At 48.3% G+C, this 68,527-nt stretch overlaps 4 protein-coding genes across 14 annotated transcripts; 1 reads left to right on the top strand and 3 right to left on the bottom strand.

Annotated features, from left to right (window-relative positions):
• Window positions 1-15,540: 15,540 nt before the first annotated feature.
• TNFAIP8L1 (TNF alpha induced protein 8 like 1) lies at window positions 15,541-22,668 on the top strand. Of its 3 annotated transcripts, none has more exons than XM_020794220.3 (2): window positions 15,541-15,671; window positions 21,821-22,668. In XM_020794220.3, the coding sequence occupies exon 2, from the start codon at window positions 21,826-21,828 to the stop codon at window positions 22,384-22,386; it is 561 nt and encodes a 186-aa protein (XP_020649879.3). In that variant the 5' UTR covers window positions 15,541-15,671; window positions 21,821-21,825; the 3' UTR covers window positions 22,387-22,668. The 3 variants fall into 3 exon arrangements, with proteins under 3 accessions (XP_020649879.3, XP_020649878.3, XP_078234977.1); XM_020794219.3 differs by lacking the exon at window positions 15,541-15,671 and adding an exon at window positions 17,554-17,689; XM_078378851.1 differs by lacking the exon at window positions 15,541-15,671 and adding an exon at window positions 20,717-20,859.
• Window positions 22,669-24,575: 1,907 nt separating this feature from the next.
• On the bottom strand, window positions 24,576-30,320 carry MYDGF (myeloid derived growth factor). The gene is made up of 6 exons (XM_020794223.3): window positions 30,127-30,320; window positions 27,689-27,739; window positions 27,217-27,278; window positions 26,497-26,578; window positions 25,401-25,473; window positions 24,576-25,264 (listed from the first exon to the last, which is right to left on the bottom strand). Exons 1-6 carry the CDS (start codon window positions 30,295-30,297, stop codon window positions 25,185-25,187), a joined length of 519 nt encoding a protein of 172 aa, XP_020649882.3. The 5' UTR covers window positions 30,298-30,320; the 3' UTR covers window positions 24,576-25,184.
• A 2,060-nt stretch (window positions 30,321-32,380) lies between these two features.
• Window positions 32,381-41,105, bottom strand: LOC110079295 (cathepsin K). Of its 3 annotated transcripts, none has more exons than XM_020794226.3 (8): window positions 40,985-41,105; window positions 39,119-39,248; window positions 38,685-38,807; window positions 37,596-37,754; window positions 35,772-35,996; window positions 34,877-35,036; window positions 34,571-34,691; window positions 32,381-32,782 (listed from the first exon to the last, which is right to left on the bottom strand). In XM_020794226.3, the coding sequence occupies exons 1-8, from the start codon at window positions 41,047-41,049 to the stop codon at window positions 32,683-32,685; spliced, it is 1,083 nt and encodes a 360-aa protein (XP_020649885.3). In that variant the 5' UTR covers window positions 41,050-41,105; the 3' UTR covers window positions 32,381-32,682. The 3 variants fall into 3 exon arrangements, with proteins under 3 accessions (XP_020649885.3, XP_020649883.3, XP_078234976.1); XM_020794224.3 differs by lacking the exon at window positions 40,985-41,105 and adding an exon at window positions 39,752-40,009; XM_078378850.1 differs by lacking the exon at window positions 40,985-41,105 and adding an exon at window positions 39,752-39,998 and having other exon boundaries at window positions 39,119-39,452.
• Window positions 41,106-43,339: 2,234 nt separating this feature from the next.
• On the bottom strand, window positions 43,340-66,673 carry ANKRD24 (ankyrin repeat domain 24). Of its 7 annotated transcripts, none has more exons than XM_072978120.2 (20): window positions 66,528-66,673; window positions 60,370-60,500; window positions 59,600-59,688; window positions 58,934-58,998; window positions 58,690-58,747; window positions 57,951-58,021; window positions 56,976-57,082; window positions 55,646-55,833; window positions 55,488-55,516; window positions 54,709-54,801; window positions 54,285-54,383; window positions 54,095-54,202; window positions 53,274-53,318; window positions 52,814-52,921; window positions 52,541-52,613; window positions 52,102-52,223; window positions 48,768-50,324; window positions 47,602-47,769; window positions 46,776-46,841; window positions 43,340-44,576 (listed from the first exon to the last, which is right to left on the bottom strand). In XM_072978120.2, the coding sequence occupies exons 1-20, from the start codon at window positions 66,561-66,563 to the stop codon at window positions 44,499-44,501; spliced, it is 3,291 nt and encodes a 1,096-aa protein (XP_072834221.2). In that variant the 5' UTR covers window positions 66,564-66,673; the 3' UTR covers window positions 43,340-44,498. The 7 variants fall into 7 exon arrangements, with proteins under 7 accessions (XP_072834221.2, XP_072834217.2, XP_072834219.2 ...); XM_072978116.2 differs by lacking the exon at window positions 66,528-66,673 and adding an exon at window positions 63,404-63,687; XM_072978118.2 differs by lacking the exon at window positions 66,528-66,673 and adding an exon at window positions 63,404-63,600 and having other exon boundaries at window positions 52,823-52,921.
• Window positions 66,674-68,527: the final 1,854 nt, after the last annotated feature.

Raw genomic sequence — 68,527 nt, 5'->3', positions numbered from 1 at the left:
GCCTTTAATTGCTGTATTCTGGGCATGCTCCTCGCACTAACCATACACTCCCCCCCCCGGCTGCCCCCTGGGCCCCTGATCCATTCTCACCCACCCTGTTGACGCCGGGGGTTCGTTTCTCCGAAGGAACCTGGGCAGAGGCTCCCAGACCAGGGGGTCCTCCAGGTGTTTTGGACTCCCAACTCCCATGATCCCCTTTCCGCCTCAGCCAAGAGGGATGGGAGTTGTAGTCCAAAGCCTCTGGGGCAGCGCTGTAGACTGGGCACCAGGGCGGCCGCCGACGCAGGTTCTCGGTTGGACGCAAAGGCATGGTGCCCCCCCCAGGCTTTGTGCAAAGGGGTGGAGTGACCACATGAAGCTGGACGGTGCAACTCTGTGCCACGGTGCTGGGCAAAATTTACTCCCCCTCCCCTGGGTGTGCTCGTCTCACCCCGGATTTCGCCTTGGCAGGACCGATGGCGCAAAGCCAAGTTCAAAGGAGCCGCAGTGGCTTGAACGGTTTCGTGCCCTCTGCTTCCCCCTTCAGGCGGAAAAGGGAGCTGCAGATCAACACCTCGCACCACCACCACCCCCGTGATTGGCTGGCAGCCGTGCGGAGTCTCCGGATTGGCTGAGCCCAGTATATAAATACCTGGGAATCTCCTTCTGGTCAAACACAACCTGGCCTTTTAGCGGACGGGTCCTGAGTGTCTCTCCATTTTCCACCTTGAAGAATGTGAGCTGGAGGTTATTTTTAAAGTGTATTTTAGAGAAGATTTTTTTTTAAAGATGCCACAAGCTTTCCGTCTATAAGAGAAGAGACATGATGGATGGCAAAGGGGGAAAAGAAAGATCTTTTCACAAAAACAGGCAGGGAGCAATTTATCTGGGTTACTGCACTAGCAGGTAGATGTTTCTTCTTTGCTTCCCCCCCCACACCCTCCTTTTAGGGAAACATTTTTAATTGCATGTTCGTCTATCTTAACATTTAATTAACCCGCTTCACGTTTCCGTTGCACTTGTTTTTACTTAGGTTTTCTTGTTCGTGATCTTGAAGGGTGCTTTTTAAGGATACAGAAGGGATCCTTTTAAAGGAGAAAGCTGGGTTTAAAACAAATAACTTAAATGAATGAATAAAATAATAAATACAATGATTACATTCAACATTGGTAGAGTAGAGCAGACCCGTGGGAATCAATATAATTTGTGTTGTGCTATTGCTAGATAAGGTCACATTGGTTTCAATGGGTCTACTCTAGTCTGGGCGAACACTGGATTTAGGTCTGTATATTTTACTCATCCCACTTCTGCGCTTCCAATCTGCTCTTAGCCAGGTAAATCATCATTTCCGCTCCCTCTTTTCCTTTTTTGAATGTGTTTTTAATGACATTACCAACAACGCCAGCCTATCACCATGACGTGCAGGAATGGCCACAGCAGAAGCAACCACGGCTCACTGATCAGGAGCCAAGCACACCAGTTGGGGTGTTGACACTAAACAGGATTTTCTCCTGTGTAAGGAAGCACCCATTCAGAGACATGTGCAAACACACTGTGGGGGGGGGGGACCACAGTACTCCAGGGATTCAAAGCCCTTTTAGTACAAACGAACGGTATCATCCTCTTAGAACGGCAGAGTTGGACGGGGCCGCTAAAGACCATCCAGTCTAGCCCCTGTCAAGGAGGCCCCGTGGGGCATTCGAACTCCCAACCTTGGGCCCTGCAGACCGAGACCTCAAGGTTAGCTTTGCCAAAAGGCTGTTTGATTTTTTTTTAAAAAACCACCTTAATATGTCGTATGTGCAAATATATATATAATTAACTTCAGCCAGTGTTTTCCAACCTGGGTGTCGCAATGTGGTTAGAGAGTCACCTAATACATTAAATTAGCCATTGTTAAACACTTCCTTAACATTTCGGAGTGGGATGTATGAGAAACAGGCCCTCCGGGGAAAGAAAGAAAGAAACCTCTGTTTTCTGAGCCAGGGTGACTGTACTCGATTAAAAACGGCTTTTTAGGCAAACACGGGAGGAGGTGGCAGGTTATTTGGCTATTAGAAAAGGGGGTCACCGCTCGAAAAATGGTTTGGGAACCTTTGCTTGTTTCCTCCCGATCTCTTTTGTCTCTTTAGGAAAGGAAGGTTTGCTTGGAAGCACCGAGGCTGCAGAGCCGCAAAGACAAACAAGCCTTGACAAGGTGGACAAACTCCAGGAGAGCATGCGAACCGTGGGCTCTTACTCGGTGGGTGCCCACCTCTTTCACGAGGACACGGGCCGGGCTGCCGAAGGTCTGCACGCCGCACTCGTCTTTCGGAGGTGATAAATGGACTGCGGCCTTCCCGTTATAGATCACACCGAGTCTAAAGGGAGTAAGCGGCACAACACCACGGAAAAACACCATCCATCATCCCCCCTGCTGTCCGGGTATAAGTGTTTTTATATATCATTTCCTTTGGAAGAGGGAGAGCCAAGGGAAAGCCACAAAAAGAGGTTCAGGTTGAACCAGAATTCCACGGTGGGGTGGCTTCCCTTGATGGCTGCTTGTTGAGGCTGCTTGAGAGCTGGAGCCTGGGTATGTTCATAGGCTGGATTAGATGGCCCCTGGGGGTCCCCTTCCTGCTCTCCAGTTCTATGATTCAATGGAAGCTGCTTTGCACGCAGGAGAAAAAAATGGGGAGGGACGGACGCCTACCCCGTCATGCAGACCCATGGGAAGCCACTGGAGGAAGTTGGGATGGAGGAGACAAAATCTAGAGAAACTCGAATTCACTGCACGGGAAGTTCTGGTGAGTCAGATTCAGCCCCAGGGCCTGAGAGATCCTCCACTCATAAACTTCTTGTTCTTGATCCCTTTGTGGGTAGGGACAGTGAAACCGATCGGTTTTGCTTTCCCACGCAGGCCTTCTCAAGCCATTTATGGGAGGGAAGCGGAAATTCCAGATTGGGTTGGAAGGAGAGATTTATTGACGACGAGGATGAGCCTCATTCCCCTTCGTGTCAGATGGACCAGTTCTGCCCTTCCAGCGCTTTCAAACAACAACAACAACAACAACAACAACAACAACAACAACGGAGGCAGTAAAGACTGATCAGGCCATGGACAGAGGGATGAGCTAATCCGGTGGACGGGTCAGCAGGAAGCGCAACCTGCTTGCAAGAAAGCATGGCGGCTGAGGTCAACTGTGGTGCCCCGTTGGGAGGACCAGCTTCCTCTCCTATCTCTCTGCTTCGGCCAGTAGCTCTGCAGAGCTGCTGGGAGACAGCTCTTCCTCACTCCCCAGTGTCAGCTGCTCCAGACAACTCGGCCAGGACCCCCCTTCGGCGTTGTTTTGGGAAGGTGAGGAAGTGTCCGATCACCCTTTGCCAATTCGGAAGGCACAGGAGGGCCCTGTGGTTGAAATGTGTGTGTGTGGGGAGAAATGGGTAGAAACCGATGCCTCCGAACACAAGAGCGACATTCATCCTTTCGGGAACACAAGGCATGTCCTGGCCCTCCAAAGGGCAGCTGTTCCAAACTGAAGCCAGGTCGCCCCTCCTCGCTTCCCCAACTCTTCTGCCTGTCCTGGCCAACAGAGAAGGCTCATGGACGCATAGTTCCACCCCGTCTGAGCAACCTGGGCTTAGAAACCAGGGGTGCAAGGAGGAGCCACTACTGAGAGGCATGATCACTTTTTAAGAAGGAACCTTGCAGGACGGGCCGCCAATGGGGCTCCGGAAGTTGCTGCGCTACTGACTCCCACTGTTTCTGACCTTCGGGAAATACTATTAGTATTGTGTATTTTCCCCATCCCTGAGCTTTCTGCTCCTTTTTGTCCCTTCTGGACGCAGAGTTTATTTTTAGTACCGGTTTGTGCCTGGTGAAGGCATTGAGCGCTATGGCGCTTCCCGTTGGGAGTGCCATACCTCTGATGAGATTTTAAATGTCCCGTCCTATTACTCTGAAGCTTTCAATTAGTACTTGGAAGGGAGACAGACAGAGGGAAGCGCGGAACGCCTCAGGAGAAACAGCTTTCTTAAAGAGAAGGGTGGGGAGATTAAAGAGAGGTTTGGACAAAAATCCAGGAAAATTGCATTCTTGTTTGGCAACAAAAAACCCGAAAGGTAGGGTTGGATCCCACAACCGACACAGAAAACGCAAGCTAGAGTAAGGTTTTGGAGCTGGGAGAGAAAAATGTTCTCGTGCTTTTTCGGGTGACCATTGACTCTGAGAAGAACCGACATGCTCTAGTTATCAGGAAGTTGGGCTGTTTCAGCGGAGAATGATCAAGGAACAGGAAGGGTTTGCCAGCTGCGTAGTTCAGTGAGTTGGGTATGTGGCCCTGGAGCCAGAGGTTCGGAGTTCAATTCCTCCACTGTGCATCTCAGAAGAGAAAGCCTGGGTGGCCTTGGGCCAGCTGCAGAGTCCCAGGAGAAGAGAAAGGGGGAAACCACTTCTGTGTGTTCTCCACCAAGGAAAGCCAATGACATGTGATGGTTATTGTTGAAGGAAGAGTTTAAAGTCCTGTTATGGGCCACAATGCATAGAATCACGAACACACTTGTGCAGGCCACTCATCACATGCGCGATTGCGCCCTGGTTGTGCCACCGATTGTGTGTCTCCTTCAAAAACAGAGAGCTTCAGAAACTGCTTTGATGACTCTTAATGCATACAGTAAAACTGAACTGGGTGCTGGATCAGATGCAGTCAAACCCCCACACGCGCTAGCCTTAATCCTACTGGTCAACCTCAATGCAAAGGAAAGTCCTATAGAATCAAGAACATACCTGGAAGGAACTCAATGTACTCAAGGTGTTTTTTTTTATTATTATTATTTTAAAACCATGCCCATATAGAGTTTTCCTAAAAATAAGACGCTCCACATGCAACCAGAAGGGAAGCAGAGTGGAGGCGAGGCGGGGAGCACAGCCACCAGGCGACAAACTCAAAATTGAAGACAGCTTGTCCACCCATCCTAAGATCTTCTAGAAACGGATGCCTCACAATGAGGCTATCTTATTAGTAAACAAATTGAGCATGCACACAAGTCTGATGTTTGCATGCGCCGATCTGCCACGGAACGCAAAATAAACAGGAACAGCAGGACGGGGCTGTTTATTTAAGGCGATTAACGCTATATTTTGACTTTCCGGAGTTGACAGTTTATGTTCCAAGCGCTAACAAATGACAAAGCCCCGTCTCCCTCTGTCATTATGCAATTGTCTTGCTTGCAAAAGGAATGTTTGTGTATGTATGTGTGTATCTATTTATCTATGTATATAGATATAGATATAGATATACTGTACATATACACGCACACACTCTTGCCTTCCACACAGGCTGACGAAAGATGGAAATTTCCTCTGTGAACATTAACGTTTAAGAGGAGAAGAGGGAAGGAGGGGGGGAGGATGAGCAAACGAGGAAACCAAGGACAGCAGAAGTACTTAAAATGGCACCACGAATTCCAATGTTACTGCATTCTTTCAGAATATGCAAGATACATGGTTGGGAATGGTTAGAAAAATCAGGGGTTGAGGTCTCTGCCTACGGAGCCAGAGGTCAGGAATCTGAATCCCCTAGTGGGCCTCCTTGACGGGCTAGAATGGATGATCTCGAGGGTCCCTTTCGGTTGTGCAGTTCTACAATTATTCATCATTTCATTTCTATAACAAGCTCAGTGAGGCAGGTTGGGCTTGGAGGAGCAAAGTTTAGGAATCTCTATGTAGTCCCAGATAAGACTCCAGACACGTCGCTTTTCAGAGATGACAATTCCCAGAACAGCCGGGGGTTTATGGGAGTGGTAGTCCCGAAACATATCAGAACTCAAATGCTAGGAGTTCATCGGCTGGTCCGCCACAGCGCAGCGCTGTACCACGTGGAAGCCCATGGAAGGTTACAAGAGGACAAAACACAATGAGACTTGGGGGGGGGACACTGGGCTGGTTTGAAGAACAGGGGAAAGGACAAATTGTAGAAAGCTGGATCAGTGGGGAGGATGTGATCTGAAAGCCGGCAAAACAAGCTTTCAGAGCAAACACGATAGATGCAGAGAAATCAAGCAACCAAGGGGCAAGTGGAGATGTATTTGGTGGCAAGGGTGCAAGGGAAACCGGTAACACCATTTTCATGGGGGGTGACAAGTCCATGTTGGGTTTTGATGCGAACTTTTCAGAAGCAACAGAAGACTCGAAGTTTAAAGGAGGCAGCCAGCATGAAGGAGCTATTAGAGGGAGGCCAACCTATTTTAGGATTACATCTTTCAGCAAGCGCCCTGCCAAACAGAATCAATATTTTATTGTGTGATAGAATTCAGATCATGGGTCACTCCTATAAAGTTCAGGCCAAAAGCACCGAGCCAATGAAGTAATTAGGCTCCAGCTAGAACAGCCGCAAAAGCAAAATCGTGTGGGTTTCTGGAAGTTGTCTTACTGGCCACAGCAAGAACACCAGGCAAGGCTTTGGCCCAATCCAGCATGGCTGGCTTTATGTTACAGAGGTCTCTTACGCTGCCAAAAACCGAGATCCTCCATGCACAAGGGCAGTCTATCTGTGTTTGCGCTGGGCCCAAAGAATATGCCGGGCTTTGCTGCCTTCACCTCCAGGCTTCCCCTCCTGAGTGAGTTTCCCTACGTGGGTCTTGTTGGTCCGGAAAGCCGGTCTAGACAGGACACTGGGTTGAGCCACCAAAATCTCCTTCTCGTCTGACCTCTCTAGAATCAGGGGATGGGGCTCCACCGCAAGGAGATTTCAGAGCAAAACTTCAAATCTGATGATACAGGAAAGAAAGAGAGCAAAAGAAAAAGGGTAATGATTTCATTTAAACGGATTCAGGTTCTGGGAACAATTAAGTTTCTGAGTTTATTCATATCCTTTGGTATTATCCCTTACAAGACAAAGCCAATACAGGAGATGGGTGGACGTCCAGCAACAGGGCTTCTCAATGTAAGCAGAAGGTTTATAAGGCACTCTCTTCGTATCCTCAGTCTTTTCCAATTACCAAGACTCTCAAAGTCTCCGGATGTCTCACAGAAAGGATTAAATTGGCTTTTTCTCCCACCACACACTGGGAACACACCAGTGGCAAGAATGAGCCAGCCGAGCTGTGCGAGGCCTCATCAGGTCCGCGAAGGGAGGTTTTCCTCAAGATTAGAAGAACCTGGTGTTTGGGATTGGAAGAAAGGCAGGGGGGAAAGGTGGGGGAGAGAAGGAGCATGACCTAGATAGACACCAAGAAAAGATGGGCATGGGGGAGACGTGTCAGCTTGTCCTGAAAACTTGGTGTTCTAAAACGGACAACGATGGTCTAGGCAGAAGGGAAGAAAGAAAAAGAGAGAGGAAGGAAAGAAGGAAGGAAGCAGCTGATGATGATTAGGAAGGAAGGAAGGAAGGAAGGAAGGAAGGAAGGAAGGAAGGAAGGAAGGAGCTATGATGATTAGGAAAAGGAAGGAGCTGATGATTAGAAAGAAGGAAGGAAGGAAAGAAAAAAGAGGGAAAGAAGGAGCTGATGATGATTAGAAGGAAGGAAGGAAGGAAGGAAGGAAGGAAGGAAGGAAGGAAGGAAGGAAGGAAGGAAGGAAGGAAGGAAGGAAGGAAGGAAAGGAGCTGATGATGATTTGAAAGAAGGAAGGGGCTGATAAAGATTAGAAAGAAGGAAGGAAGAAGGAGCTGATGATGATTAGAAGGAAGGATAGAAGGAGCTGATGATGATTAGAAAGAAGGAAGGAGCTGATGATGAATAGAAGGAAGAGAAGGAGGGCAAAAGGAAGACGAAAATAGTAACGAACAGAGGAAGGAAGGATGAAAGAGACAAAGAGAAACAAATCTGTTTTAATAAAAATGAAAGAATGAAAGGGGGGGGAAGGCGTGAGAAAGACTAAGGAACTGTATCATATTCCCCTTTTCTTTTAAGGAAGAAAGCAAGGCAGGATCAACCAAGAGAGAAACTGCCCCAGATTTCCACTTTCTGTCCTTTTTATAACTCCTCTTTGGTCCCCCCCCCCCAACTCAACAATGGACCTTGATCGGCAGGGCCTTAGAAGCAGGCAAGCTCCACAGCCACCCTACTTAAGGGGGTCTAAAGATAGAGCCCTGGTTTCTTTTTTGCTTCTCTGGCGCAGGAGTTAGAAAGGGAGACCAGGAGCGGGAAGATTTTGTTCCCCTTCCTCAGCCATCAAGGGGGTTGGTGACACATGGGAAATGCTTCCAAGCCAAAAAAGAAAACTGAATTTCTCCCACACTGCGAGTGAATTAATTCCACAGGTGCAGCTATTGCTAGGGGGAGAACAATGGGAGAACTATGTTATACCTATTTGCTGCCAGAACTGGGCAGGTTTGGCTTTGAGAAAAGAGGACTGAGAGGAGGTAGGAGAGCACTCTTGAAATGTGGTCCGACAGAGGAGGGGCAGGATCTGTCCTCCATCCTCCCAGAGTGCAGGATAGGTCATCACAGGCTCGAGGAAGCCAGATTTAGGGTGAAGATCGGAGGAAAAACTGTTAGAGCAGTACAACGATGGGACCCATCGGGTCATGGCGAGCGCTCTGACGCTAGAAGCATTCATGAGAAAATGGGACGACCGTCCGTCAGATCTGCTTTGACGTGGATTCCTGCCTTGAGCAAAGGGACGGATTTCATGGCCTGGTAAAGTCCCTTCCAACTCATTTATTCTATGATTCTATGGAGTGGGTAACAAGTCCCCCCCCAAAAAAAGATGCCACGATTTGGAGGCAATCCCAAAGGAGGAGATGTCAGTAGACTGGAGGGAGCCTGCCACGAAGATGGCCACCAGCTACTTTTTCCCCCCAGGGCCTGGCGCTGGGAAGCACGATACGGCCCCCGTTATTTTTAGACCATCAATCCGAACAGATCACATTTGGCGTCCGCACACCTGCCGAAACAGGTGTACCGGCTCCTCCGGAAACGGCAGGCATGCCGGTTTAGATTCTTCCTCCCCAACAAGAGCCAGAGGGTCGGATCCGTCTTCCTCTCTCTGTTTCCACTCCACTCTCGAAACACGGCACTCTTTCTTTTCTCCCAGAATTATGGACGCATTTTCCAATGTAAAGTGATCTCAAAGAGAGACGGGAGCAGGTGGAAGACACGTGCGCAAGGGGGGAGGGCAGGGTATCTGCATTAAATGACAGCAAAGAGACAAGAATCCCAGGGAGGAGGAAGGGGGGAGAAGAGAAAAAATAAAGGATATGATTTCCTCTGTCTCTGCACCCTGCAGAATTAAAACCCACCCCTCCAAAAAAGAAATAGAAAACAGTAGTGTATAGAAAGCACAACTAACTGAGCTTCAGTTTGATGAGCAAGGGAGCAGATGAAACCACGAGGAACGCCTGCCCTCTGGCTGATGAGCCGACTCTCTCGTTCTTCAAATAATAGCCCTTCCTGTCCGAAGGGATTCGTCCAGGTGGCTGGGCGACTGGCCACAGATTATGTAGAACATTTTAATGTGCCTTCTGCAGCACCCGTAACCCTTCATCATGGGCTTCCAATTCTAATGGGTTTTTTTTCTACTGCTGTCTGGTGGAAAGTCCAGGGAGAGGCACACGGTGCAGAGCTGCGCACCAATTGCTAATGGGATTGGTCTGAGGTCTAAGGCCTCCTCTCCCTCCATTCGGCACAGGTTAGGCCTCCTCTGGAATCCTGTGTTCCAGTTCTGGACACCGCTACTTTAAAAAGGATGCCAACAAACTGGAGTAAGTTCAGAGGGGGGGCAAGGAGGAGGATCGGGGGCTGGAAATCAAGCCCTGGGAGGAGGAAAGATGGAAAGAACTGGGCAAGCTTAGACTTGAGAAAAGAAGGCGGAAGGGGAGACGTGAGAGCATTTTACAAAGACTTGAAGATCCATCCTCCATCCTCCCAGAGGGCAAGCGACAGGGCTCAAGCGACAGGAAGCCAAATCTCAGCTGAATATCAGGGAAAAAACACTCTTAACTGTTAAAGCAGTATGACAACGGATCTATTGACCTTGCGAGGTGCTGAGCGCTCCAGTGCTGTGGAAACCTTCAAGAGGAAATCTAGACAACCACTGGGTAGAGATCCCTTGATTTATATTCCTGCAGGGGGTTGGACCCGATGGCCTCGGAGGCCCCTTCCAACTCCATGGTTCATATGATCCGGCAGAAAGAGAGGGTCCCGGAGCGAAACAAAGCCAACTTGCAAATCAATTTGTGTCCGGAGCGAAAAGCGAACTAACTAGGCAGGCAATTTGTAACCATTTCAGTTACAACCCTGTTTGGAGAATTCCACTTTGGGGACCCCATGTCCATCCCCCAAATTAAGAGTGGCAACCCCAGCAAGGTTCAATTAAAGTTTGTCATCTGGTCCGGCTTTGTTCGGGGGAAGAGCTGGGATAGTTCACCAGGGAAGAGCAGAGGAGCTGTTAAAAACAGGACGGCGGGACTTAAGCGCCCTCCCTCGGATCAGTTTCAAGCTGAGCTTCCCTTTTTTAATCCGGCGGTTAATCCGCCATAAACCCCCCTGGCTTTAATCCGTTTAAATGCTGCTGTTCCAAATCGGGTTTCCCTGAAAGGCGGCTTCGGCCTCCACGCTGGTCGGGAAGTGGCGCAAGACGGGGGTGGCAGGACAGGACGGTTGCGATTATAAGAAGGCTAAGCAGTTGCCTTTTTACCCAATGAGACCTAGAAACTTCCTAGGTTTTGGCTACCCGCGTGTGCAAGGGCGGCTCCAGTGTTTTGGAGAGAGGTAAGCTGGCTGCTTACATGGGAGTAGAAAAAAAAACACAGCACATCACCACATAAAAAGACAACCCACTGACACTTTTTGTACTCCAATGACTACACCACCCATCCTTCTAGTTGCTGCCATAACCAAAATCAGCCATGACTGGAAATTAATAGTTCCCAGCAAGACAACACGTACTGAAACATCAACGCTCACCACGGATTCATCCCCAGTGGTTCAAAGAGAGGCACAAGGCAAAATTGCAAAATTAGAATAATAAAATCATAGAATGAATGGAGTTGGAAGGGGGACCTCTAAAGGCCATCCAGTCCAACCCTCTGGCTCTAGGCAGGAATCCAAATCCAAGCACATCAGACAGAGAGTAGTTCAGTTTTTTCTTTCAGGCCACCAGAGCGGGAGCGTTCACCACCTCCTGAGGTCGTGGGCCCCGTTGTTGTACTGCTCGAACACTTCAGAGGCTTTTCCTGATATTCAGCCTAAATCTGGCTTCCTGTCCCTTGAGCCCATGGTTATGTGTTCTGCTGGGAGGATCAAGAACAGATCCTGCCCTTCCTCTGTAGGACTATCTTTTAAGTCTTTTCAAAATGCTCTGTTCTCCCCTCGGTCTTCTTTTCTCCAGACTAAACAGGCACAGTTTTTTTTTTCAGTCTTTCCTCCTACAGCTTGGTTTCCAATCCCCTGATCCTCCTGGTTGCCCTCCTCTGAACTTGCTCCAGCAGAACACACACAAAGAGTAACTCCAGTTTTCTTGCACTATCCGTGACATGCTTGGGCTGAGCCCAACGAAGTGGGGTTCCTCTGTTAGGGCTGGCCATTTCTATGGTGTTTTTTTAATAATAAGAGGTATCACCCCTTTGTGTAAACTTGGGGAACATATGGCTATAACCTTCTGGTTTTTTTAAAAAAATTTTTTGCTAAACGCATCCCCGCAGCATCGTAGAAAGCCAAGGGAGAAAAATGTTTTACAAGAGTGCCATCTACCGGTCCGGACAGTTAAGGCCGCTTCTTAGAACCAGGATGCCTTAAACACCAATGGCTTAGTAACCCCCAAGGCTCGGCTGCTTGCACAAAGAGTCAATTTCCCTGCACTCCTGGAGTCTTACTTCTGAGCAGACGCTGGGTAAGCTGGTGGTGGAAAATCTCTCCGTTCAAGTGAAGGAGGCAAGAAATTCCTGGGTTTTGCTTTTTTTAAGTTATAAGGATCAGAGACTTTTTTTAAAAAAAATACAGTACAAATAAAAATCCTTGTTTCTTTTCAGCTGTGGGAAAGTGCCGAGCGAGAAATCTGCTAGGAGGAGAAAATGTATGATCAATAGTGGCCGGATCAAAGGCAGAAATAGAAGGAGCCACCATTTTTCTATGTCATCCTCCCCCCCCACCCCAATACTCCTTTACTTCTGTGCTCTTGTCGAGTCTGGGCTCACAGACTTGCCGCTCTCAGATTTAATAAACTACAGGGGTTATGACACCATCCGTGCCACCGCCCCCCCCGATCCCTCTGTTCTCTCTGGGCTTAGCCATAGCCCCCCCCCCCCAAAAGAAGCTGGTGGAGAAACGGATGTCGCCAGGAACGGTCCCTACGGTTGCGAAGCTCTCTCTGCTCCAACAGAATGCGTTTGAGGGCGGCTTAAGTCTTGAAAGGCCACTCAAGAACCACTGAGTGCACAAAACACCTGCTCCTCATTTCTTACATGGACCAAACGAGCATCCTGCTCTCTCTCTTTTTTTTTTTTAAATTCTCCTTATGGATGGCATTGATTATGCGATGGTGAAGACGGCGGCTTGAACTTTTAAATCCATCACCTCTCTTCTCTGTTTTCCCTTTAACTTTCTTTCTCCTCGTTTCCACTTCCCTTTTCTTCATTCGACCCCCATACCTTGACTCCCTTTCTCCTCTTCTCTCTTCAGCGTCCCTGTTGCCCTTTCTGCTCTTCCTTTTCTCCCTCCCTCCTTTTTCTGATCCCCCTCTTCTCTCGCCATTAAACGCCACTCACGTCTCACTCTATAGATTTTTCTCTGAAGATCGGCATGGTAGACAAAGTCAGCCCCTTTGGAAGCCTCACCCCGGCCAAGGCAGGGGCAGCTTATTCTGCAGGACTACAAAGCCTCGGCCAGTGACGTCCTGCCTCCTTCCGAAAGCCCAGCAAGGAAAGGCTTGCATCTCTGTTGTCTCACCTGCTCAAGTTTCGGAGAAGCTGCCAACGGTTGCCCCAGAAAACCTTGGCGTCTCCTCCTAGCTCTGGAAACAACACTGGAGCCTGGAGAACGGCAACAGTGTGTTGCAGCGCTATTGCCACCTCTTGGCAAGGGGTCCTATTCTTTGTTAGATGTGAGCTGCTATCTTGAGAACCCCTGAGGGTCGGAGTCACTCTGAGCAATCCAAGCTCCTGATCCCAGGAAAACAGATGTGGGCTGAATACCAGGAAAAAACTTCCTAACTGTTAAAGCGGTACAGGGGGTTGGACCAGATGGCCTTCAGAGGCCCCCGTCCATTTTTCTAGGATTCGATCATTAAAATGGCTTTTAGCCATCCCTGCTTTGTGGAACCTCCATGATCCGCAGCAGTGTAGCTCTAAATGGTCAAGACGTTGGGCCATCAGTCAGGAGGAGGAAAACGTTGGGCATTTCAGAGGTGGCGAGAATCGGGATGTGGCTCATGGATTGCTCAGGAGACCGGTACTCCTCCGTTCCCTTCTCCTTCCTCTTTGTAAAGCTGGGAGCTGAGAGAGGAGACGGTCCAGAAAAACGGAAACAAGAGTTAGCATAAAAAGGGTGAGGTGGGGAATCCGCAAAGCAGGGGTCAGGGTGGGGAAGCACAGAAGGACTGGATCCTTTAGGATGGGAGTGCCCCAAGGCATGAATTTAACACATATATTAGACAATCTTTCTTGCAAAATACTGAATGTTAAAAGGGGCAGAAGAGAGGCCTGATCTCGGCCGGGGGGGGGGCACGTGAAAGTGCCCTTTCAAAAGCTAAATTTAATCCTCGTGCCACAAAAAAACCACAAGAATACAAGGAGGTGCAAAGCCCCATGGGAGGCAAATCAACATAATCTCAGAACAACAAGACTGGAAAGGACCCAAGAGGTCATCTAGCTCAGCCCCTCTCAAGGAGGCACCGCGGGGATTTGAACTCCCAACCTCCGGATACACGTTCATAGACCGAAACAACTGAGCTTATCACGCCGGTCCCTTAATAATAATCTTAGACCTGCAGAGCTGGAAGGGGACCTACAGATTGTGAAATCCTATCAAGGAGGCCCTGTGGGGGATTCGAATTCCCAGCCTCTGACTCCTCAGCCAGAGACTTCAACCCCTGAGCCATCCAATGAAGTCAAATGCAGTTTTTTGCTGATAGTAGCTTTTGCCGTCTGCACTTAAGGAATGTCCCTTTGTATGTTCTCAGGACTGTTCACAGCCATTTCAAAAAGCCAGATGAAGAGTGAGCAGAGAAGCGTGAATACAACTCCCATCAACCCGAACTAAACTAGATAACCCACCTCCATCTGAAGGGTCATAACATTGCTTTCCCTGACTGAAACCACAACCTTTAAGTCCACCAACATCCCCACCTCGTGGTCTGCGCAAGAAACGCAAGCCAACAAAAAAGAGGATCCCCTAGGTCATGGTTTGGAAAAAAAGAAAACATAGAATTAAAAGGCTCGTTGACAGATTCCCAGATCATGCATCAACTAATGTTGGCATCTAAAGTTTAAAAAGATTCGGAGTCACTCTATATTGAAAAACAAACCTGTCGTAGTTTGGACACATCGTAAGAAACATGAAACAAGCAAAAGACAGAGGCAGGAGGAGGAGAGAAAGACAGGGCGTGAAATAGATCGATCCAAGAGCAGAAGCCAGGGTCTGTTGCAGGGCTGACTGCAAAGAGGATCATGGTTTCCAACCTTGGGGGGGGGGGATCCCCAGAGGTACTTGGACTACAACTCCCAGAAGGCTTCATTCCTAGGCATGCTTGCCAGGATTGCTGGGAGTTGCAGTCCAAGAACATCTGTGGATGCAAGTGCGGGAATCTCTGCCCTAGGGAAAAACCAAGAGACCATTGGTGCCTTGATTTCGGAGGAGCGCTCCTGGACTCTCGCCTCTTCTGCTCCAATTTCACAGGTGGTTTTTTTTTTTTTAAATGCCATACAAAAACTACCCCTATCACTCGATCGAGTCAGGAGGTGAGGCTGAGGAGTCTGACGCCAAGGGAGGCCCGAAAGGAAAAAACAAGAAATTGGGCCTTCTCGGCGGTGGCTCCTCGCCTCTGAAACAACCTTCCTCCTGAGATTCGCAAGGCCCCGTCGCTGGGTATTTTTAAGACGTCGATGTTTAAGCAGGCTTTCCCTCCAGATAACACTTAATTTTTCCTTCTTTAATCTATTTTTTATATTGCCATCTTGAAGAATATGTTTATTGTTTATTGTCTGTTGCTTACTGTTCATTGTTTATTGCTTATAGTATATTATTAATTTTTACTTTTTATTCATTATATATATATGTTACTGTATTTTACATGTCTGGAAGCCGCCTAGAGTGGTCATATTGACCAGATAGGCAGGGTATAAATAAAATAAATAAATAAAAACTCAAGCTAACAGTTTAAGATAAGTCGAGAGTTTGAATCCCCCCACTGGGCCTCCTTGACAAGGGGCTGGGCTGGATGACCTTGAGGGTCCCTTTTGGCTCGGTGGTTCTGAGAGGATGATCAAGGACGGCAGGGCCCCATCAACAAGGCAGCAGAGAAGGGACGCCAGAAAGCCAGGCCAAGCAGAAGAGGAAATGGAACCGAGGGAAGGAGGAAGCGGCTGACCTCGAAAGACAAAAAGGGTCAACCCTTGCAGAGAGGCGATGCCTTGACCCCCGGCTTAGCGGCACCATTGCCCGCAGGCCCTGTTTACAGCGGCCCCGGGGTCCCTAAAGCGCCCAGCTGTCGCCTCCGCCATTCGGCTTCGGGTGGAGAAAAGCAAGGACGCCATCGCCTTTTCCCGGGGAAGGAGGTAAGTCTGAACTTGGAAAAACGGCCACTTTTTTCAGACTACGAAGCTCACATTCCCCCACCAGAAGGCAAAGCTGTGGGAGGATCAAAGAGTTTTTTCGATTGCTCTCGATGGTAAGGCTTCGATGCTCAGAGTGAGCGCCCCTGTCGGAAAAGGTGGATCCACCTTTTCTCTGTGTGGGTTGTTGGTATCTCATTCTAGGTTTGTTAATGTTAAATGCTTTGAAGGCGTGGGTGGCTTTTAGCGTCGTCTGCGCCCACAGGAAATCAAACCACTTCTGCAGTTCTAGTATCCTGGAGAGATTGTTTTCATGCGCACGTGAAAAGAAATGGAAAAGTGAGTGGAGAACTAGGGAAATAAAAATGTTGAAGTTGATGCCTCTGTAAAACCGAAGCCTCTGTAAAATTCTGCCAATAAATACGGCCACGGGACAGCAAAGTCACTTCTAAAAAAGCAATAGTTACTGTGGCAGCATACTCAGACCCCATTATAGTTTCAGTTTCCAAGTGAACTACTTAACTGCTTCTCATTCAAAAGTAACTACACTCCTTTCTAGTTCTTCTGAAAAAGCAACCGAATGTTCAGGACATCCCATGTCCGTCATTCGGGGTAGGTACAGCGACAACGCTGGGTCATCCGTCCGGCGCCATGGCCGAAGGAGCTAAAAGTCGTGGCAAGGCGAAAAGATGGAGGCTTGCATTTCAGGCCTTCACAATAGAGCAATTCAGTCAACGGTGCCCGAAAAAGTTATTTTCTGGAGACCACAAAAGGATCCCCTCCAGTAGTGTGGCTCCTGGGGGGGTTTTTTTTTCCTGTTTTTCAACCAGGCAAGCCTCCTTAGCAAATTTCACTGTGCAAATATTTTTTTTTTAAAAACGGAGAACAAAAGAACATAAGCGAACAACATAAAGGCTAAAGGGCTGATTTCTGTACAAGCCATGGATCCGAGGGTGCAGACTGTGAGCAACGTGGAAAAAACACACACCCGTCTTTAAAGTTCCTTAACGATGGTTCAGTTCCGTTCTGAATATTTTTTCCTATCAATAGGGGAGTGAAGAAGTTATGGCCGACCCTCTCAAAAAAAAAAGTTATTTGATCTATATTTTGGTTCCTCGTTTTATCTGACCCAACGAGTTGGTTTTAATTTTACTTTAGATCTCTTATGACTACATTACAGTAGCCGTAAAGATAATAAATAAGAAATACTCAGGCTTTTTGCTACAGAAAAACTGAGAGAGCGAATTGACAAAATTATGGCACATTCATTCTTAACACAATCCTTCCAAGATCTGGCCACAAAAGCTTTTTTCTGGAAGCCGTGTTGCTCCAGTGATCCCAGTTGGGGAACTGGTTTGTTAGTTACTTTGCTGTTTGCTCACTGAGTTACAAAGTTAGCCTGGGACGTTTTCCAGTCCCCTGGTCCGCCTTCGCTTGAGCTGAAGCACATTTTTTGGGGGTGGTTTTGTTCTTGAGCCCATCAGATCTCGGAGACAACAGAAGAAGTGCTGTTTCATGCTCCCCCATCTCTTGATTCTTGCACACCCACCCGAAATTCGGGGCCCTCCCCTTTCTGTGCGTGCTCTCCATAGGCTGCTTCAGAGGTCGCCGCGGGCCGCGGTTGGTCTCCCGAGCTGTCAACCTCCTCTTTCTTCCCACCAACCTCAACTCCTGGCTGAATTTGAAACTTTATCTGGCTCGCTCTGAGTGTGTGTGTGTTTAAAAAGCATCAAGTTTCAACTCTGGACTCAGGCGGGTGGCTTTCTAGCAAAAGCCGGAGCTGCACCCAAAGATATCTCCTCAGTTGCTGAAAAAGAAAAGAATCTCTATCAAGCGATTGCACTGATTAATTTTTTAGTTGAAAGGGAGGGGGGGAAAGGGGGGGGGAGATTTCCCTGTACCACTTTTTTGGAGGGGAGGAGAGAGCCAAGGGTGCACAGAGGCTAAGAAATCAAGGAAGTTTTGCTGATAAGCGGGCCTTGGTCGGAAGGCCGCTCTCCACTGTGGCTGCAGGAAATCAGGTAAGAGATAAAACTCACAAGGAGAGGGAGATAAAAGGAGGAAAGATAAGGAGGGGGGAAAAGAAGAATAAAGGGGTAGACCACTCTCTTGATGGAAGTATGGTGCAAGAAATTTGCAGGAAGTCAAACTCTTAGCTGAAAGTTCATGCTCATTGTTCTCACTTGCCAAATTCAAAGGATGTAAGCAAAGAAAAATGTGCCTATCTAAGTTTTTTTCCCTCTCTGTTTGCTGTCATCTCTCCGCCTTCTGTAAACTTTGCTGCTGCTTCACTTTTTTATCGTGGGCAGAAACAGGGAAGGGATTACAGATGATACCAAAGATCTCATGTTTCCAGCGAACCCCTTTGGTAATAGCAGGAAAGGAAGGATGGTTTTCCAAGGTGGATAGGAGTGGAGAGAAGAGAGGACATCTGATAACACGCAGAGGGCCCCAAATTAAGTAACAGGGGCCAAGACTAGAGCCAATTTTAAGAGTCAAGGCCCAATGGGAGGAAGTCAGAGAGAGAGAGAGAGAGAGAGAGAGAGAGACCTCCTTCTATCAGGGAGGTTTCCAGAAATCAAACCTTCTGTGCTGTTCCGTCCCATAAGGGAGGACCTCTGAGCATGTGCAGAACGCCACTGCACATTTCTCTTCTACACCAGAGAGATCCCTAACAGACCATTCACCCAGTCAGAGAGCCCCTCCTAGCGGCAGTCTGTTGTTTTAAAGCCAAGGGCACGGGTTCTTCTGAGCATGGGCCGACGGCCCTCGTCTGGGATGAAAGCCAAGGCATCGAGAAAGACGTCCCCGCAGATCGGCCAGTCCAATTTATCAGCGTCTTTCCTCCTTAGGAACGGCCCCGGCTATTTTCAACACCCTCCAGCTGGTTTGGGGAATATAGCCTCCCAAAATACTCCCCAGGCAGCATGGGAGTTGTAATCCCACACAGCTGGACTGAAGCCAGTGGGTGAAAGGAGGAAACGAGGAAGCTGCTGCTTTTAAAAACATCCATGTGCCTACAAAATGGACCGAAAGCAAAGCGTGTGAGCATAGATCTTCTCTTTTTAAGGGTCTGGCGCATAAAGTAGAGGATTCACTTGTTAAGCAAGCTTTATTATTAGCCTTTTCTCTTCCAAGGGTTTATTTAATCGTTCCCAAGGATGGAGCGTGACTGCTTCCTTCTGGTCCTTCTTTCTGCCTGGCCAGGGGTTACCACAAAATCCAGGGGCCCGGAGGCTTCCTAAGCAGTACCTTCCCTTCTTGACACCATGCAGGTCTACTTGGGTGTAAGAAACCCTGCCTCCCATTCCACGTTGTGGTCCACCGTGGGGATGCCCAGTTCTGGTCCTGAGGCTTAACCCGACTGCAAATTGGCTCCAAATTCCCAGTAAGGTTTCCTTCTGGCTTAATTGCGGATGAGCGCAGCCGTTCTGAAACACTCTGTACATGCTTAAGAGACCCTCTGGCCTTTGTTCTATGACACCTTGCCCGGCTTGGGCCCTGGTGCAGGAAGCCGTTTTCTGGGAGGCAGGCAGCAGGAAATACTGAAGTTGGGTTTTTATCGTGTGCGCGGGGAGTCATGTTTACAAAAAAAAAAAAAAAAAAGGTCTGCATCAAGAAAGGGTAATTCTGTGCCAGAGAATTAAGATTTTTCTTGGGACAAAAATGTGTCCTTTTAGAGAAAGACCTGCACACGGCTGTCGTGGTAGTGACAGGCTAGGTGGGAAACCATGATCTCCGGGTAAAAAACCCTGAAAGTAATCTCAAGGCGTCTCTTGTTTCTATTCTCCTGGCTGATCAGTGAATTATTGAAGCGTTTTTTGTGAGGGCTGATGAAAAATTCATCCCGTTCACCGGACTGCGATATGCGAGCACCGTTTAGGGTTGCAAAGGACAAGGGCTGTGGGTTGCGCCTGTAAATTGAGCCAGAAAGGCCACTTGTAGAAAACCAGGGTTGTGGCTGTCGGACCCGGATGCGAGACAGCAAAAACAGTTATATTCACTGTCCCTCTTCTGGAATTATTCGTGTGAACAATGTACGAGAGCTGGCTTGATCACTCAGTGGTTTAGGTCTCTGGCTGCAGAGCCTGAGGTTGGGAGTTTGAATCCCCCACTGGGTGCCTCCTGGGAGGAGAACCGGCCTGGGTGGCCTTGGGCAAAAGCTGCACAGTCCTGGGGATTCCCTCTCCCCTCCCACCCCCCGCAAAGAAGGGAAAGAGAAAACACTACCTAGAAAACCCAGGGAAGTATCACCGTAAGTCAGAACTGGTCACTCTGGGACTCAGAATATAAACGTTGCAAAATTACTTTTCTGGTATAAGGAGTAACACCCAAAAGTTACTTAAATGTAATGGGTAAAACTGATTTGTTTCCAAAAAAAAAAAAAAAAAGGACCTCTGAAGGTGAAAAATTTCCCGTTTATCTCCTCTTATCAGCTTTGTGAAGAGCAGGCGTTTTGCAAAGTGAACGGCTCTCGACTGCCCATCATAGATCAAACCACCCTCAAGCCGTTTGCCTTACAGCGCAGACAACTTTACCACAAAACTGAAAAGGGAAAAGCAGAAGAAAGCAGAGGCGGTGGGGGATGAGGGCAGATGATGCCAGGCGATGAAGAAAAATCCCCCAGGGTTTGAACCCCAAGAGCTCTGGTTTCGCAGAGCTAGCCAAGAACACAGGAGCAGAGAGAGGGTTTTTTTTTTTGTACAGCACAACGGGAACCCTGTCATCCTGTTCACACCGAGCGACCCTCCGCTCTCCCTTTTTCATACTGAAATCCCAATAGCTTTTGTCTCCCATTTGACCTCTGCTTGGCGGCTCATCTCACCTACAATCAAGGCCGTTCAAGAGATACGGAGGAGACCAAAGCAAGCCCTGGGCCCACGAGGATGGGGAGAGATAACCCATCAGAAAGGAGAAGACTTTGCAAAGACAAAAAAACAAAACAAAAAACCACACCTCCAAGCCAGACCGTCACTCTCACCCATGGGCAAAACTTATCATTCCCCACTGCTATCAGAAAGCGCCAAACCACAGGCTGGGGAGATTAAGAACAGGCGCCCATGCACCGTCCTTATCTTTTCCCTTCTTTGAGTTTCTTGCCCATCGGGCTCTCTCTCTCTCTCTGTGCATGTGACTTCTTTGATTCTGATGTGATCGCCTAACATCATCAACGAGTATTAGAGGATAACAGGTTATTTTTTTCCCCTTCTCATAACCAAAAGTTTTAAAAAAATGGAGCAATGGGTCGTTACTGGAATTAGGAGCCTGGGAGGAAGTGGGGAGTGCAGCTCTTTTGAGGGTTTTTTTTTGGGGGGGGGAGGAGTATGTCCGATCTCACAGCTCAGCGGTTGGGGTCTCTGGGCCGGTGGTGACAGAGGTTGGGAGTTCGATTCCCCTGCTGAGCCTCGTCAAGAAGGGCTGGAACCCATGATCCAGTGCCCCCCCCTTCCCGTTCTGCTACTCTACAAAAAACTCATGCTTTGTTTTATGTGTGTGTGTCAAAGTATACAGATCTTACAAATACACACATTAAAAAGGCTTTCCGTGATTTTGTCTTAGGAGAGCTCCTTCCGCCAGCTCCCAGCCTTATTTATCTTCTTTGGTTCTTAAAAATTAAAATGTGGACATGTTCCGTCGTGCACGGAGGTGGCGTGATAGTGCTTAAGTCACTGACATACTTTCACCCCTACTGAACACACGCAATCCTGATTTTGTGCTGTGCCCTAAGGAGGCAACGGCTGCCTAAGTGACTCGTCCTCAACGAACCGATTTCCTCAACAAACTGGAAGCCCCATTTCAGGAAAAAGTCCTAAAAGTTTGCGCACAATGCAAGAATTAAGGAACAGCTAGTCCCCAATCAGAGCAGACCTGCTGAATCCACAATGGAGGCACTGACCAACCATTTAGCCGTGGACTCGACAGGTCTACTTCCTTGGCACTAGCAACTAGGATGTTTGGAAGACAAGAATCACCAGGGGGTGGGTGCTTAGCCTGTGTGAAAGTGGTTGAAGGCCCAGTAGACTGCAGGGCAAGACATGGGTTCAACAGGTCACCCAAGGGTTTTTACAATAAAACCCAAGGACTTCTAGAAACGAACGTCGGGCCAAAGAGAAGGCATCATCAGCCTGTTCCCCTTGTTTTTTTTTCCTCAGGGAAGATGGATACCTTCAGCACCAAGAACCTCGCCCTCCAAGCCCAGAAAAAGCTGCTCAGCAAGATGGCCTCCAAGAGCACGGCAAGCATCTTCATCGATGACACCAGCAGCGAGATCCTCGACGAACTTTACCGAGTCACCAAGGAGTTCACCCGCAACCGCAAGGAAGCCCAGAAGATCGTCAAGAACCTAGTCAAAGTCGTCACGAAGCTGGGGGTCCTCTTCCGCAATGGACAGTTCAATGCGGAAGAGCTGGCCCTCATGGAACGCTTCCGGAAGAAGGTCCACACCCTAGCCATGACCGCCGTCAGCTTCCACCAGATAGACTTCACCTTCGACCGCCGGGTCCTGTCCAATATACTCAACGAGTGCCGGGAGCTGCTGCATCAGGCGGTCAACACCCACCTGACGGTCAAGTCTCATTCCAGGATCAACCACGTCTTCAACCACTTTGCTGACTATGAGTTCCTGTCCGCTCTTTACTCGTCTTCCGAACCGTACTGCACTCACCTGCAGAGGATCTGCGAAGGGCTGAACCGGATGCTGGACGAAGGGAACCTCTGAACGTTGGATCCTCTCCGCATCGGTCCCCCCACTTCCGTGGACAGAACGCCCAAAAGGACCAAATGTTCACTTGGGAAAGCGTCTCGACTCCGGAGCTCTCCCTTCTTAGAACGTCCCAAAGACGTTTCTTTCGTTGTGGCGATGCTCAAGAACTGGGTTTATTATTCCTTGTTCTCGAACATTCCAAGTAGCAATTTGGGATGAAAACTGCACCACCTTGAACACATCTGACCATGTGTGGTTTTGGAAGCTAAAAGCTTTTAGAGGTAGCGGTCGTGGGTCCAACTCCCCGGAGAAACCCAACTGGCAGCCCAGTGTCAACAAGAATGACACAAACCAGTATCTGGCTCAAGAGAAGGCAACTCCCTATAGCCCACTCCTCTCCCTTCCTTTCTTAGATAAATTGGTTCTTTTGATCAGGGGTCCCCAACCTTTTTCACCCCACGGACCGGTTGGGAAGGCGGGGGAACCTCCGCGCTCGTGCACATGCGCAAAACGGCAGTGTGGTGCTCACACAGGGGCGCTGGAGTGCACGTGCCATGCACAAATCAGCTGTGCGGGGGTGAGTGCGTGCAGGGTGGGCGGGTGGGGCATGAGGTCTGTCTCCGTGGGCGGGCTGTAGACTGGGGGGTTGGGAACCTCTGCTTTAGATAATTTCTAAAGTCACCGCTATCTTGAAGATCACGGGTTGAAAGCAAATGGAGAACAGTCGTGTTACCCATGAAAAGAAAGTGTTCCATTCAATTGATCAGATCAACCCTTTATGTAGCCAACAACCAAATGATCCATCCACGAGAATTAAGTCCTCTCCTGCTCTTTGTTCCTAGTAATTTGGCTTCCGTCTTAAAAAAAAGAGAGAGAGAGAGAGAGGGAGAGAGTGCATCCATTCATACAGACACAGACGGGCTCAGTTTTGACACACATAGCGGCCAATAGGATCTCATGCAGAAAATCACAACAAATTTGATTCTCTGAAACGGGATGACCTGGTTTCTGATGGTGTGAACTGAAGCTCTGCAATAAGAACCCACATGGGGTATTCAGTGGACGTAGATTCATTGCTCAACATCTCCAAGTATAGCTGGGGAAGAGATCCTGACACTATCTGAAAATAGAGGGAACGGGTGGTTTGTCCATGAAACACAGAGTGAGAGTAAGTGGTGGTATTAGAATCATGGAACAATAGGATTCCATGCAAGCCCCCCCCCCCCCCGAGGCCATCAAACCTAACTCCTTGCTCAAGGCAGGAACCCGAATCAAAGCAGATCGGACAGAGGGTGGGTCCTGTTTTCTCTTGAAGGCCTTCACAGCGTTGTAGTGCTCACCACCTCAAAAGGTTGTGGGTTCTGTTGCTATGCTGCTCTAACAGTTCAGAGGTTTTTTTCTGATCTTCAGCCTAAATCTGGCTTCCTGTCTCTTGAGCCCATGACGATGCATCCTGCACTCTGGGAGGATCGAGACCAGATCCTGACCGTCTCTGAATAACAGCCTTTCAAGTCTTTGAAAAGGGCTCTCCTGTCTCCCTTCAGTCTTCTTTTCTCAAGACTAAACATGCCCAGTTCTTTCCGTCTTCCTTCATAGGACAGATGACAATTAAAAGTCACAACCAGCTCCAAGTTTTATTTATCTTCTTGGGTTCTTAAAAATTAAGATGCGGACAAGACCTGCCATGCATGGAGGCAGGGCAATGGTGCTTAGTTACTTACATAACTTCACCCTTGCTGAACGTACACGATCCTGCTTTTGCTCTCTGCCCCCAGGGAGGCCATGGCAGCCCTTAGTGACTGAAGGAAGGAGGCTGAAGATGCAAGCACTGCTATCAGGGGATGGTTGTGTTGTACAAAACTTCCACAACCCCACTTTGGGAGAGAACGGGGGGGGGGGGCAGCACATTTATTGGTCAGAGCACTTCCTTAGGTAAGCTGTTTTCTTGAATGAGGACTTGTTTGAAACGACTGTTTGTCGGTGTGAAATAAAGCATTTTTATATATATAAGAAGTTGTTCCTGAAAGTATGTGTTTTGATATGATGCGGTCTTGTCTGAACGCTTCAAACCACACCAGGAGAGGCGCCTATCCAACCTGGATGGCACTTCTTTTATCCCAAGCGTTCTGCCTCACTCTGAGGCTTGCTCGTTTTAGAAACAAGGACCCGATGAGAGAAGATGCTAAAACACAAGGCAACCAAGCTTTTCAAGAGGCAGATTCAATTTATTCATACCATCACCCCCCTCTGCGGCTAGGAAAGCAGAGAAGACTCTGTTGAGATAAGATGTGTCCCACCGCCAAGGTGGGTCAACCCTTAAGAATTTCTTGAAAATTCAAGAAATCACGTCACTCTCAACAAATTTACAGACTGGAAGTGGGGTGGAATGAGATAAATAAGTTGGTCGAAGACATTTCTCAGGAACGTTTTTGTGTAAAGCATAGGTAGAAATGGGTGTGCAATCAATACAAAAACATACAGCTTGAGAAAAATCAATTCCCTGCCATGTTCCCCTTCTGCTCAACCATTAGCTCGGCATAGGTTTCAAAACACGGACACCAAGGAAACAGGTTTGCCCCCTCCCCACCGGAGGGGAATCAGTCCAGCACCTAAACAACCCCCCTCAAAGAAATTCAACAAAGGTCTTCCCGTTAGGGCGGCCAACGTTGCTGTGATCTTCCCCAAGAAGTTTCACCCCCAAAATCCTGCTCTGACGGAGCCTCAGGGGGTGGAAAAGAGGACTCCCCAGCCCGCTCCCTAAGAAATGGCTGGTGCTGACCCAGAGGTCTGCCCAGGACGGATCTGTCCACAGTTCATAGTTCGACGTGGGCCGGTTTGGCCACCACCACCAGTTTCGAGAGCTCGGCCCGGAACTTGCCTTCCCTATGAGCCACTGGGAAGGGGTGGGAAACGAGAGAGAGAGAGAGAGAGAAAGAGAGAGAGAGGGTGAAGAGAGGAGAAGAGAGATTAAAGAGCAAAACAAGGCATCTTTTCACCATTAACATACCCCCAAGCCCCTTCAGTCTCACCTGCTGTTTCAGTTACGTGGAACTCTTCCTGTTTCAAGGGGATATCGCTCTGCCCTCCTGTGGCCGCTGCTGACTGCAACAAGAGGGCACAGGGTTCAAAAACAGGAACCAGACCCAAAGGGCGACGGTAAAACTCAGGAAAACATAGCTACAGGGTTTGGTCGTTCCCCCCCTCCCCGGCCACCCCAGGTCTTTCCATGACCAATTGCAGCAAAGACCTCCAATCGGTGCTCCCGGTCCAACGCATTTCAGAACGGCAGAACTGGAAGCAAAGTCCAGCTCCCGCTGTCTCTAAAAGCTAAGGCTCTAGTCCGTGTGGTGGAAGTTGGAATGAGGTTGCCTCGAAGCGCAAATTCATTTAGGCCAGCATTGCGAACCCTGGTTCGTAATGCCTCTCCCAACTTAAAAGGCAATACAGTCGGGGGGGGGGGGGGGCTTATCCGTGTCTGAAAACATTAAATGAAATATCCTAGAAATGTAAGTTTCTAAAGATGAAGCAGCTATTGGAGGGAGCCCGTGATAATGAATCGCATTGGCTATTAAGATAGGGTTTGCTAAAATGTGCGATTTTCAGCATTCACCCCGGGGGGGGGGGGGGACTTGGAACCGATACATGGGTCCTGTTGTACTTTAAATCAGCCATTCTCAACCTCTTTTCAGCCATGGCCATCAACACAAACATAGGCCAAATCAGGATTCTATAAGCTGCATAAAGAACTTTATAAGATGGTGTGTGAAAGAACTGTTTCCAGTCTATGGCCCCCTTCAAAAGTATCAGAGTTCCCCCCCCCCCGCAAGGGCCTATGTAGTCCACATTGAGAAGCACTGCTTTAAAGTATACTGTATAGGTTGATCTAGCCTCTGGGGAAAAGTGACCCACCCAGCAAGGGGGCATGGAGAGTCTAGGCCAGTCTGGACTCCCCGGGGGTATGTGTGTGTCCAATCTCAATTCCCCACTAGAAAAAGCATTTAACTCGAGCCAGGGCGTCTGACTGGTGCAATGGCACATATTTTTTAATCATTATTTATCTCTGACAATCTTCTTTTCCAGCTAATGCCTGTGCAACTGTGACAAGGGGTATCTGAGGCGACTCACATAAGCCATGGCGTACTCAATCTTTGCTCCTTTCACTTCGGCTTTGAACTGCGTAAAGAACAGATAAGACTTCCCCTGAGGCCTAAAAAGGGAGGGGGGAAAAAGGAAGGGGTGAGATGATAGCTACAGGGCATCAGAAAAAAGGGGAAGGGGAAGGAGATTATGTATGACAGATGAAGAGTCACAAGGAACACGTCAAGCCGGATGCTGTGATTAAGAGGAGACTCGAGGTGCACCAGAGTGATTGCATCTTGGCTCAGATTGGAAAAGAATTCACCCTCTGTTTGCCACCCAACAAACACATCACCTTGGGTTGCAACCCGCTCTATAAATCACTCTTTTAGCCCCTTTTTATCGGCGCTCGCAAATCAGAAAGCTTTTGTTTTCTGTTTCATCAGACCCAGGAAAACCAAGCTGGTTTCTTGGAGGGAAGGCCAGACGTGGAGCTGTGATGGAAAGTGAGTTTCCGATCGCCTAGAGTGTGCTGCCAAAGTGGGAAACCCCTGGCCCGCGAGTTCTCTGGGGAGCGTCACTGACGAAGCCTTCCAGATCTAGAGAGATGCCCCTTCTCAGCAGGTGGTGCAGAAAAGAACAGGGCGGGTGGGCGGAAGGGTGTGGTTGTCGGAACAGGGCAAACCCCCTTCTGCCACATTGTGTGGCAGGCTCTTTTAAAAGCTGTTGTGGGTTTTTCAGGTTCTCTTTTAAAGGACTTGTACTCACCTCCACACCGAGCAAGAAAACAAGAGGTTGTCTTCACTCAGCCCAACGCTCATCTGCCATTGCTGGGAGAGAGGAGAAAGAAATCATTGCTCAGCCAAACACACACACCCCAAGTCCATTCGAAGGAATGTCTTGAAGGGCAGAAAGCACAACAAACAGAAAGCAGGCTGGGAAAGTTTCTTGGGCCAGTGGGCAAAGATCATCCAACCCCGTTTCCAGTAACAAACTCGGGAGCTGCTCCCAAAGCCAAAAGTGAAATCCAAGGCTTTAAAAACACCCTCCCCCACCTCTCTCTCTAAGGCACGCAGAGGACACTGCTTGTGAACGTTCCGTAGCCTGCACGTTCTCCCTCCATAAGCCTGCATGGACAGCAAAGTTCCCTTTTGCAGAATAAGGGCATTTTCGGGAGGACTCGGGGTGGCCAAAACTCTAAGCAAAAAGAAAAAAAAATCCTGGGATTCCAGGAACTTACCTCGTTCGTTCCACCCTGAGCAGCGTAAGTAAAACTGCACGTAAAGTCTCCCTAGGGAGGGAGAAAAAAGAGAAACAAAAATCACACCTTGATATACTCTTTTTTTTTCAATCATGCAATACAGGAGGACCCCCATATCCGTAGGGAATTGATTCCAAGCTTCCCCCTGCAAATGCTGAAAATAATGGAGAGCAAACACTATTCTAATAGTGAATGCTTTTACATAGCATGGTCTCTGGCTCTCTCTCGTGGCTAGTCCTGGTCACCTCACCTTGAGAAATATATTATTTCCAGGATTTTTCTTTTAATACAGCGGTAGCTCGACTTACGACCGTCCCGATATATGACCATTTCGAGTTGCAACCAGCTCCGGCTGTCAAATTGTGCTTCGACTTGCGGCTGGAGCTTCAAGTTGCAAACAAAAATCAGGTGGGGGAAAAAGGTGGGGAATTCAAATGTAGGTACTAACCATTGGTCAGTGGAGGGCTTCTTTGAAACTCTTTTGACCCAACGGTTAAGAGTGTGCGCATTTGCAGAGAGGCTTTGTGCGTTTTTTTGGTGATGTTTATTGGTTTTTTTTTTCCCCAGCCCCATCACGTTCCGATGGGGCTGGCTGTGTTTGTTTGTGTTTGGGCGAAGGGGTTTGATTATTTTTTTCAGCAGAAATGGAGTCATGGGTTTTCAATGTATTCTTATGGGAAATAGTGCTTCAACATCTCGTATTGATTATTGCAATGCGCTCTATGTGGGGCTGCCTTTGAAGACGGTCCGGCGACTGCAACTGGTCCAGAATCGAGCTGCGCAGCTGGTGAGTGGTGGGGCCGCTAGAGAGCACATCAAGCCGATTCTGTATAATTTACATTGGTTACCAGTTGCTGTCCAGGCCCAATTCAAAGTGCTTGTTTTGACATATAAAGCCCTAAACGGCTTGGGCCCTGGATATCTGAAGGACCGCCTCCTTCCATATGAGCCTACCCGGCTGTTAAGATCTAGCCAGGGGGCTCTTTTGAAAGAGCCATCCCTCAAGGAGGTAAGAGGGATGGCTTGTAGACAAAGGGCCTTTTCGGCAGCTGCCCCCAGACTATGGAACGCCCTCCCGACTGAAATTCGTCTGGCGCCGACACTGATGATATTTCGGCGCCAGGTCAAAACCTTCCTGTTCCAGAAGGCTTTTAATTGAAATAACATTAACTGTGGGTCTTTATGATGGCAATTTTAATTGTATTTTAATTGTATTTTAATCATTTTATATTTTATTGTATTGAATTTTAATTGTAAGCCGCCCAGAGACCTTTGGGTAGAGTGGGCGGCATATTAATTAATTAATTAATTAATTAATACTATTACTATTACTGCTACTGCTACTGCTACTACTACTACTACTACTACTACTACTAATAATAATAATAATAATAATAATAATTTATGACCATTTTGAGTTACACCCATTTTCTGGAACGGATTAGGGTCGTAAATCAAGGCACCATGTATCTGTATTTGTAATATTTTCAGGCTATGGATAAGTGAATTGGCAGATACTGACCTCGTGAATAAGGGAATCCGACTGTACTGGCAGCCTAAGAAGCATTTTTAATGGATTGTTGTGCCTTTATTGCTTTTGAATGCATTTTGTTTCCCATTTTTACCATGACATTTAATTCTTTTTAAATAGTTGTACACTTACTGCTTTTAGTATTGTTTTAAAGGACGTAACCTGCCATAGGTCCTTTTTAAGGAGGCAGGTAGGGTAAAAATAATTGAAATAAAATAAACACATGCATATTCTTGGGGGTGGAGCATGAAGCAAGGCTGTGTCAAATTAAACTATAAAAAATTCGTTTCAGTTTCTATGCGAGTCCGTAGGCGTGCAAACCCAAAACAGATAGAATCATGGTTGCTTTCTCTTTGGTTTTTGGTTATTTTTGTATTAGACAATGAAATAACTAAAAGTCATGGCTAAAAATTAACACTAAAAATTGGGGAAAAAAGATAAAAGCTATATAGATAGAAATAAGTCTATCAAAATGAAATGCATAATAAAGACATAAAAAGAAACTGAATAAAATGGCAAGATTTTGTAAAACCAAATAAAGAGGCGGGAAAGGGGGACTGAACGCGCCTTTACCTCGCGACACGTGTCTGCACCACGTCATTGCACGTGAACCAAAGTTCCTCTAGTTGCCTCCCTTTCTACGGAAACCCGGCCGAGACACACCGCCCCGCTCCGCGGTTTCCAGTTCCGCCCGCCCACCCGCCGAGTCTCGACGCCCAATCAGAAACAGCCTATCCCCACCCTTTCCCGGAGGCCCTCCCCTCGGGCCAATCAGAAGACCGCGAGACGGTGGCGCGGCCCAGCCAATCAGCGGTCGCCACCTCTCTCCGCCGCCGCCCTCTTCCTTTCCCTCAGGGTTTGGCCACCACCGCTCACTTTCCCTCACCAGGCTTTGGGCGAAGGAGTGGACCATGCCGCCGGGCCTCACGTCGAACTCGGCCGCGGTGGAGGCCTCCTCCGCCCCGGCCGCGGAGAGGAGGAGGAGAGGGAGGAGGAAAACGACGGCCCTCACGGCCTCCCACAGCCGCCGGCCGCTGACTAGCCTGGGCGCCGCCATTTTGGAAAGGCGGAGAACGTGGGGGCGGGGCCAGGAATGAGGGGAAAGCTAGGGCGTGCCGGAGCGACCAAATCACCTCTTTCCCTCTGCGCAGTCTCCTTTGTCTACCCGCGACGCTGAGGCGACCATTTTAGGGCCGGGCAGAGCCGCACTTCCTAGGGCGATTTAACTCCATCGTAGCCAAATTTGTTCTATAGCAGTGGTCCTCAACCTTGGGCCTCCAGATGTTCTTGGACTTCAACTCCCAGAGATCCTGACCAGCAGAAGCGGTGAAGGCTTCTGGGAGTTGTAGTCCAAGAACATCTGGAGGCACAAGGTTGGGGACCACTGTTCTATAGGATGTCTTGAGCCGCTCCTCTCTTTCCGGAAGACTCAAGGCGGGTGGTTTTAAAGACCTAGTCCCTAATTATTAGCTAATTATCACTTTTTAAAAAAGATAATCTGTAGTGAAATGATTAGAGCATTGGAGCACAGCCAGTTTTCCCCAATGGGGACAATGGAATTGTAGTCCACCCCTTTGATGGAGGATGATGGAATTGTAGTCCAGCCATGCTCAGGCGCCAGATTTAAGAAAAGTAATGCTAAATTATCTGGACTCTCCCCCCAAAAAGACCAGTCATTAAAATCATTGTTTTTTAAAAAATCATGTTACATTTTTTTTTAAAAATCATTAATTACAATTATAAATAAGTCATGTTATTTTTTAAAGCCGCCCACAGCAGTGGCTTTTCCGCTAAATGTGTGTGTGTGAGAGAGAGAGCGAGAGAGAGAGAGAGTCTAAACCAAAAAATAAAATAAATAATCTGATTTCTTCTCCCAGGAAATTGGATATAAGATGGCATGCGCTGTGCATGTTTACCAGAGCTGGAAACTTGACATTTTGGTGCTTCAACGCAATGCAACCAGTCCTGACCATGAGCCCCACCCACCCATAAAAGAGAACGAAAAAGTTCATGCTTTAAAACAAAACAAAGAATTAATACCACCAGCAGGCATTGCTATTTAACAATCACCAGTCAATTCAGCTTTAGATCCTTTGGTGGGAGGGGGAGAATCTCCTTTATTTCACCTTCAAGTTTACGGTCTGGGTGTTTACTCAGAAGTCAGTCTCTTCAGTTCAATGGAACTTCCTCCCCGCGCAGTGTGCAAAATAGTCTTTGTTACTGTTATGTGTAAATGTCTCCACTTCCTGTCTTTACAGGACATTCTTTATGTCCTGAAGGCAGTAGGGAAAGAGGAATATGCAATGGGAGAGGGACAGACCCCCTAAAGGAAACCATGACTTTTGCATTTGCAAGAGCTGAGCAGGGCCGTTGAGGAGCCGGAAGCACCTCAACAACACGAAACAACAACACAACAGGGCTCATTGCTGTTGCTCTATAAACGGGACCCAAGATTCTTAAACCTGCATTCTGTGTCTTTCGACGTAAAGCTGTTACAGCCAGTAATTAATCTGTGGGGAAAAAAAGTTCCATGCAAATGTCGGGAAAGGGCCAAACCATGGAGATGGGTGTCCATTTCAGGAACTCGATGGCCTCAGAACAGGGCTGGATTCGGCCGCAGCACCAGATAACAAAGGAAAAAAAGGTGTGATCATCTGGAAAATCCCCTGAAGGTTAACTTTGGGGTTCCCCTTTCTTTCCTTAGTTGACCGGCTACGTAAAAGCGATTTTAAAATAGGGTCTTTCTATGGTTGCTTTTAAATCTGCTTTAGTGATGCTTTTGCCAGTTCTAAATATAATCATCCTTATTGAATTATTTTTAAATATTTGAGCCATCTCCTGTTCCTAGTTTATTCTGCTTTTAAGGGCTTTTTTTTTTTTTAAAAAAGGTGGGGTTAAAACATTGTAAATAAATAAGATTCCACCGCTGTAGCTGCTACCCGACACTGCCTCGCATGTAGAAGACTCCTCCAGTCAAAACATGCTTTTCCACCTCTTATCTTTCCTACTGCACAGTCACGGATCTTGTCCTCGCCCCCCCCCCCCCGCTCCCAGCCACGGCGATTCCAGAGCAGCAGGTGGAAAATCAGTCCTGTCTTTTTAGAACCCAAACATCTCCTATATGGAAAGATGAGCAGGAGAGCGTTGAATTGATTTACTTTCAATTTTTTAAGTGCAATTACAATGCTAATTCTAATGAATTAAGCACAATGGCCTCGATGCTCCTAACAGACCAAATGGTATTTATTTATTTATTGCCCCCAATCTTGTTTGGTTTCAGGACGGGACGTTTCTGGCAACTCTTCCTCCGCGCTTCCCCGGAGATCCTTGAAAATCAGAAGAAGGACAAGACGCTCGAGAGGTGCCCTTGTGTTTAAATTTTCTTCTCTAAAGCCGGGAAGGTTCGAGGAGACAAAACGCCTGCTTTTGCCCCGTCGTCTGGTTACAAGGTAGGATAGCTCGCATCACTGGCCACCCCGCACTGGTTATTCATCTCTCTAGCCAGCCGCATGTAGCCTTTCTCACCCCATGTTTTAGACCAGCTGTGCAGAAGAAAAAAGCAAAAGGTGAGGACCATCGTTTTCGAGATCTGACCCCCAGCCCCTCAATAGGGTGGGAAAGATGGAGGAGCCGCTCTGTGTTTCAGTCCAAACTTTAAAGGCACTCTCCAAGCCTGTTCTGGTGGGTTAGGGGTCGGCCCCTTGGCTACGGCGCCTGCCTGTGAATCATACAGGCTGGGGAAACTTTGTGGGGCAGCAAACAGAGGAGCTTCTTGGGGCAGTGATTGAACTGCAGTATTGCCGCCGAAACTCTGCTCACGACCCGGGTTCAATCCCAGGTAGTTGACTCGAGGTTCACTCACCTTTCTGTCCTTCCGAGGTCAGTAAATTGAGTACCTAGCTTGCTTATGGAATGATGTAGCCTCCATATTTAAATTGTAAACTGCCCAGAGAGTGTTTTAAGCTAACTCGGATGTGGGCTAGATAAAACAACGGTCAGGTGGCTACACCATTGGCTACAGAATCGTACCTAGAAGATGATGATTAAGGGCTCCTTCTCAAACTGGGAGGAGATAACAACTGGGGCACCCCAGGGCTCAGTCCTGGGCCTGGCATTCTTCAACATTTTCATGAATGACCTGGATCGGGAGATCCAGGGAATGCTAATCAGATTTGCAGATGACACAAAATTGGGTGGAAGAGCGAATACCCTGGAAGACAGACGCAAAACTGGAAATGATCTGGATAGGCTAGAGCATGGGACTGAAAACGACAGGATGAAACTCAATAGGGATCAGTGTCCTGCACTTTGGAAAAAGAAACCAATTGCACAATTGCAAGGTGGGGGAATACCTGGCTCAGCAAAACTACAAGCAAGAAGGACTTTGGAATCATTGTAGATCCCAGCCTTGAAAGGCTGTCCTACAGAGCAGGATCTGTCCTCAATCCACCCAGAGTGCAGGACATGCAACCATGGGCTCAAGGGACAGGAAGCCAGATTTTGGCTGAATTTCAGGAAAAACTTCGTAACTGTTAAAGCAGTACAACAACGGGACCCATGACCTCGGGAGGTGTTGAGCGCTACAGCACTGTGGCGGCATTCATGAGAAATTGAGACAACCACTGGTGGATCTGCTTTGAGTTGGATTCCTGCCTTGAGCATTGGGTTGGACTGGATGGCCTTAGAGGCCCACTTCATGATTTTATGATATATAAGCAACACACTTTACTTTTGCTTTTTGCTTCATCTGCTCAAGGTGAGAAAACGCCCACCTTGATTGTGGGTGAAGCAGCTGTTTTGGCTGCCTTTAGACGGTCCACAAACTTGAAGCTAAGAAAAAAGGATGAGCAGATCACCTAAAAATTACGTTTGGGGACTACACTTTTCAGCCTGTGTGGGAATTTTTGTCCAGAAAAGGAACTTCCACAAGGTGTTTGGAAGAGAAATTGAGCGCTGTGAACATCTAAGGAAGCAGGACAGTGTTTTAGAGTCACCCTTCCTGGAGATGAACATGGGTTAATAACCTCACAAAAATTGGCTTTTGAATTGCATAGTTTTAAAAAGGGAAATACAGTTGGACCCCCATATCCACGGAATCAGTATCCGCTGATTCACTTATCTGCAGTCTAAAAATATTAAAAGAAAAATTCTAGAAATAAGTTTCTAAAGATGTAGCTACCAGGCACTGGACACTAGACGGAGCCAGAGACCATGCTATGTATAACATTCACTATTAAAAGAGTGTTCACTATTATCCACATGTTTCAGCATCATGCATATCCCACTGTATGCATGTCTTTTCCCCAGCACTTCTGCCTCCTCTTTCTCACCTGTTCTTCAGGATCCAGTATTTTTTAATTTTCTGGGCGTCATCATCTTTGATGGTTCCATAGCCGACTGCTAGCATCCCGTGGTTCAAGAAGTCACCACACCCTTTTTGGTAGAAGATTCCTAGACACAGGAGGAATCGGGTGATGGCAGAGAAATGTGGAAGAAAACAGAGAAGGTTTCAGAGAAAGTTAAGGGATCCGTGAGCATGGTCCAGGTTTTAGCCTGCACTTGCTTCTTCGTTCCTTTTGGAACTGGTCACCCACGGGGTCACCCTCAAGCAACACAAAAGACCTAAGAGGTCTTACCTGACTTGTAAAAGGCGAAATCGCTAGCATCCACGGCCACAGAAACAGGGCCAACCTTGGCGACAGCTCGTTTCAAGTCGGTTTCGTTCTTTTTTTTGATCTTCACCAGTGAGGTGCATGTGGCGGCTCGGTCGGAAGGGTTGAAACGACACGGCCCATCCTGCAAAGAAAGAGTAGCTGCAGTTTGCAGTCTTCCCACAGAAGGAACGGAAGATCTCCGTGGTGAACTGAGTCCGGAGAGGGGAGAAAATAAGAAGGATGGAAAGACATTTCATCTGCAGTAAACAGAAAAAGACACGCTGTTTGCTCAGAAGGATGCAATTAACCCATCCGAGGCAGAAAAAGACAAGCTGCTCCGAAGGATGCAGTTAACCCATCCGAGGCAAAGAAAGACAATCTGCTCCGAAGGATGCAATTAACCCATCCGAGACAGAGAAAGACAAGCTGATCGGATGCACTTAACCCCTCAGAGGCAGAGGAAGACAAGCTGCTCAGAAGGATGCAATTAGCCCATTCGAGGCAGAAAAAGACAAGCTGCTCCGAAGGATGCAATTAATTCATCTGAGGCAGAGAAAGACAAGCTGCTCAGAAGGATACAATTAACCCATCCGAGACAAGCTGCTCAGAAGGATGCAATTAACCCATCCAAGGCAGAAAAAAGAACCTGTTTGGTCAAAAGAATGCAAACAATCTGTCCAACCCTTTTGCTTTTTAACAGTCCATGCAAGAGGGAACCAGTCTGAGATCCATGTGAGATGCTGTTTGGGTTTTCATCTGTACCGCAGAGCACAGCATTTCCCAGTTAGTTAACAAGTTAGCCGCCCCGAGTAGACATGGTCTAGAGGGGCGGGGTATAAATTTAATAAATAAATAAAATAAATAAATAACATGTTACCTCTCCTTCATAAGGGTAGGTCTTCTCTGAGTTGATCCCCTTGTTCACCCGGACATACTTGAAAGCCCAGTTCATGAATCCGCCGTCGCACCCTTCGTTCCCCTGCTTCCATGAGCAGTCCACCAGGTTCTGTTCACTCAGGGAGACCAGCTTGCCAGTTTTCTTGAAATGCAAGCCTTCGAGGGCCCCGGTCGCGCTGAAAGCCCAGCACGACCCACAGTCACCCTTGCAAGAGAAAGAAGAAGGAAGAAACAAGAAGCCATGGGAACTCTGATCCGGGGCTTTCTAAAATTTAATTTAATCCAATACTATTTTTTTAAGGGAAGGAAGAAAAAAAGAAGAAGAAAAAGGAGAACAACCAGGGAACGCACACAGAGCATGTAACTAGTAGAAAAAGAAAAGGGGAAAGGAAAAGCAGAAGAAAAACACAAGATAAAGTTCAGTGCTTTAGGTCTTTAATTGCAAAGCTAGAGGTTGAGAGTTCGAATCCACCCCACACACACACACAGGGCCTCCTTGATGGGGGTGTACTCCATGATCCGGAAGGTCCCTTCCAGTTCTGCTGTTCTAAGATTATTCTAGACATGACCCAGGCTTTTAAAAGTATCTTTGCCTTTTAAAAAAGCATTTTAAAAAAAGCAGATCGGTATAACCAATCTGTTTTGCGGACGCCTCTCCATGTTTCACCACTACCAAATTAATTTTCTTCTCGCTGAATGAGGCCTAAGTCCTAAATAACCGGCAGGCTGGAGAGCTCGGGAGTTAAGGTTCTCTGGCTAGAGAGCCAGAGGTTGGGAGTTCAAATCCTCCCCGAGTCTCCCGAGAGAAGAGCCAGTAGCCTTGGGCCGGCTGCAGGGTCCCAGAAGAAGAGAAGGGGGAAACCACTTCTGAATATTCGTGCCCTGGAGAACCCTGGAAAGGATCGCCATAAATCATAACTGACTTCATTGCACATGTTGATGATGATGATGGCTAAGGATTAGAAGTAGCTTGTCCCAGAGAACATACTCCCCTATATCAAGTCACTCTTGGAGGAAGAAGTGACATAAAAGTTGCAAAATTACTTTTCTGGTATAAAGAGTAGCACCCAAGTCACTCAGATGTAATACTGTAATGAGTAAACCTCGTTAGTTTCAGAGAGAAAAAAAACTACTTCTGAAGGTCCTTTTAACGACCTTTTATCTCCTTCTCTCATCAGTCTGATGAAGGGCAGGTGCTTTGTAAAGTGAATGGCCCTGGATTGTCAATTCAAGACCAACCCCCCCCCTTCAAGCTGTCTGCAGGATCACAAGGAAAACCTGGCAACTAAACTTAAAGAGGGGGAAAAAGCAAAAGGAAGCCGGGGGGGGGGGATGATGTCAGAAGCCATGTGGTGCAGAAAAGAGATGTGCTTCCCGGTGAATCGAGTCATGGACTAGAAGGCCTGGGTTCGAATCCTTGCCCAGCCATGGAAACTCCCAGGATGTGTGTGGAGGAACTGGTAATACCACTCCTTAATTATCTCACTGACCTTGAAGGGGTTGATGTAAGTCGGTCCCGATTTGTCAGCCCCAAACACACAATCACAGTAGACCCTTTGATGCAACGGGACGTACGTACGAGGGGGTTTCACAAACCACTGAATCAACAACATTGGGTTCCGTGTTGGTTGTCTGAATTAGCGATAGATTCCGTGAGTCTATTTAAAATCCGACGAACCTCTGGATTGAGGCATTCAAGATTAGCGCCGCTTCCTGATTCTGTGCCCGGGAAAGGCGTGTGAAGCCCCTGATCCTTTTTTTTTAAGGAGTGGATATTTCCGCCCCACATTTCCCGCCAGCTCACCTGGTCTTTCACCGGAGTGACATACCCCTTCTTGCGCCAGTCCACATGTTTCGGGAGCCCCTCACGGCCCGGGTCGCGGAACAAGGTCACGTTGCCGTCATCCTCTCCGTCCAGGTGGGGATGATACCTGTTCAGCTTCTGGACAAACTCCTCTTTAGTCTGTGGGGGGGGGCACGCAGATGAATGAACACAAAGTGACTCCATTCAAGATAGGCTTTTTCTCGCCTGGCGTCCTGAGAAGCTCCTCTACACCACGAAGGGAAAAACTGAGCAGGTTTTCTTACCCCAGACCACTTTATATTAGAGGAACAGGTGCAAAAATTAAAAAAGGGGGTTTCTCACTCTTTTTTCCCCTTTGCTCCCAAAATCAATGAGCCATCTATGGGAATGACGCTTACCTCCTTCAGATTTTCTTTTTTTGGGGGGGGGAAAGAGGTTTACTCCCCCGTTTCTGAAAACACAGCTTTTTCTTTTTAAAAGGTGTTTAAAAAACAGCCGCCTGTTCATTGGGGGGAGTAAAACCTGAATGGCTGGATAGCTCGGTGGGTTTTAGGTCTCTGGCTGTGGAGCCAGGGGTTGGGGGTTCAAATCCCCCACGGGTACTCCCTGATGGGGCTGGACTGGATGATCTACAGGGTCCCTTCCAGCTCTGCTGTTGTGGGATAATGATGATGATGATAGTCAGTTGAGGGGCTTAAGCATCTGGTTGGGGAGCCAGAGGTTGGGAGTTCAAATCCCCCTCACGGGGCCTCCTTGATAGGGGCTGGACTGGATGATCCTTAGGAGTCCCTTCCAGCTCTGCCATTCTAAGATTATCCTTTTAATGATGAATCCCCGTTGACTTTGTGCAATGAGTAGCCTACATAATTAAACTCTAAACGGCCCAGAGAGTGTCTTCACCACCGTGGGGCCCTATATAAGCAGCATTGCTTTCCAAAATGTCACCGTTTGAGTTTTAACATAGGGATAAGCAGCTGTCACTGAATACACGAAGCATACAAGAAGTGGCCTGACCCCCATCACGAAGGTTATGAGTTGAGCTAAGAGACCATCAAGAAAGCAGCCACGCCCACCATTCTGCTGCCTCACCAAATCGCCAAGATGGTTCATGCCCAGCTGGTAGCTGTGTCTCCCTAGGGAAGCTTCCCAGTTATGTTCCTTGATCCCCTTCAGATTCTTCTCCCACACGGCTCTCCGGAAGTCCTCTTCCCGCTGCGGGGAAAGAGTCAGGGTGAAGCACGGCTGGGCCCCTCAGCTCCCGCCCGCTTTGGGCGGAAGAACAAGCCAGAGGAAGCCGGGGTATGGAAGAATTTGGCTCGGTGTCCATTTGGGCCGATCTTCGGATACTCCAGGGCCAGAGGGAGAAGAGGGGCCTCTGAGCATGCACAGACTCTGCTAGATGGGACTCACCAGGAGCTGGAAGTCAACCGTAGCTTCCTAAAACCTGGGAACCCCCGGCCAATCTTTGGATGGAGACCCCCCTCCCTTGGAGAACTGGCTTGACAAAACACCAAACAACTCACCTCGTTGTATATTTTAGCATAGGCGCTCTTCCACTCCCTCCAGGCTTCGTCCAGGGACGGATCCAGGCCGGTGGAAAAGGTCCTTAGCAAGGCCATCCAGATCCACGCGGAGACGGAGAGCCTCATCTCTCTGGAATACCAAGAAGCCACTTCTTGAGTTTTTTTCCGTTCCGTATCCGATTTCTCCTCCTGCCTAATCCTGATGCAGGCGACCACGAGGACTCTTTACCCCTCCAGTGGCTCAGAATGACAATCTCCTTCCCTTTTTTTTTTTTTTTTTTTTTTTTTTTTTTTTTTTTTTTTGCTATTCGTTGGCCTCGGGTAACCTGGAAGACTAAATTCCAGAACATCCGAATGACCAGAAGTCCAGAATTGGACCTCTTTGAGCCCCATCTTCTAAACCTGTGGTTCTCAGCCTTGGATCCCCGGAGGTTCTTGGACGACCAGTCCCAGAAATCCTGGCCAGGACAGATCATGATGAAGGCTTCTGGGCATGGTAGTCCAAGTCCCTCTGGGGACCCAAAGTTGGGAACGAGAACATTTCATCTAGCATGGGAGTTGTAGTCCCAGAAGGCTACCCTCCATCTCTGATCCTCATGGCCAACCCCTCTCCCCCCCCCTCTGGAGACTTACCTGGGATAATACCTGATGAAGCTTGATGAGATTTAATTTGGAGCAATCTTGCCAAGGACTAGATGTTCCCCATCCGCCCTGTCGCTCACCGTTTTTCCCCCTTTCCTCTCCCACTGCTCTTTTCCTCTGTTGAAACTCCTTTTCCAGCCACGACAGATTTAAAGAAATGGTCTTTCTTCTCATCTCTTGCTCAGCCTAAGAGGAGAGCCAGAACTGAAACCCTGCTTTCCTGGAGTGGGGCGGTCCCCTTTGACTTCCTCTCTCCTGTTCTTTACAGGCCCTGTCCTGTTCAGTTGCCTGAAAATCGTGGCCCCAGAAAAGGTTCACCCTCCTTGTTAAGTCATGCTTCTGAAGAAGACAGACCATAATCTCTCCTTAGACGCAGGTGGTCAGGACCCGATTCTGCAGAAGTGCTGATGAAAAAGAAGCATGGGCTGTTGGGTTCAGCTTTCTAAAAATTTGGCATGCGCCTTTCCCCCTTCCTGGAAAAGAAGTTTTAGGGGGGGTGTGTTGGAACGGGAAGGATTTGGGTTTCCTTTCTTTCAAGGTGCCCTTGTTGCAAAAAAGAGATTTCAAAATGTATGACCAATACTTTGCAAAATCTCAGAAACGGTTTGTTTTTCCAGTTGTCATGGGGAAGGGGGGGGGGTTTCAGTCTGTGGTTAGGGTGCTTCCCCTTGTCCAAACCGGACGAGGTTAAGATGAAAGATGTGATTGATCCCCAAAAATCCTCTGAAGAATTTGGTTGAGCTGGAGAACTAAAGAGGAGAGGATGGGTTGCCTTTGCTGTCTTTTTCTCCTGGGGGAAGAGTGTTTTGCAAAAAACATTCGACCGCTGGGAAGGCGAACCGGCAGATCCTAGAGTAAACCTAGGCTAAGCCCTCCCTGGAGAGGAAAACAGGATGAAACGGAGGGTGAAGACAAAATCAGCTGGAAATGACAGCCAGGCTGGGAAGAGTTGGAAGCAGCAGGAAAAGAGGGAGATGGACTGACACCCTCCTGGAAGCCATGGGCTTACGTTTGCAAGAACCGAGCCAGGCTGGAAATGGGAGAATGGCCGTAAGTCGGAGGTGACTTGATGGCACATCATGATAAAAAGAAAGATGATTAGTGCTTCCTTCAGGTGTCACTGGGCGGAGACTCCCATCCTCTCTTGCCATCGGCTGCTTAAGAGTGATGGGAATTGTAGTACAGCAGAGATCACCCTGCACCCAGGCCAGGGTTCACACCTACCTCTGTTTTACGGTTTTTGCATCCAGATAAGCATAGGAGCTTCCCTCAGATTCATTTTGGAGCATGAAACATGCATCTTTTCAGTCTGGTTTCACTTCCTCCTCTTTATTTAACAACGGACTGATCAAAGACATGACCTGCGTATCGCACCGGGTGCAACATGAGGCCTCCGGAAGAACAGCCGTTTTCATGCTTGGGTGCATATCCCTTACCCATATGTATCATGTTGGCATCCCCCTTTTCTCCCAAAGTTGGCACTCACGACAACTCCCAACGGTGTGCGTTTCAGGGTACGCTACGCAGTGCAAAACGGGGAGACAAACCATAGAAAGACAGTGAAATAATGACTGAAAACATCACTAAAACTGCAAATAGGGTTCTCTTGGTTAAACATACATTAGGAAACAGGCATGCGGGGAAATAAAAATTAAGAACGGCAGAGCTGGAAGGGACCCTTAAAGGTCATCCAGTCCAGCCCCTGTCAAGGAGGCACAAGCGGGAATTGAACTCCCAACTTCTGGCTTCAACCCATCTTCTGCTCAGTGCTCTGAACAGAATAAACTTCATTTGGCCAGACTTTGGACATTTTGCTTTCGTTTCGGCTGATGTTTGCCACCACTTCACTAAAAAAAACCCAGCCCCACTTCTCTTTTCTTTTTAATCTGAAGCCAGTTTTCACTTCCCACATGCCGCCCTCGGGGTTTCTAAATTGGCCCATTTTATCTTTGCATGGGTCGAAACAGGCGTGGGTGGCTTGAGCGCCCGAGTCCCCTGACTGATAATGTGCTGGGGGTTTGCGCGCATGGGTGGAAACCGTGTAGTCAAGTCCATCAGGCAAGAAGGCATACAGGAATTTCTTTTGAGGGGCAGAAACATCATCCTCACAGTGTATGCCACTGCAGCACCATGCGCATCAGGCCACAGTAACTCCAGGGCCATTTCCCCCTGTTCTAACAATACTTTTCATACCGTTGCTAGATTGAATCACAGATGCGGTGTATATATACCTGGACAATGTCCCAGTGCGTTTTGACATTACTGATTTGATTTCTTCTGTTTGAATCCTTATGCCCTGCTACACCATGATGGCAGTTTACTTTCTTTCTTGTTTTCTGGGGCAATTTTTTAAAAAAATTACTAACCGATATGATGACATGACTTGTTCCGTAAAATTTTCCCCATTGTGCGAGCACCTCTGGAAAACCCGCATAGCACCCAGCATTCTCCTTTAAAGCCATTGACGTAAATTTGTCTACATATCAATATTCCAGCAACCGGAGGGGGGGATTAAAGTGGAGTAAATAATGCTGCCCGTCTTCCCTGCTGTGTTGGCTTCGGAAAAGAATCAAAAGGGTTACCATGCACGTGTATTATAGTGGGAAGGGATGCATCCAAATGCCATTGGAACAAAATAACACAAACCTTCCAGCGAGGAGGAAATCAATGGCACTTACACCGCTGGCCGGGTAGATAAACCGATAATGGCCATGCGTCGTGTGACTGGAAATTTATGCAACCATCGAATTGGGGTATCAGTTGGGAACATTTACCTCCTGTGATGGTGCCCTTAAAATGATGATCAAGGCAAATGGGGATTGCTGGGATATGGGACACATGTTCTGGGACTGTGGAGAAACTCAATCTCTGCAGCGCCGACCTAGTCGAGGGCTGAGATGGCGCTCTTGTTTCTGTATGCCTTCTCTCCCTGTCCGAAATCTGGAACAACTTGTCTTCTTGAGAGCTCTCCATGGTCCTGAAACTCCAGGGAATGTTGACTAATCAACCACATCGCTGGTCGGGGGGGGGGGAATCTTTCCCTTTTTCTTAATCCCACCTCGGGATTCTTGAAATATCTCGTCGTTTCCATTTTCCATCGGGGGCACATAGACGTGTGTGGATTTGGGTCAGCCATTGCCAAAACTGAGAAGACTTAAATTCTCCCACACTTGCTCGCTTCAGACAAACCGGTGATTCCTTGCCCACTAGGGGAGAAATCATGGAGTTCCTTCCTGCTGTGTCTTTTGTTATTTGCTTTTATTTGGACCCACAAACGCACATTATTCTCCCTCTGCAAAATCGCCACCGAAACTATCTTGTCTTCATGCAACCGAGAAGAAGATAATTACGGGATTTTTACCAATACCATCAATCTTCGCCTAACAGGCTGAAATGCCACTTCGCATGTTCCCACTGGAGGGATATCCCTCCCTCCTGGATGACCTGCACCGGTTGAATTCTCAGCCTGTCGCGCCGCTCACTGAAAGCAGAAATGCCCCATGGGCCAGCAAGCCTGCACCACTTCCCCCAAGCCCTTCTTGTCCCACCGCAAGGATAGCAAACAAACCTCTGAGATCGTACAGCTGAGAATGGACAGTTTATTTATTGCCACAGAGTTTGAGAACAAGGCCCACGGTTTTCATATACAGCCACCATCATTTTCTCCATCTCGCCTGCCATGAAAAAACTCATTTCATGCAGAACCTTATTCAGAAGTCAAAAAACAAAAACAAAAAAACCCCGAGTCACGTTTTTCTGGAACACGAGAATGTCCACAACTCGGTGCATAAATAACCTTTTGGGAAGACTCCCCCCCCCCATTATTTCTGTGACCTTAAAAAGGAGGTTTTCTCAACAGTGGTTGGTTAAATTTTGTTTTTACAAGCCTACCTCTGTTCCTCTGTTTGTTAAAATTTATTGGAAAATTGGACCCTACAGAGTTTTTTTGGGGGGGGGCTTACTCTCAGGGAAGCATGTAAAGGATAGAGCTCTGCTGAACATGACCTTCTGTCATGTTTGCATCCTACCTAGTTCGGAAAAATCCTCCCAGAGGTAATAGGGCAGCTTCTCAGAATCCTCACGCCAGCCCTGTGAGGTAGGCCAAGAGCAGCAACAGCAACCAACACAGCTAATTTCAAGTCCCCTAGATGGGAAAAACTTTTTCTAACTTTTCCCCCCTCCTTCTTTTCCTTATAACCCACAAGACAGTCCTGTGACAGGCAGAAATCCAACAGGGACAGCCTTTACCGGCAAGAAGGTACAATCACGGAGGCCAGGTGCTCCTGGTGAACTGCCTGTTGCAAAGCTCTTCAGGGGCCTGGAGGTTCCAGTGAAGACCAGACTCCCTTCTGCCCTTCCTCCATGGGCAGAAACACAAAGTGGATTGAAAGAAAACCCCATAGAAATCTAAGGATTTCTGCATGCTTTGGACTCTGATCTTTCTGTCGCAAATCAACTCGCGTTTGTATTTTGTGATTGGTCATTGGGGGCGGAGAGAAACACGAGCTTCATTTGAAAGCCCGATTGCTCGGGCATGTAGCTTTGAAGGAACCGCGTGCCTGGAGGGAAAACATTGGAATCGCAAGACGGAGGCATTTCTTTGAATGTGAAATTTGACCCTAAAGATGGGGATGAAGAGCGGGGAGGGATCCTGTGAACGTCTCCATCCTTCACCCACGGAGGGGGGGGGACTCATCTACCCCACCCCATCCTCTGAATCGGTGGTCGCTTCTCCATCTCATCTCCCTTGTTCCTGAAGCCTTTGCATTTTCAAAATCTGGAACAGAATGCGCTGGATGTCTTCATCCATGTGGCCCTGGAGAAAGGACAAACATTAGACCATCGAGTGAGTGGAAACCGCTGAGGATTAGACTCAGGAAGTGCGTCAAAAAATTAGTTCTCTCTCTTAGGAAGTCTTTTTCAGATCCGAAACCTGCCGGAAAGCTCGTGGGTGAATCTGCGATTCTCTTGCAACAGGGTGTGCTGTGTTGAGAGACGAACTTGAGCGCAACTCAATGGGTTTGAGGCAGCAAGGATGCCGTGTGTGTGTGCTAAAAATTCAGAGAGAGATTTGTGAAAGCTGCTCAATGCTTCATCACATCTTCCTTCATCCCAGGTTGTAAGACGTGAACCTCAACACAATGGGATGCTCACGCTAGGTCTACAATCCACAAAAAAGTAATCTGTCAAGATCACAGTTACTTTTTAAAAAAAAGTAACTAGTAACTTTCAGGTTACTGAGAGGTAACTAAAATGGCTGCCCTTTTAGTTCCTTTAGAAACAAACACCCAAGCAGTTCAAAGCAGTATTGTACAAGGACACGTCTTAAGAACAAAAGGCACGCCCTGGAACCACAAAAGTTACTAAAACAAAAATCCACTTCATCAGATGCAGGATGAAGCATGGCTTTGTTATGCCTCAGTGGTTGCAAAATAAAAGAACGACCAAGAAGTCACAGATAAACCTTGCCAAGGACACACATTCCCATCTCTGTGGGTCTCTTTGTGAGGGTGGGGAATACATCCACCACCAGCCCACGTACAGTACATGTTTTGGGTAGGTTTTCCCCAAGTGACCAAACCATTTTGGCAAATCGTTCCCAACAACATCACAAAGAACTTGCATATGGCGCAGGTGAATGGCTCTGATTTGGGAATGAAGACTCCTTAACCTTACCAAAGGACCCGCTCCTGTTTGTGGTTCAAAACAGTTACACCTGGCAGCTGGAATTTTTCGATTTTTCCTTCAAGGTCCTGTTATGGAAGTGGTCAGAGCGAGTGCCAGGAAATCAGAATTTACTTCTAAATCACTGGTACTGTGCTACCATCTACCAGCTGAGAGGGAGGGAGGGAGGGAGGAAGGAGCTGATGGATGGAAGGAACCAAGGATGGAAAATGGAGAGAAGGAGGGAAGGAAGGAAAGACGAAGGAAGGAAGGAAGGAAAAATTAGGAAGGAAGGAATTTTATTTCAGCACGAGCATTTATAGATCAAAATCCACTTCTTTAGACACCGGAGTACAAAGACATCACCTGTATGTCTATACAGAAATATATAAATACAATCAATGCACTAGTCCCCCAGTGTCTAAAAAAAGTAGATTTGGGCCTGCAAAAGCTTACCCAAAATAAAACTGCTAGTCTTTATTTTTTAATTATTTTTATTGTTTTGGCTGACATTGTTTCCCTTGGCTGGGTTCAAAGCTCTGGGTTAGGAACCCCAGCCCGGTCTTTCTCGAAGACAGCCTTGAAGAAAAGTGGAGTGGCTGGACTGGTTGGAAGCCCTGGCCCACCATAAAACTCTGCGCTGCTTTGCCATGCAAGAGGGACAGAGGCCGCACCACGTGCCTGTACGCAAGCATGCTGGAGCACACCGACATGCCTACACGGACTCCAAACACTGATAGACAGAGGAATGACCTTCTAGCCTCCTGGAAATCCCGCGGCAGGATCGGTTCTCCTTTGGCTGTCCCTTCCTTCTAAGAACCCAGGTGGCGAAAGTGACTCTCCCCCCACCAAAAGTCACATCCGGAGGGGTCCTGAGACTTTTTGGGAGGAAAACGGCGAAGGAAGGAAACAGGAGGGGGAGAAAAGGTGAGGGAGGGGGAAAGGTGTGTGTGATTTCCCCCCCCCCACTGCACCAGAGGGGAAAACGACGACGCGGGTTCAAACGTTCAGAGGAGCCCCCATGGCACAGTCAAAGGGATCCTCATTTCTCCGCCCCATGTCATTGTTTCACATCTCACAAGCCCGCAATCAGCCAGGCACCGTCTACGCCATGATGGGCCTACCCGCTCGGTGTCCTGGGGGGGCTTCTGGCACGCGGAACCCACGGGTTCAAGCGGGAAAAGGGGGCATTCATGAACGGCTCGCCCAGCCTCCACTCATTCCACAGATAATTTGTACAGGACACCATACGGGGTGTGTCTCTCTCTCATTCACACAAATACACACACACTCTCTCTCTCTCAACCCCCCGCCCCATAACTTCCACCTCCTTCCCAACAACCAGACCCACCTGGATGGCGTAGAGAAGGTGGCCCCTGTACAGAGAGATTATGTTGTTGTGGCGCCGCTCGGCTTCCTGCAACCAAACAGAGAGCAGCCACTAATACAGAAGATGGAAGTTTGTTTTATAGAATCATAAAATCATGGAGCCAGAAGGGGGAACCTCTAAGGTCATCAAGTCCAACCCCCTTCCTGATACATGGATCCAAATCAAAGGATCTCTGCCAGGTGGTCGTCTTAAGTGTTTCTTGAAGGCCTCCAGTGTGGGAGGACTCGCCCTCTCCCCTTGAGGTCATTGGGTCCCGTTGTGCTGCTCTAACAGTTAAGAAGTTTTTCCTTGACATTCACCCAAAATCCGGCTTCCTGTTGCTCCAGCCCATGGCGTCTCCTGCACTCAGGGATGATCAGGGACAGATCCCACCCTTCCTTTCCAATGTTTGAAAATTGCTCTCCTCTCTCCCCTCTGTCTTCTTTCCTCAAGGGTAAACTTGCCTGGTTCTTTCCATCTTTCCTCCTTCTAGGGCTTGGTTTCCAGCCCCCTGATCCTCCTCTTTCTTGCCCTCCTCTGAACTTCTTCCAGTCCATCAGCATCTTTCTTGAAGTGTGGTGTCCAGAACTGGAACTGAGGACTCAAGGTGAGGCCAAACCAGGGCCGAACAGAGGGAAGCAAGCGCCTCGTGGGATATGGAGACCATCAAGTGGTTTCCACCGTTGCTGATCTGACCAATATATCTGGGGCTGTGTTGTTGGGTTTTATAGCCTGAACCCTAAAAGAGCAGCTATGGTGACCGTCCAATACACCCCTGTCTTCTTCCCTTGACTAGCAAGATACTCACCATCAACTGTTGCTCCAGCTCCTTGATTTTGCTCTGGAGCACGGCCACGTCCTGCCGGGGCTCAGCCTTCTGTGGAGAGGCGGCTTTGGGCGAGGCCTCGCCGGCGAGTTCAGACAGGTCGTTCAACGCTTCTTTCAACTTGAAGACCTCTTTGGAAAGTTCTGTGATCTGTGGGAGAGGGACAGGAAGCGGAAGCTCACAGAACAGGAAGCGGAGGCAGCCAGAAGGCAGGAGGTAGAAAAGAAAGTGGAAGTGCACAGTAGAGGAACTGGAAGCAATGAAGAAGAAAGGAAGGCACCCAGAATGCAGGAGGTAGAAAAGGAAGTGGAAGTGCACAGTAGAGGAACTAGAAGCAATGAAGAGCAAATAAAAAGGCACCCAGAATGCACAAGGTAGAAAAGGAAGTGGAAGTGCACAGAAGAGGAAGTGGAAGCAATGAAGAGTAAAGGGAGGCACCCAGAATGCACAAGGTAGAAAAGGAAGTGGAAGTGCACAGAAGAGGAAGTGGAAGCAATGAAGAGTAAAGGAAGGCACCCAGAATGCACAAGGTAGAAAAGGAAGTGGAAGTGCAGAAAAGAAGAACTGGAAGCAATGAAGAGGAAGTGGCACTGCGGGACAGGAAGCAGAGGCACCCATAACATAGGTGGTACAACAGGAATTGGACACATCAGGACATATGACCTCCCTCCCCAAACTGGCCACGCAACCAAATTTCAGTATAATTAGAGGTGTTTCATAATTAATGGCTGGCTTTTGTTGAGCAGCTGCTTTCTTCGTTCATAGCCTCCCCTAGACCCCCAATGTTGAGCTTTTCTTTCCCTACAAAGAAGCTAAACTTCTGTTCTCCTGGTCCGCAGCCAGGAGCCCCTACGATGAATCCGGCCTGCTTCATGTGTTTTAAAGCCCTTGGGTATGCAAATATTTCGACACGGATTGAAAAGGCAGTTTCAGGATATGGGTCATACTGGAAATCCTCAATCTGTGGTTCCCCACCCGGGGTCCCCGGATGTTCTTGGACTCAACCCCCCCCCCCCCAAAATCTTCACCACCTGCTGGGCTGGCCAGGCTTTCTGGGAGCCAGAGTCCAAGAGCCTCCGGGTCCCCCGAGGTGGGGGAGACCCCTGACCCCGAAGGAGCCCGTCTGCCCGCGTCAACCCAGCGCTCACCTTCCGATCCTTCTCCTTGACCAGCTTGGCCGAGTCTTCAATGTGGCTGTGCAGCTCCCGGATCCGCTCCGACTCGGCCCGCAGGCCGTGCAGCTGCTTCTCGGCCGCCGCCAGCTGGGCCTCGGCGGCGTGCTTCTCGCTCTTCATGAACAGGGCTTCCCGCTGGACCTGGAAGACTTCCGTGCAGGTGCGCTCGTGCTTGGACGCCAGCTCGCGCAGCTTGGCGTTCAAGGCCTCCACCTCGCCCTGGAGGCTCTGTCGCAACTGCTCGTGGGCTTCTCGGGACACCGCGCCTCGGCGGACTTCATCCAACTCGGCTTGGAGCCCCGATGCTTCCTGGGCTTTGACTTTCAGCTCTTGCTCCAGTAGCTTGGCTTTGGCCTTCAACTCCCAGAGGGTCCCCTCCAGAGCTTCCTTGGCCCGGAGGTGCTCGGTCAGGGGCACCGAGTCACGCCGGTACCCTTCTGCTGACTCCCGAAGCTCGGCCAACTCCTTCTCGACAACACCGCACTTCTCCTTCAGCTCCGAGAGAGCCATTTCGGCCTCAGCGAGCGACGCCTTCAGCTTCCCCACGGTCTCCTCGTGCTCTGTCTTGTGGACGTACTCCGAAACCAGCCTCTCCCGGGTGGCCCGCAGCTCGTCCTCCAGCGCCATGCGTCCCTTGCGAAGATCTTCTACCTGCGACTTCAATTCCTCACGCTGCCTGGTCGTGGACTCCAGCAGTCCCCGGAGGCTCTCGGTGTCAGAAGACTCCTTGTTGGCCTTTTGCACCTCCCGTTTTTTCTTCTCCAAGGATTCTTTCAGTTCCAGCACCTCGGCTTCGGCAGACGCGCACCTGGCCTGCAGGATGTCCTTTGCCTTGGCTGTCTCTTCCAGTGAGGCGCTGAGGGAAGCCTTCATCTCTTGATACTCTTGAGCCGTGTAGCCTCCTCCTCCGGGGTCCTCATCCTCGTGAGCGCTGAGGCGGCTCTCTAAGGCCTTCACTGTTCGCTCGCGCTCCTCCAGATCTTCCTGAGCTTGGCGCAAAGCTGTCTTGACAGCCTGGAGCTCACTGTGGTTGCTCTCGACACCATCCTTGTCTTCCATGGAGAGGATTCCCAACTCAATCTGTTCTTGGAGGATCTTCACTTCAGCCAAAGCGGCTTGGTATTTCTCTTGAGTTTCCCTCAGCTCTTTCGCCAGCTCTTCCACCGCGTCGCTCCTTCCTCCTTCGTCGACCGGATGGTTTATCTCTGACCCGAAACCCGAGTTTGTTTCAGCCTTGCGCTCCCTGCCGCTCATGGAACAGTTGCTGCTCTTCTCCAGGGCGTCTCGGAGCGCTTCGGTTTGCTTCTCGTAATCCGCCTTGAGCCGTTCGTAGGCCTCGGCAGGGATGAGCTTGCAAGAAGGTTCGCCCGTCCCCTCGGTGCCGTCCAGGGCTTTCAAGACTTCCTGAGCTTCCTCGTGCTGCTCCTTCAGCCGGTCAAACTCGGTCTTGAGGGAGTCGTACAGGATGATGGGGATGAAGTCGCCGGAGGCATCCGCGTCCTCCTCATCTTTCTCATAGTTCTCCAAGACCTGCACAAAACGGAGCGGCAAAAAAGAAAGAGCATCGGCGCAAGGTGGTGGAGACCACATGGCTTAGTGATGAAAAATGGGTGGATGAAGTCACTGCAATCCTTCAGCATCCTCCCCTTCCACCTTGTTACACGCCATCGAGCCAATTCCGTGTTATAATGATCCTATGAATGAGCAACTTCCAAAATATCCTGTCCTCAACAGCCCTGCTCAGCTCTTGCAAACTCAAAAGTTGTGGCTTCCTTTATGGAGTGAATCCCTCTCACATTGGGGTCTTCCTCTTCTCCTGCTGACTTTCACCTTTCCCAGCATTATTGCTTTTTGCCGTAGAAAATCCTGCCTTCCTCCTTACTGGTTTATATCACATCTTAATCCCCTGCTTACTGACAGTATTGCCCTTACTCTTCCATAATACATGGCTACAGAAGAGACTGTATTTCCTGAGAATGCTCGGCAAGTTTAATTTATCTCAGCATTTACTTCTGTCATACTATCGTAGCACCATTGAGAGTGTCCTAACCTATGGCATTCTGGCATGGTTTGGGAGTAGCTCTGTAGCGGACAAAAAAGCTCTACAGAGAACCATTAAAATTGCCCAGACTATCATCGGGCTCCAGCTACCAACCCTGGATGACATCTTCACATCCCGTTGTCTGAGGAAGTCACACAGCATCCTGAGAGACTCTTCCCATCCTGCTTATAACTTTTTTGAACTGTTGCCGTCTGGCAGAAGATATAGAACAATTAATACTTGGACCACACGTTTTCTGAATAGTTTTTATCCCAGAGCTATAATTGCACTTAATAATGAGCTTAAAGACCACCAGTAGTGAATAGTTAGTTGGACTGTGTTACTTGGCCTGCGGTGTAGATGTTTGTATTTTTAGTGGGGACTTTTGGTGGGGAGTGTTGGGGGATTTTTTAGTGGGTGGGGAGTGTTTGGGGAATGTTATGTGTGTGCATGTGTCTGGTCTCTGGGTGTCTGTGAATTTCATTGTATGGGTATACTGTGTATATACTTAAAATGACAATGAATGAATGAATGAATGAATGAATGAATGAATGAATGAATGAATGAATAAATAAATAAATAAATAAATAAATAAATAAATAAATAAATAAATAAATAAATAAATAATACTGATGGAAGGCTGAACAATCCTCTCTTGGTAACTGGGAATCTCTGCCCAGCCTGCGGGATGCAACACCGGTAGTGGTGCATCTTCTCAGTAGGCAGAGGTTCAAAAAGTTAACAATTGGCCGGGTGGGGGATTTTGCGACCTGAATTCCATTCATATTGTGTCATAGGCTCCTCAGTTCAAGCATCAAACCATTGGGAGGGGCTGGTCTTCCAGAGGTGGTGAGATTCCCAACTCCCATATGTCTTACATCCTCCTTACGCATGGTGAGGGATGATGGGAGGTGTAATCAAAGTCCCCTCTCAGAGGAGGGGGGCTACCGACTCCACATCTTTGAGTGGTTGAAACAGGCCTTGTTTCTACCTACCAATGTAGCTATAATTATCCCCTCTTGTGATTTTTCTCATCTATTTCAGAATATAAAGAAACAACAAAGACATGAAATGCCCACGGCTTCTCCAGTTCAAAAAGGAGCCGTGTTTTATTTGTGCTGCTCACTGAAATTTCTCATTACTCACGGAGAGGGTATAAAAGCCTGAAGGCTAGTTTACTTAGAGTAGCTAAATAGTATTTTCCTCCCCTTCCTGATGCCCCGAAGTTAGGAAAGAAAGCATGAAAGCTCCAGTATTCATGCTGACCTGTATCTTCTCCATCAGCTCTTTGTTCTTCTGGGTGAGAGACTGTACTTGACTCTGGAGGGTGGCCAGGAGGTTCTCGGTAGAGATGCTCCAGCTCTTTTTGGAGAGCAGAAGCTCGGCTCCTGTTTGAGGAGAGAAAGTGGTTTCAGGAAACCAACACAGAAAGCAACCATAGCTCCTAAGGAAGACTGGCATGGGCAGCGATCACGAGGGATCAGGGGTCATAAGGGAGAGAACGGAACTCAACAGAGCCTCGTGGTTCTGAATCAATCGGGTGTGTGTTGTATATCTACTCTGAGTCTGAGTCCAAACTTTGAATAGAGTGGCCAAAGGACAGAACTTTTGGTGGTTCAGCAGTTCCAGTGCTGTTGGGATTTGCTGTCCTGCATAGTTCAACGAGAGCAGAGGACAAAAAAACATGACGGATTTCCCCCCTTACCTGGAAAGTCCAGTAACTCTCCTTCTTCATCTTGAAGAGTTTCAATGTCGTAGCTGGTGTTCTCCTTCTCGTTCTGTACAAGAGAAAGAGGGAGAGAATGCAGGAGGGGAATCTAACAGGACTAGATACAGCACCACTTGCCCGAGGGCTTCCTTCAAGAGTAGCCACAGTGTCTCGGTAAGCATCTTCTCTAAAAAATGCAAACCAAGCAAAACCGTATGTTCCTTAACCAAAGGAACTTAGGACTGTCCCATTCCCCCAACCCAAACACACCTCCACTACCTCAACTGATGAGAGGCGGCTCCTAAGGACCTCCAACTCCTTCCCAAGATTTTCCTTCTCGCCTGTTTTCTCTACCAGCTGCTTCTGGAGGTCTTCTACCTGGTGGAGCAGGGGAAGAAAACCCAACAGCTTAGGAGATGTAAGCTGGTCCATTTATCCACAGTCTGAAAATATTCAAAAAAATTTTAAAAGAACAATCGTAGAAATAAATATTTCTGAAGAGGAAGCGATCAGAACTGGCCCCTAGAGGGAGCCAGAGGCCATGTGATGTATAGCATTTGCTCTTCAAATAGTGTTCATGTTTATCCACAGTTCTCAGTATCTCTGAGGGCTTGGACCTGATCTTCCACAGAACCATAGCTAGAGGTGCTGCTCCCATTCCCTGAGCACCCCCGAAGTGCCTCCAAAATATTCGCCAGACCCCAAACATTTATGGCAAAGAGGAACTTACTTGTTTCTCTAAGATCCGTATGGAACCGTCTTCGAACTCTGGCTGCTAAAAAAGATCAGGAAATGAAGGAGGAAGAGTTAATGTTGATTAATGAAACAAATGTTATTTATTGGTAATACCACGGGTGAGAAGGATGTCAGAGTTGTTGCAAATCATAAGCTGAAGATGAGCCTACGGTGTGATGTGGCTGCAAAAAAGGCCAATGTGACTTTAAGATGCATTAACAGTAGTAGAGTCTCCAAATCCCGTGAGGTGCTCGTTCCCCTCCACTCGGCACGGGTTAGGCCTCCTCTTGGGTCCTGTGTTCCAGTTCCGGACACTGCACTTCACAAAGGATGCCGACAAACTGGAGCAAGTTCAGAGGAGGCATCACAAGGATGAGATCAGGGGACTAGAGATCAAGCCTTATGAAGAAAGACTGAAAGAACTCAGCAAGTTTAGCCTTGAGAAATGAAGGCGGAGGGGAGACAGGAGAGCATTTTTCAAAGACTTGAAAGCTAGTCCTACAGAGGAGGGGCAGGATCTGTCCTCCATCATCTGAGAGTGCAGGACACGCCATCATGGGCTCAAGCAACAGGAGGCCAGATTTCGGATGAATCTCAGGAAAAACTTCCTAATTGTTAGAGCAGTACAATGACAGGACCCATGACCTCGGGAGGTGGTGAGTGCTACAGTGCTGTGGCGGCATTCATGAGAAATTGAGACCACCCCTGGCGGATCTGCTTTGAGTTGGATTCCTGCCTTGAGCAGTGGGTTGGACTGGATGGCCTCCAAGGCCCCCTTCCAACTCCATGGTTGGAAGGGGGGGGGACTCTCTTTACCTCTTGCTTCTGTTTCTCCTGCTGCTGCTCCAGACTCCGGATCTTCTGGAGGAACTGCGCCCTCTCCTGCCGGAGCCTCATGATTTCCTCGTAGGCATCCCGGTCCTCCTAGGAGAAGAGAGCATTAGGCGCATGAGAGAAGGTGCATGGGAACCCCTTTGCATGGGTTCACTCCAGGATCTTTCCTTACCGCCTCAGCTGTGGCAGGGGCCGGATGGTGGGCTCGGGAAGGCTTGGCAATGATCACCGGGTTCCTCCGTTCCCCAGAGGAGGTGCCGTGGTCTGGTGGCTGGTGGACAAAGAAGGAGTGTATTTGAACCCAGCCCTTCTGTATCCTGGTCCATGGCTCTACCCGCTACAGCACACTGCGTGCCCCGAAATACATTTAATTATGCTTTCTTGCTCAATGGCTTGTGCTCTGGGCTCCTCTCGTTTCTTTTTAAATCCTTTTGTGAGGTGCTTCTCCTCGGCACCCCAAGAAAGCCACGACATAAATAAACAAGTAACGTATGAAAGGCTGGATGTCATTTGAGCCTTTCGGCGTTTAAAGCTAAATGGAGAAAATGTCCCATTTATGAGTTCCCCCCCCAGCCACTGCTGGGTCTCCTTCCAACCTGGTTGGGGGTACTTGAAGGTGGAGGGGGCGCCTTCCTTTTCCGGGGGCTGTTGTTCCTTCCTCTGGAGAGAGACTGAGTTGGGGTGGAGGCCTGAAAAATAAAAAGGAAGGAAGGAAGGAAGGAAGGAAGGAATAATTTGCTTAGATGAGTGAATTGGACTATTTTGCACAGAGATGATTAGGCAGGACATGGTAGTAGGTTGAAAATGTATTCTTGATAATAGTAATAGCAGTAATCCTCCTCCTCCTCGTCCTCTTAGAACGGCAGAGTTGGAAGGGACCCTATGGGTCATCCAGTCCATCCCCTGCTAAGGAGGCCCAGTCAGGGGATTCGAACTCCCAACCTCTGGCTCCACAGCTGAGAGACCATCTTGACTGCTGGCATGTTGTCAACTCCAGCCATGGGATTTGTTGTTCTGATCACTTCAAAGCAACGAATCCATCAGTCCCCCTTTCGTCTCCATTGGGAATAATCAGCTTGGAACAGCAAAGCTGGAAGGGACCCCGAAGGATCATCCAGTCCAGCCCTTGCTCGGTGGGGGATTCGATCTCCCAACCTCGACCCCTTGAGTTATCCAGCACAAGATGGAACCAACTTAGAGTGACTCAAATAAGGGCTTTCCAGGCTGGTGGGATATTTTAAGGAGTGGCTTTAACAGTTCAACACACACACCCGTGAGCTTCTGTGGCTGAGCAAGGATTCAAACCCAGGCCTTCTGTCCCATCACTCTATCCACTACACCCACCCATCCCTCGGGCAGCAGTGAACAAAAGTACCTGTGAGGACCAGTCAGCAGATTCTTCCTCTACAAAAAGGGGAGGAAAAGAGAGAAACCACAAAGGTATTAAGAGGAGGTTAATTCCATGGCTGGTTTTAGAAAGGGTGGACCGCGGGGGTTTTCGGCCAGGCGAAGCCGAGGTGGGGAATCTCTTACCGCTGGCCCACGAGTGGCGCTGAGCCGCCTCCTGCAGGTAGTGCTGGATCAGGGCGTTGCCGGTGGCCGCCCCGTAGTGCGCTGCGTCGTGGCCCGTGGTGTCGACGAGGCCGACCCGTGCCCCGCCGTGGACGAGCACCTCCACCGTCTCCACGCTGCCGTTTTCGCAGGCCACCATGAGGGCTGTGCTGAAGCCAAGAGCGGGCCCCGTTAAGTGCTGTGCGGCGGGTTCGAAACCCAGAGGCGGAAAGGTCGCCCCTTCCTGGATCTAATGGTCTCGGGGGACACAAGATTCATGGTGGAAGACCTGAATCCAAGGCTGCCGGCCAGAGCTAGCCCTATTGGCCAGAATCGATCAAAGATAAGACCTTAGGATAAAGGGACTTAATCTAAAGAGGGGGAAATAAATCCACGAAATGGGTGGTTTAAACTTAACCCTTTAAACTTTAAAGTATTTGAAGCATCACTGTGACCCATACGTTGATTCATAGCACAGGAAGGGGAAATGCAGTGTGACTGGTCTAATCATCCTACCATCCATCCATCCATGCCTTTGTATGTTCTACATTTACAATATACGCTACATTCCTCAGATTAATTCAGGGTGAAATGTATGGCTTCCATCTCACCCTTTATCTTCATAAGAAGGATTACACATTAGCCCCCCTCTTATCCTTGGGATCCATATCCACTGATTCACATACTGACTGTCAGAAAATATTAAAAATAATAAAAGAAAAAACCCATAAATACCGTATTTTTCAATGTATAAGACTATACTTTTGTCTAAAATCTTTAGACTAAAAATTGAGGGTCATCTTATACATGGAAGTAAGCTGAGGAGAGAACAAAAACAAGTGGAGGGGAAAGCAGGGATCAATGCGATCCTGCAGCACCTTGATCCCTTTCCCCCTACACTTGCTAAGCCCCACTCAGATTTCTTAATTTTAGATTTAAAAATGGGGGCATCTTATACATGGGGGTATCTTATACACGGAAAAATACGGTATATATTTCTAATGATGAAGTCACCACAACTGCCCCCTAGAGGGAGCCTAAGACTGTGCTATGTATAAAGTTGTCTATTATAACAGTGTTCACTATTATCCACGTTTCCCAGTATCTGCGGGGGTGGGTGGGTTGGAACCAATTTCCTGCAGCCCTGGGGGTCCTACTGTATTGTTTGTCCCCACATCACGCTGCAATTTTTGTAGTAGAGCGAGGTTTTGAACCCAAGCTGAATGCAAAACTTTCAACTGCTATGACTACGTTCGGTCCCTCTGCAGTCCATCATCCTGCTTTCTCAGAAACAAGACCCCCCCTCACTCACCGGCCTTTCTGATCTCTGGCATTGACGGCTGCTCCCCGGTGCAGCAGGTACCGGCAAAGTTCGGAATGGCTCATTTTCACGGCAAGCATGAGGGGGGTTGCCCCATCCTACAGAGGGAGAGGAGGCATCCAACAGAAAGCTCACAGGAGCAAAATCTGGAATAAAAACTCTCCGGTTCTGGGGGTCACTTGGCTGTGTTCGGCAAATCCTTTATATCAATGTTCTTTTAACAGTGGGGTCCTTTCTGTGGAAGACCCAGAAGCAATCATAGTATTGTAGAAAATCTGGGTGGGGGGGGAAAAGATTTGCCCTTTAAACATAATTCTTCCCTTGGGATTGTTCTGTGGCTTAGAAGTTCATTTTTTTTTAATTTTGCAAACAGTAATCCATTGGGCAGGGTGTCAGGAGGACGGGAAAACCTCTCCAATATGCAGAGTCTGGGGGAAATGGGCTTCGGAGTCTCTGAAGGTGTTAACGTGCAGTCAACACCCACGTGCATATATGGTGACAAACGAAAACAGAAGTATTTGAATTTTGGAAGATTTTAACATATTTCTTCTCCCGTCACTGAGTTTAGAAAGGCTCTCTCTGGCACCAGCACACAGACTCATACAGAGACACACAGATCTTGCAAAACTGAGGTTAAACTCGAACACAAACCCTGCTGGGAGCAGCTGGAAAAGGAAAGAGCGCCTTGTGCCACCTCTGAACATTTTAAAAGGGGATCAGAGAGAGAGACGCTGAGAATTTCCAGGGAAAAACCTAAGATGAGAAGATCATTGGTATGCAATCTAAAGTTTGGAGGACACATCAAAACTCGTGGGATGTTTGAGAGTGGAGGAGAACAGAAGAGGAATGAACTGAACCATTGAAGACGTCCCTGTCTTAAGGAAAAGTTGCAAATTTTGCTGTGGAAAAGTGAAGCAAGGAGATGTGAAGCCTCGTTACGAGGCTGGGATCCGCCATGGGGCTTACCTGGTCTTTCATGTTCAAGGAAGCCTTGAAGTCACAAAGGATTTCCAGGCAAGAGATGCATCCATGGACAGCTGGGGGAGTTATAAAAGAGAACAAATCTGTTTGCCGTGGTGGCTGTCATTCCGGAGTGTCTCATCCTGGCCACGCTCTCCTTTTTTTGCTTCCCTTGGGTGGTGGATCAGGAAGAGGCGGTGGAGGCAAGGGGGCGGCTGTGGTGGAGAATCTGCTCCGGCTTTTACCCTGAACTTTACGGGAGGCTCCGAGGCCACTGAGGCCAGTGAATCCGCTCCAGGTTTTCACCCGGTGTCATGGGAGGGATCCAAGTGGCTCAATCCCATGGCCGAAATGGATTCAGCACCCTGGAGAGGTCCCTCAAAAGGTGGAGACAAACCTGGAGTGGATACACCACCCTGCAAAATCAGAGCCCCACCAGAAACATTGGGGGGGGGAGAGGGCCGCCTGCCACAGCTGCCCCACGGTGATGCCAAATTCCTGGAAAGAGCCCTGCACCTTTCTTAAAATCTCAAGCCCACACAGGCGTTAGAAATCAGCCCCACGGGCTCTGTGACGTGCAAGGCTCAGGCCATCCTTCCCCAGAATGGGCTGGAAAAGATCCACATCCTCTGGAAGGGACCCCTGAGATCATCCAGTCCAGCCCATCAAGGAGGCGCCACGAGGAGGGGATTTGAACTCCCAACTTCTGGCTCTGCAGCCGGAGACCTCGACCCACAGAGCTCACCTGCGTGGTGCAGGGCCGTCCTCCCGTGGCTGTCGGCGATGTCCACGGGGCAAGAAGCCTGAAAAACGAAAGAAAAAAATGTCTGCAAGGGGAAGGGCCATATCGTGCTTAATCCAGGAATAAGATCAGTGGACTGATCGCTGAGCAAAGATGCCACGGATGGATTCAGACACGTTTTTTGTCCCACGGTCCTGCAAACTCCCAGACGCCCCAAACCCTCTTCCAGGGTCCCATCCAGCGTTACCTGCAAGAGCTTGCTCACGCACTGCGGGTGCCCATTCTTCGCCGATAGGTGTAGCGCCGCGTAACCTGCAACAGAGGCGGGAAACAGGGTGACCGAGAGAAGACGGGAGTGACTCCTTATTTCCCCCGCTCTGCCTTCTACCGCAGTAGCGTCGCTGATTTTGAAAATTATTTATTCCCATTGCTGATGGAAAGAAATGCGCCCCCCCGCACACAACCTATTAGAATGCCCACACAGGAATGTTAAAAATCATCACCCTAGTAGAACAGCAGAGCTGGAAGGGACCCCTACGGATCATCCCATCCAGCCCCGGTCAAGGCGGCCTGGCGGGGGATTCAAACTCCCAACCTCTGGCTCTGTCGATCTCAGCTCTCCCAAGCTCTCTGGAAAGTCTGTGACCCGGGTCGGCCCCCTTTGCTTTGTTACTGCTGGAAGAAACAGAGGCGCGGCCAGAAAAATCCTGATCTTGCTTTTTCCAACAGCGGCAGAAATTTGGACGAAAGCCAAGGGAAATGGCTTTGGAGGATTGGCCAGTAGTTGAAAAACATTATCAGCTGTTTCCTTTCCCTGTTTTGTTTTGCATCAGCCGATGATCAAAGGGTTGAAGGGGGGGGGTGTTTGCATGCTGCGTATTTTTCCAAAAATGCCCGTTGGGTTTACACTCACCGGATCCGTCCGTTGTCATAGCGTCCGCCCCATGTGCAAGCATCACCTCTAAGCAGTCCACATTCCCCTTCAGGGCAGCCAGGTGGAACCTGGGTAGAAAAATCAATAAGGATGATGATGATGATGAGCCATCAAAGTCAATTCTGACTCCTGGGTGAGCCTTTTTTTCAGAGTTTCCCAGGTAGAGAATACTCAGAAGTGCTTTTCCCCTTCCCTTCCTCTAGGGGCACTGTGGGGCTATGCAGTTGGACCGAGGCCACCCAGGCTGGCTTTTCTGGGGTGCCCAGTGGGGGGGGGATTCAAACTCCCAACCTCAGGCTCCGCTGTCAGGGATTTAACTCACTGAGTTAACCAACCAGCTAGAACCATCAGTAGTCCTTCATTCATCCACCAAGCCCAGAACTGGGTTAACCGTGTGAATGGAAGTGAGCACAAGACGGGATCCTGTGACCATCTTGACTGTGGCCATGGGCATCCTCAACATTCAAGCTAGCCTTTGTTTGGTGCCCCTTTTCCTGCTGGCAATGCGGGCACCCTGCTTTGCAGCAATAGATCACGAGGTCTGGGTGCAAATTCACTCTTAACAGGGTCTCGGAAGCTCTTTTGCAAACGGTCAGCGCAAAACGCTTAGGAAGAAGGAGCTGTTTTTGCCCCAGAACACTTGACTAGAGAGGAAGGAAGAGAAGAGAGAGAGAAAGAGAGGAAAGAACGGGGGGGGGGGAGTTGCCCAATTCTAGCCCCCGGCCATCTCCGCCCCGCTTGCCACTTACGCCGACTTCCCTTCCGAATCCAGTTTGGTGGGGATCAGGCCCTTGCGGAGGAGCAGAGAGGAGACTCGCTCGGCGTCATTGTATTCCACCGCCTGCAAGAGTTTCTCGTCGTTTTTGGTCCAGTCCTGAGTCTGATGAGAACCAAACCACGGGGGGTGGGGGGAGAGAGAAAATTAGAAGCAACGCATTCACAGGCATGCTTTCCCTCCGCGCGATCCCTCCCCAGCTTTGGCGTGATGCTCTGTGTATGGCCAGAGGTCCCTTTGCATCTCATGTTTGGTCCCCAGAAAAACAACTTTTATCGGCCCCGATGGAGGTCGTCAATCAAGGTGGAGGCGTGACGGATGTGTCTTGGGAATTGTAACCCAAGGAAACCACATTTCTGAGTATGGGGTGACTCTTGCCAGTAGAGGTTGGGTAGCTGCTGCATTATCCACAGCCATAGCTTGTCTCAAGGAGCGGGGTTGGTCTAGATGACCTCTGAGGACCTCTTGTAGAAAACCTGAGCAGAGCAAAGCCTTCCAACATGGAGAACTGAACCTTCACATGGAAACGTTTGCAGTATTCCACCGGCTCGTTTGCACCTACATGGCCCCAATGACTATAGGTTTACGTAGTCCTTTAACCCCCCCCCCCCCCAATGATATCACAGCCTCCATTATCCTTAGGTTTTCCCATTATAGTCATATTCCCTGGCCATCTCCTAAAAAACCATGAATCCGAAGTGCCACAGGCTCACATGTCCATGTTTTGCGCCGATCAGCCCATGGCCCAAAATCCCTCCCCATACTTTCCACCCCATGGCTTTAGGGCCCTTTTCTCCCCCTTAAATACATCCGCCGAGAAATCCGGGTCGGATGGAGGGTGGCTGCTCCGTTTGGCGAGGATGGCTGAAGAAAGTCTGCTGGTGAGCTAAACCAAAACTTAGCAAATAAATACATAAAGGCCTGTGTAAAGAGGAAGCAACTTTCTAGATACCAAATGGATAACAATACGAATAACTCAAATTTCCCCTTGGATCGTCACAGAAACACACGCATTTGTGTTTGAGCATTTCCCGTGTTTGAAAACCCTATCAGGGCACCCTACGTTGGAAGCCGACTGGAGGCACGTGAGCAAAGATATTAGCAACAATTATAATGACCTTCGTGGCATTGTGAAAGCTAAGCCGAGCTGTCTGGTGTGTGCTTTTTTTCTGGACCCCAACCCCATTTTCGAGAGGCATGGGGGGGGGGAAAGCAGGCCATGATCTGCAAAAGCTAGCAGGCAAGGTAGTAACCTCCAGAAAATCCGGTCATCGGCAGCCCTTCCCGGGTCTTGCAAATGCAAAATTCTGGCTTCCTTGATGGAGTGAATCCATTCCGTGTTTGGTCCTCCTCTTTTCCTACGGCCACCCGTTTGCCCTTCCCAAGTGCGGTCAGAGTATATGAAAAGCCCGTTAGAAAGGACGAGGAGACATGTGGGGGGCATGACTGAACTGGGGTGGGGTGGGGTTAAGAAATCATCTGTGGGATGGTTGGCCCTGGTGGGAAAAAAAGGAAAGCCACTGCAAAATTTTATTGCAGCGTATTCTGCTTGCGTATTCCGAAATCCTCTCTGGTTAAGGCGCAATCTGCAGATTTATGGGCTTATGAGAGATCTACTCTCTTTATGGTTTTTCCACAGGGTTAAGCCCTCAGTCTGCTTTTTAATTGCAAATTTCTGAGCACCAGGGCGGTGTCCTTAAAATCTCCTTAGCCGGGGTTTTAAAAAAAACTAGGCCACCAAGCTGAAAGGTTGGTAACTCATGGGAAAAGCAGAATTTTAAAAAGTGTCAGCCTGTGTGGGGCATTATGGGATATGTAATAGTTGTTTTTTTTTTTTAAAAAAAGCCATATTCTGAGAAGAATTCAGAGGGGAAGGAAGGAGGATCCGGGTTCAGATCCAGCCATGAGCCGTTCTGAGGGTTTTAGATCCTGCATTCTCACATTCTCTCACCGCCCCCCCCCCCAACGGGCCTATCTCACAAGGGGGTTGTGAGAGCCAACCACAAGGAGGAAAGAAGGAATATTGAGGGAATAAAAGGGGGGGGGATGCAAGCATTATCCATTTTTAGCAGAATGCTGCCGATCAATTGCAATCCATGAGCTTCCGGTTTTTCATTAGCAGTCCGTTATTAGTTGCTAATTGATTATTATGGAGCATTTACTGCAGTTGTGACCGTCCGGAGCAGTAACCGCGCCAGGACACGGCAATCATAAGGCAAATATCATGCAGCATTTAAAGCATTTAATAGCATGCCTCACGGCGTGCCATCTGGATAATGCAGCCAGGAAGGGCAGGAACAGCCATGAAGATAATGAAGCATCTACGAGAACCGCAGCACAAATATTAATGTATTGATTACTGGATTAATTAATCCCACCGCGAGCAATGAAAAAAAAAAGAACTTTAGATCCAAGGAGCAACTAAAGGTCATTTTGTACATCGAAAATGGTTCAGGATGGGGGACTCCCCATATTTGGGGGGTTTGACCCCCTCCCTCCTAATCCATGTCCCTTCCTTGTGGTGGGTCTGCAATCTGTAGCCCTAAATGCTTTTTCAGGATGGGGGCAAGCAAGAAAATTCACCTCGCTCCTTTTCCCTTCCTTCCCCCCATCTTTTTTTCTTTCTCGTGGCTTTAGGGGTAAACGACCAGACGGAGGCAGCTGCTGGCCTCTGAGCATATACAGACTGCAAAAAAAAAAAACCCTTTCCTCCCCTCCCACGCCTGATCTCCTTAAAGGCAGGGCTCCGGAAAGCAATGAGAGGGGGAAAGGACGTCCCTTATTTTTTTTCCTGCAAGACACAATGACAGTAAGCCCTTAAGCCTTGGTTCTGGTGGGAAGAGGGTGGGAGAGAGAGACAGAAAGGGGTGCCCTTCCAGAAGGAGGTTTCGGGGAGAAGAAGACGGTGCCGTTCTAGCGAGGAGGAAGGGGGAGGTGGGAGAGGTGGAGCCGCTAGAAAGGAGGATGCTGAGGATTCAGAGAAAGGGGGTGATGTGGACCACACGTACCGTGAAAGAGGAGGCCGCACAGAAGCAGATCTGTTTCATGGCTCCTCCCAGGAAGTACCGGGTCGCCATCCATCCGACCACTAGTCCTTCTGGCCGAGAGGGAGGAAGAGGAGGATGGGGGCGAGAGGAAGGATGCTGATGCTCCTGATGGGGAGGACGACGGCTCTGTAACCAAGCTGCAGCATCAGGACCGGCCCGAGGGGGGGGAGCCTGGCTCCCTCTAGGGGTGGAAAGGAGAACGGCGGGGACGAAGGAAGGAAGGAAGGAGCTGATGATGGATGGATGGAGCGAGGAATGGGGTCCAGACACCCCTTCCTCATTAATTGTTTTGGGGAAAGGAGGCCTCTAAACCACATTTTGGGGGAGAGATTAAGAAAGCATCTCTTTTTTTAAAAAAAATGACAATTCCCAGAGGCTGATCCTGCTTAATGAGCGATTTCTGGTGGTGGTGGTTTTTTAAATTTATATATATATATATATAAAGGAAGTTTTCCAAACTTGAGTTATTCAGGGGGGCTTCATTAATCCGAATCAGGGCCTCTTCCTCCAGAGGTACTTAGGGCTACAAGCCCCAGCATTCTTCAATGCAAGCAGGGATGATGAGGGCCGATGTGAGCATGGCTGTCTGGGCCCCTTCCGAGGGCCATGAGTGGCCGACCCTATGGAATTCTTGATACCAAGAAATCCCGTTGAATTTGAGTCTTGGTCCCTAAATGCCTTCTTAGAGTTAAGATAGTTTTTTAACATTGACTTGCTTTTGATGACTGGACTGTGTTTTAATTATACGGTTGAATTATGGGTTTTTTTTTAATGTTTAACTTACTCTGTTTTTAATTCTCTTCCTTTTAATAATGTAAGCTGCTTTGGGTCCCCTTATCAGGAGAAAAGCAGCCTATGAATTTAAAAAAAATCCGAATAAATACACAAAAAAATAATAAATGCATCTCCCACTCTTGCTCCAGGGGCATCTCCTTAATTAGGAGCAAGACTTCCAAAGATAATGAAGGCTAGGGAGAATCAATCTTTTCCCAGCATTTTTATTAATTAGGAATTGTTCCGTGAAGACGAGGATGATGGTGATGGATTAGGAGAAAAAAGGATGGAAAGATGAGTCTTGCTTTCCTGAGCTATTATGGCTAATTAGTGTGCAAGGATAAATAGTAGCTGTAATAATAAATAGCCGTGAAACCATTTCATTTGGCAGTTGTAATGCCTGGAATCTGGGCTGTTTCACGACAAGAGTATGGCACTAACTCAAACATTAACACTCTGTACATGCTCAGAGGCCATTTACAGCTGCTTCTCAGCCTATGGAGTTCAAGTCCATCGGGCTGAAAAAGCGTTGGGCATTCACGTTCGAGAATAATGAAGAAAAAGAACGGGAAGGAACGACCGAGGAAGAGCCCATGGCTTCCCGTGCCAACCTCGTAAAGTTATCCCTGAGCACGTGCCATCCAAAAGAAGGCAAGAGGGAATTTTAAAGAAGGGAAGAGATAAATATTGTTTTCAAAAAATTGAAAGATATTGGAAACACCAGTTAAAACCCCGCAGATAGCTCTCTCTCTCTCTCTCTCTGCCAGTTTGTCATCCCTGAGATTAGAGATGGGGGGCGGGGAAGAGATCAAGGTCAGAGCAGGTGGCTTTAAGGCACACCCCTCACGTCTCTCTTTCCACCTCTCTGTTTCTGTATGCTCAGAGGTTCCCTCTTTCTACCTTCCCGTCTCTTAGGAAAAGAAATGGGGTGGGGAAGGATGGGCAATTAGATTCGCCCTCCGGCCCCTCATCACCACTGCCCTTCCCCCCCCCCCCGGAGAAGGCTTTGCTCCGGTCTGTATGCCAGGGGACCTGAGCCAAGCCTGTCCGCTCCAGGATTAATTACGAAACACTGAAAGGATTTGACCATGAGCTCTTCTCTCGGCCTACTTCCCACAACCTGGCCCTCTTTTCTCTTACTGGGAAAACTTTAGTTAGTTAGTTAGTTAGTTAGTTAGTTAGTTAGTTAGTTAGTTAGTTAGTTAGTTAGTTAGTTAGTTAGTTAGTTAGTTAGTTAGTTAGTTAGTTAGTTTAGCATGCCAAATTTTAGATTCCCTTGAGGGATGAAGTGTCCTGGTTTTGGTGTTCCCCACCTGACCTACCTCGCAGGCGGGGGGTTGTAAGCAGAGAGAAATCAGAAAGGAGGAAAACCTTTTATGCCCCCAAAGTTGTGGGGTGGGTGTGAAGCAGCAATAAAGCAAAATAAATACAATAATAAACAAACAAACCTGAGTAGGGTAGATCAGGTGATCACAGAAATGCCACTTGGTATATAATAGGATGGATTGTTGATGTAAAACAGGGTACAGTGGTGCCTCACTTAACGGGCGCCCCGTTTAACCACGAAATCGCATACCGACGAACTTTTTGCGATTGCATTGCGATGTTTTAGATGGGGAAAAATTGCTTTGCGATGATCGGTACCCTGTTTCGCTTACCGATTATCGCGAGGCGATGATTTCCCCCCAGCTGATCGGCGGTTCCAAAATGGCCACCGGGAAAAAAATGGCTGCCCGCTGTGTTTAGGGACAGATTCCTCGCTTACCGGGCAGCAAAAATGGCTGCCATATGGAGGGTCTTCGCTTAAAGGTCAGTTTTAAGCCCATAGGAACGCATTGAAGGGGTTTCAATGCATTCCTATGGGCTTTTTAAAATTGCATAGCGACAAAATCGCTCAGCAGCTATTTTTGCTGCACCGATTAACGTCGCTATGCGAGGCACGACTGTATTTTGACCGTTCAGGGCTCTGGTTCCAGTGGTGCAGTGTTCCAGTGGCAAATGACTACAATTCTCATTTCTCTCTGCCAGGCAGGGGAGGATGGGTTCAGACATCAGGGAGCTGCAGAAATGGCCAGAGGGAGAATTTGTGATGCTTTATAATTTCTGGAAGGCCTCCAGGCACCAAAGACCAAGATCTTAGGGTGAAGCTCTCAAAAATAATAATACTGTACTACTTAAAAAAAAACAGCCTGGGTTCCTGCGTCCACCCCATTTGGCCTGATTTGAGTTTCGCTCAGAAGGGGTTTAAATATATATAATTTTAGAAATGTGGTCCTGGAAACAGAGAGTGAGCGACGTGGTTCTTACTCACCTCGGATGTTTTAAACCTTGCCTTCAGGCGCTTCATGTCCTCTTTGGTTACTTTATTTTTCTGCAACCGACAAACCACAAAACGGCTCGCTCATTTGTCGTTTCAAAGGTGGAGTTCACACTTGGACCCCCAAAGCTGAGACCCGAGACTCAAAAGGTGGGAATGGATGTCATAAAAGCATCCAGAGATGGCTTATATCAATTCTAACCAGCCCTATATCGGTGGCTTTCTGGGGTTTCCTCCCACCCTATATGGAAATGTTGGGTGCCAAAATGGAATCACCTTCTCAGATTACATTTACATCTCCTGGCAGAGCAGCATCCGTTTCTTTACAGACAAACAAAAGCTCTAGTCCTCATGAGCAAAGCGTTGAGTGCAGCCGAATTGGTTTTGGCTTTTTGGTGAGAGGTCGAAGATTCAGCACCTCGGAGAGCTCCCATAAATGTAAGGATAAATAAACCCAAGGGGATTCATTGCCCCCAAGGAAACCAAAGTTGCAACTTGCTACTAAACCAAGGTTCTCGTCCGCATGAATAAACGGTTGCTCTAAAAAGAGAAATGGGCAGGTTTTTCTTGGATCAAGTCTGCCTAGGCCTGGATTCAGTGCAAGGTCAGCTGAAGCAGCTGCGGATTCAACCTGTTGGCAGCCCTAAATAAAATATCATTTATCATTAGCTACACCCGGCTGCTCATAGCCACCTTCCTTCCCTTTTCTCCGCCAGGGATCAAAACCCACCCAGCCCTTTGCAAATCCTCTGAGGGACCCATCATCAACATCACCCCTTCTCCCAGGGTGAGAAAACAAGATCCCGGATCCCTCTGCTTTTTTCTCTCTCTGGAGCCTACTGGCTTCGCCTTGTCAGTCCCATGCAGTCTAATTAGAAATGAATTTTCTTTGCCAAATATAACCCTAATATTATGCCACTTTTGGGGGGGGGGTTGTAATTTAGGACGGGGAAAAGTATTTTTCCCTCCCTCTCTCCTCCCTTAGATTCTCACGTTTCTCCAGAGGAACTCCCCTCCACCGTACAAGACAAAACTTAAACTCAACCCCCGGCATCTCCAGGTAGGAAGCAAGGCCATTTGGACCATTTTGAAAAGCGATAAAATATCATAAAGGCAAAAACTTACCGGAAAGTCTGTGTTAAGACTGGTGTGTGTATGTATATATATATTTTACGGCCTGGATTCTCTTCTTTGACCTTGTTCTTCTTGGTGAAGTAACACCGGGGGTTCTCAGCCAAGGGGGGAAAAAAAGGCACAAACTCTGCTGGATCATTTTACCGAAGCCCGTCTCCAAAGGCATTACGGCGTATCGGGTGCTGGGGCAGCATTGTGCCAAACCCATCCACTTCCAATGAGAAATTGAAGGGTGGCCTGCTTTTCACCGCAGGAATTAAGTTACCATCTCCAGCCGGTAAGGTTACGTTCCCTCTCCTCACCTGGCTGGGAGCTTGGAGTCTAACATGAACCACGACCGCGCCCCCCCCCCACTTGATGCAGAACAGGTAATACTGTAATCCATTGGGTGTTTCGGATGCAAGCTTTGGAGTCCCATAGGGACCAAAAATGTCCAGACACGGAATGCTGTTGGGTTGGCTTTTTTTTTTTTTTTTTTGTCTGAGAAACTCCTCCGGGCTCAAGAACACAAAGTCAAAAGCAAATGGAGTTTTTCAGAGTGGGTAATTCTTATGGCGGAGATCTGCTGTTGTTTTTGATGCAGGGAGCATAAACCCATTCCATCAACAGAAAGCAGGTAAATCAACGTGTCTCAGAATTCAACACATTTAGTAGACATACCCAGGGACCTTTGGGTAGTGTGGGCGGCATATAAGTTAAATAAATAAATAAATAAATAAAATGTCACTATAAACTCACCTTTTTAGTTTCTGGGCACAGAACTGAATATTAAAATATCTGCCTAATAACTTTTTAAAAATTTAAAACACATCACAGATCAGTAACTAATCCAAAATAGCATCCAAGTACTCAAATTTGTT

This window comes from Pogona vitticeps, chromosome 7 (assembly GCF_051106095.1).
Source record: "Pogona vitticeps strain Pit_001003342236 chromosome 7, PviZW2.1, whole genome shotgun sequence".
NCBI classification, from domain to species: Eukaryota; Metazoa; Chordata; class Lepidosauria; order Squamata; family Agamidae; genus Pogona; species Pogona vitticeps.
The sequence above is the reverse complement of the archived record's forward strand: the minus strand, read 5'-3'. Positions and strand labels throughout refer to the sequence as shown.

Excerpts from the sequence above, each read along its gene's own strand:
- TNFAIP8L1 (XM_020794220.3), top strand. The coding sequence starts at position 21,826 with ATGGATACCTTCAGCACCAAGAACCTCGCCCTCCAAGCCCAGAAAAAG.
- MYDGF (XM_020794223.3), bottom strand. The coding sequence starts at position 30,297 with ATGGCGGCGCCCAGGCTAGTCAGCGGCCGGCGGCTGTGGGAGGCCGTG. Across the intron at positions 26,579-27,216 it reads TTTTCTTGCTCGGTGTGGAG|GCCTCAGGGGAAGTCTTATC; the intron begins GTGAGTACAAGT and ends CTCCCTTTTTAG. Across the intron at positions 25,265-25,400 it reads CCACGTAACTGAAACAGCAG|TGGCTCATAGGGAAGGCAAG; the intron begins GTGAGACTGAAG and ends ACCCCTTCCCAG.
- LOC110079295 (XM_020794226.3), bottom strand. The coding sequence starts at position 41,049 with ATGCTCCAAAATGAATCTGAGGGAAGCTCCTATGCTTATCTGGATGCA. Across the intron at positions 39,249-40,984 it reads GCAAAAACCGTAAAACAGAG|AGAGATGAGGCTCTCCGTCT; the intron begins GTAGGTGTGAAC and ends TTGGTATTCCAG. Across the intron at positions 34,692-34,876 it reads TTTCGCCTTTTACAAGTCAG|GAATCTTCTACCAAAAAGGG; the intron begins GTAAGACCTCTT and ends TCCTGTGTCTAG.
- ANKRD24 (XM_072978116.2), bottom strand. The coding sequence starts at position 63,472 with ATGGCGACCCGGTACTTCCTGGGAGGAGCCATGAAACAGATCTGCTTC. Across the intron at positions 47,770-48,767 it reads TCAAGGAGAAGGATCGGAAG|ATCACAGAACTTTCCAAAGA; the intron begins GTGAGCGCTGGG and ends CCTCTCCCACAG. Across the intron at positions 46,842-47,601 it reads AGCTGGAGCAACAGTTGATG|GAAGCCGAGCGGCGCCACAA; the intron begins GTGAGTATCTTG and ends GTTTGGTTGCAG.